The sequence below is a fragment of the Tursiops truncatus genome, chromosome 5 (assembly GCF_011762595.2).
Source record: "Tursiops truncatus isolate mTurTru1 chromosome 5, mTurTru1.mat.Y, whole genome shotgun sequence".
Classification (NCBI taxonomy): domain Eukaryota; kingdom Metazoa; phylum Chordata; class Mammalia; order Artiodactyla; family Delphinidae; genus Tursiops; species Tursiops truncatus.
Genome location: NC_047038.1, coordinates 102,242,140 through 102,314,228, shown reverse-complemented (window position 1 = coordinate 102,314,228; position 72,089 = coordinate 102,242,140). Strand labels below are relative to the sequence as shown.

Below are 72,089 nucleotides of genomic sequence, written 5' to 3'. Positions count from 1 at the left end.
GAAGTGAATCAGCTACATGTATCCATATATCCCCTCCTTCTTGGACCTCCCTCCCACCCCAACCCCCATCCCACCCATCTAGGTCATCACAGAGCACTGAGGTGAGCTTCCTGTGCTTTATAGCATGTTCCCACTAGCTACCTATTTTATGCATGGTAGTGTATATATATCAATCCCAATCTCTTAATTGGTCTCACCCTCCCCATCCCCCACTGTGTCCACATGTCCATTCTTTACGTCTGCATCTCTGTTCCTGCCCTGAAAATAGGTTCATCTGTACCCTTTTTCTAGATTCCACATATATGCATTAATATATGATATTTGTTTTTTTTTTTTCTTTCTGGCTTACTTCATTCTGTATGACAGACTCTAGGTCTATCCACATCTCTACAAATGACCCAATTTCTTTCCTTTTTATGGCTGAGTAATATTCCATTGTATACATGTGCCACATCTTCTTTATCCATTCATCTATTGTTGGACATTTAGGTTGTTTCCATGTCCTGGCTATTGGAAATAGTGCTGCAATGCATATTGGGGTACATGTGTCCCTTTGAGTTATGGTAGTCAGGGTATATGCCTGGTAGTTGGGTTGCTGGGTCATATAGTAGTTCTAATTTTAGTTTTTTGAGGAACATCCATACTGTTCTCCATAGTGGCTGTACCAGTTTACCTTCCCACCAACAGTAGAGGAGGGTTCTGTTTTCTCCACATCCTCTCCAGCATTTATTGTTTGTAGATATTTTGATGATGACCATTCTGACTGGTGTGATACCTCATTGTAGTTTTGACTTCTATTTCTTTAATAATTAGTGGTGTTGAGCATCCTTTCATGTGCCCCTTGGCCCTCTGTGTGTCCTCCTTGGTAAGATGTCTATTTAGGTCTTCCACCCATTTTTTAATTGGGTTGTTTGTTTTTTTGATATTGAGCTCCATGAGCTGTTTGTATATTTTGGAGATTAATCTGTTTTCTGTTGCTTCATTTGCAAATATTTTCTCCCATTCTGTTGGTTGTCTTTTCATCTTGTTTATGGTTTCCTTTGCTGTGCAAAAGCTTTTAAGTTTAGTTATGTCCCATTTGTTTATTTTTGTTTATTTTCATTACTCTAGGAGGTGAGTCAAAAAAGATCTTGCTGTGGTTTATGTCAAAGAGTGTTTTTCTTATGTTTTCCTCTAAGAGTTTTATAATGTCCACCCTTAAATTTAAATCTTTAATCCATTTTGAGTTTATTTTTGTGTATCATGTTAGGTAGTGTTCTAATTTCATCCTTTAACATGTAGCTGTCCAGTTTTCGTAGCACCACTTATTGAAGAGTCTGTCTTTTCTCCATTGTATGTTCTTGCCTCCTTTGTCATAAATTAGGTGACCATATGTGCTAGGGTGTGACAGATGTGGTACCCTGTACCATTGATCTATATGTCTCTTTTTGTGCCAGTACCATACCGTCTTGATTACTGTAGCTTTGTAGTATAGTTTGAAGTTGGGGAGTCTGATTCCTCCAGCTCAGTTTTTCTTTCTCAAGGTTGCTTTGGCTATTCAGGGTCTTTTGTGTTTCCATACAAATTGTAAGATTTTTTGTTCTAATTCTGTGAAGAATGCCATTGGTAATTTGATAGGGATTGCATTGAATCTGTAGATTGCTTTGGGTTATATATTCATTTTCACAACATTTATTATTCCAATCCAAGAACATGGTATATTTCTCCATCTGTTTATGTCATCTATGATTTCTTTCATCAGTGTTTTATAGTTTTCTGAGTACAGGTCTTTTGCCTCCGTAGTTCGGTTTATTCCTAGGTATTTTATTCTTTTTGTTGCAATGGTAAATGGGAGATTTTTGTGCATTAATTTTGTATCCTGCAACCTTACCAAATTCATTGATTAGTTCTAATATTTTTCTGGTGGCATCTTTAGGATTTTCTATGTATAGTATCATGTCATCTGCAAACAGTGACAGTTTTACCTCTTCTTTGCCAATTTGGATTCCTTTTATTTCTTTTTCTTCTCTGCTTGTTGTGGCTAGGACTTCCAAAACTGAATGACAGTGGTGAGAGTGGACATCTTGTTCCTGATCTTAGTGGAAATGCTTTCTATTTTTCACCATTGAGAATAATGTTTGCTGTGGGTTAGACATATGTAGTCTTTATTATGTTGAGGTAGGCTCCATCTTTGCCCATTTTCTGGAGAGTTTTTATCATAAATGGTTGTTGAATTTTGTCAAAAGCTTACTCTGCACCTATTGAGATGATCATGTGGATTTATTCTTTAATTTGTTGACATGGTATATCACATTGATTGATTTGCATATTTTGAAGAATCCTTGTATTCCTGGGACAAATACCACTTGATCATGGTGTATGATCCTTTTGATGTGTTGTTGGAGTCTGTTTGCTAATATTTTGTTGAGAATTTTGCATCTATGTTCATCAATGATATTGGTCTGTAATTTTCTTTTTTTGTGATATCTTTGTCTCATTTTCATATCAGGGTCATGATGGCCTCATAGAACGAATTTGTGAGTGTTCCTTCCTCTGCAATTTTTTGCAAGAGTTTTAGAAGGATAGGTTTTAGCTCTTCTCTAAAAGTTTGATAGAATTTGCCTGTGAAGGCATCTGGTCCTGGAATTTTGTTTTTTGGAAGAATTTTAATTACAGTTTCAATTTCATTACTTGTGATATGTCTGTTTACATTTTCTAATTCTTCCTGGTTCACTCTCGAAAAATTGTACCTTTCCAAGAATTTGTCCATTTCTTACAGGTTGTCCATTTTATCAGCATATAGTTGCTTACAGTAGACTCTTATAATTCTTTGCATTTCTTCAGTGTCAGTTGTCATTTCTCTTTTTTCATTTCTAATTTTATTGATTTGCTTCCTCTCTGTTTTTTTCTTGATGAGTCTAGCTAAGGGTTTATCAATTTTGTTTATCTTCTCAAAGAACCAACTTTTAGGTTTATTGATCTTTATTGTTTTTCATTTCTATTTCATTTATTTCTGCTCTGATCTTTATGATTTCTTTCCTTCTACTGACTTTGGGTTTTCTTTATTCTCTTTCTCTAGTTGCTTTAGGTGTAGGATTAGATTGTTTATTTGAGATTTTTCTTGTCTCTTGAGGTGAGATTGAATTGCTGTAAACTTCACTCTTAGAACTGCTTTTGCTGCATCCCATAGGATTTGGGTTGCCATGTTTTCATTGTCATTTGTTTCTATGTATTTTTTTTATTTCCTCTTAGATTTCTTCAGTAATATCTTGGTTATTTAGTAGCACACTGTTTAGCCTCCATGTATTTGTGTTTTTTATAGTTTTTTTTCCTGTAATTGATTTCTAATTTCATAGCATTGTGGTCAGAAAAGATCCTTGATATGATTTCAATTTTCTTACATTTTCTGAGGCTTGATTTATGACCCAAGGTGTGATCTATCCTGGAGAATGTTCTGTGTGCACTTGAGAAGAAAATGTATTCTGCTACTTTTGGGTAGAATGTCCTATAAATATCAATTAAATCTATCTGGTCTATTTTGTCATTTAAAGCTTGTATTTTCTTATTTATTTTCTGTTTGGATGATCTGTCCATTGGTGTAAGTGGGGTGTTAGTGCCCCCTACAATTACTGTGTTACTGTTGATTTCCCCTTACATGGTTGTTAGCATTTGTGTTATGTGTTGAGGTGCTCCTATGTTAGGGGCATAAATATTTATAATTGTTATATCTTTTTCTTGCACTGATCCCTTGATCATTATGTAGTGTCCTTCCTTGTCTCTTGTAACATTCTTTATTTTAAAGTCTACTTTATCTGATATGAGAATTGCTACTCCAGCTTTCTTTTGATTTCCATTTGCATGGAATATCTTTGTCCATTCCCCCACTTTCATTCTGTATGTGTCCCTAGGTCTGAAGTGGGTCTCTTGTAGACAGCATATATATGGGTCTTGTTTTTGAATCTATTCAGCCAGTCTGTGTCTTTCGTTTGGGACATTTTGTCCATTTACACTTAAGGTAATTATGGATATGTATGTTCCTATTACCATTTTCTAAATTATTTTAGGTTTGTTTTTGTAGGTCCTTTTCTTCTCTTGTGTTTCCTGCCTAGAGAAATTCCTTTAGCATTCATTGTAAAGCTGGTTTGGTGGTGCTGAATTCTCTTAGCTTTTACTTATCTGTAAAGCTTTTGATTTCTCTGACGAATCTGAATGAGATCTTCGTTGGGTAAAGTAATCTTGGTTGTAGGTTTTTCTCTTTCATCACTTTAAGTATATCCTGCCACTCCCTTCTGGCCTGCAGAGTTTCTGCTGAAAAATCAGCTGATAACCTTATGGGGATTCCCGTGTATGTTATTTTTTGCTTTTCCCTTGCTGTTTTTAATATTTTTTCTTTGAATTTAATTTTTGTTAGTTTGAGTAATATGTGTCTTGGTGTTTTTCTCCTAGGGTTTATCCTGTACGGACTCTCTGGGCTTCCTGGACTTGGGGGGCTATTTCATTTCCCATGTTAGGGAAGTTTTCGACTATAATCTCTTCTAATATTTTCTCAGACCCTTTTTTTTTCTCTTCTTCTTCGGGATCCCTATAATTTGAATGTTGGTGCCTTTAGTGCTGTCCCCAAGGTCTCTGAGATTGCCTTCAATTCTTTTTATTCTTTTTTCCTTGTTTTGCTCCTCAGCATTTTTTCCCACCATTCTGTCTTCTAGCTCACCTATTCATTCTTCTGCCTCAGTTATTCTCTTATATTGATTCCTTCTAGTGTATTTTTCATTTCAGTTATTGTGTTGTTTATCTCTGTTTGTTTGTTCTTTAGTTCTTCTTTTTTAAACATTTTTGTATTTTCTTGATCTGTGCTTCCATGCTATTTCCGAGATTTTGGATTGTCTTTACTATCATTACTCTGAATTCTTTTTCAGGTAGCTTGCGTATTTCCTCTTCATTTATTTGGTCTTGTAGGTTTTTACCTTGCTCCTTCATCTGTGACATATTTTTTTGTTGTCTCTTTTTTTTTTTTTTTTGATGGGTGGACTGTGTTCTTGTCTTACTGGTTGTTTGGCCTGAGGCTTCCAGTATGGAGTTTGTAGGCTGTTGGGTACAGCCAGGTCTTGGTGCCAAGATGAGGATCTCCAGGAGACCTCACTGTAATTAATATTCCTTGGGATCTGAGGTTATCTGTTTGTCCATTGGTTCAGACTCGGAGCTCACCACAGGAGCTCAGGCTTTATGCCCTTCCTGTGAACCAAGATCCTACAACCCATGTGGGGCAGCAAAAAAAAAAAAAAGAAAAAAGAAAAAAAAAAGGAGCAGAACAATAACAAACAGTAAAAATTAAAATAAAATTAGAAAACTAACAAATATGTTAGAAAAAATAAAAATATAGATGAAATATGACCAGAAGGTAAAACAGAACCACAAGAGCAAAAATGAGGAAAAAAAAAAAAAGCTGCAAAAGGACTTGGCCATGGGGGATGGGGCTTATGTGGGGGGCAGGGCTTTGGCACAGGTGGGGTGTAGGTGGTGGCCTATGCTTAGGACCTAGCCAGAAAAGACCCTGGGGGTGGAGGGGCAGGGCTTAGGGTCATCTGGAGGGGCCCTTAAGTGCCTCAGGCCTTGGAATGTGGATGATCAGGCCCAGGAACCCAGCAGGCTCCAGTGGGTGGGGAAAACGCCATCCATGCCTTCCCTCCCCACCATCCTCAGATCCCAGAGGGTCCCTCCCCATCTGCCCCTCCTCCGTTTTTCCCCCCTCTCTCCCTTTTATGCCCCTAGGATCTCTGCAGCCAGAGGGGGCCCCAGAGGGTTGAGGACACCCCCGGTACCCCAGCAGGCTTCCCCAAACCTGATTGGGCAGGAGAAATGCCAGCTGCATTCCCCCCGATCGTCTAAACCCCCGAGGGTCCCTCCAGGTGTGGGAAGACCTCCCTCTCCCAGCCACCCCTCAACGGCACCAGTTCCATCTGGCCTCCACCCCTCCTTCTTGCTTGCTACCCCCCATGTCCTACCCGGTCACTCGGGAGTTCCTCCTATATCCCCTTGGGTGTCGAGGTCCCCCCCAGCATCTGGTTGGTGCCCTAGTTGTGGGGAGACACAAACTCTGCATCCTTCTGCTCTGCCATCTTCTTTAGTCATACTTGTAATGTACTACCTGTGTAGCCTTGGGCAATATTCTTAAAACCTTATATATTTAATCAGCCAAAATGCATTTGTAAAATATGGAATTTTAAACAAGGATTAGGAATCCATGACATGACAGTGTTATTTATGAACATTAGATTGGAAGGTCAGAAGACACATTTTCATTACTTTATACATTTCTCTTTATACCGTAGAGGAGGAAAAATATTTTTCCCTCTACTCTGCTGGGTTCTTGGCTGAGACACCCATCTCCCCTTCCATAATTAAAGATTAACAGGAGAAAAAACAAAACAACTTTAAATACATATGGTCATGTAGGAGCTCCATAAAGGAATGAGACTCAAAAGGCAGCCTGGCAACTGAGGCTTATATACCAGACTGAAAAGAGCAAAGGGATAGGGGCCTGGGTTTCAAATGGGAGGAAGGCAATTCACTGGAAGGTGAGTAGAGAAAATTGTTGGTAAAGTTTGCTCTGCCATGCAAATAAGTCAGGTAGATGAGTGATCTCTGGAAATAGAGCACTGCCAGGTACAGTCTCCCTTTCTAATATAAATTTCCCTAAATTCTACTCTGTTTTCTGAGCTTCTGTGTCTACAGTTTCTCAAAATAGTCTGCTCAAAATCATCCTTATGCCAAATGGGCGTATTTTGGGGTGGCATATTCTGTTATCCTTTAATTACAATATAACAAAAAAGAATTTTAATGCACTAATACCTTACAGCTCCTTCAAAACTAGACGCATGCAAACTTTCTTTGCCAAACTACTGCCGTAGCAGTTAACACCTTTTCTTCTCACTAAAGATTTAGCAGTACCAAAATTTATAGTAGCTTTTAGACTGAAATAGTGCTATCATATATACTTTAATACAATGTTACACGATATAATAAAAATCTAGGCAGTTGAGATAGATTTCTAAGAGCTTTTTTCACTTTGAAAATGTATAAGATCTTGTGTCTAGGAGTCCCCGAGACCTAGGTACAGCTATTACTAGGGGGACTCAGAAATCTCAGGGTAAAGGATATTCAGACCTGTGATTGATTATAGTGAATGGATACAGCAAAATCAACAAAGGGAAAAGATGCATGAGATGAAGTCTCAGGAAACCAAGGCAAACTTCCAAGAATCCTCTCCCAGGAGAGTCACACAGACCCACTTAACACCTCCAGCAACAAGTTGTGACAACATGTGTGAAATGTTGTTACCAGGGAAGCTCTTTAGAGGCTTGTTGCCCCCAAATCTGGGGGGAACAGGTCATGTAGCCAGCCTCTGCCTAGAATGTATCAGATCTCCGGATTCCCAGAAGGAATACTGGTGGTTAGCATAAACCACATCATTTGTACCTACACTTTAGCACAGTGAGCCATTATCAGCGAATGGTGGTAACCCTTACAAAATCCAAGTTCCCAGACAGGACCCAAGGGCCAGCCTTTTAAGCAGGCCTTTCTAAGGACAGTAGTCTTAAGCCTGCTCTTTTAACTCTTTTTTGTACAGTGCCACTTATTGAGCATCTGTTCTGGGTTAGGTACTGCATGTCATCCCCAAAGCACCATGGTGTATTCATCAGAACCCAGAAGTTCTCTGAACCCTAACATTCAGGGGGGTTTTCTTGGCTTTATTTTTTTAATGGAGGTTTCACTATGTTGACATGGTTTATTAAGTCATTGGTCATTGGTGATTACCTCAATCTCCAGTGCCTCTCCCCAGGAAGTCACAGGTTAGGACTGAAAGTTCCAACCCTCTAATCGTACCTTGATCTTTCTGGTGACTTGCCTCCATTCTGGTGCTGTCTATGGGTCCTTGGCCATCACTCATCTCATTAGCATACAAAAGACCCTCTTAACACTAGGGAGATTTCAAGGTTGTTAAGAGTCCTGTGTCAGGAACCTGGGATAAAAACTAAATATATATTTATTAGGTACAGAAGTAACAAGAAGTACAGTGTGCTTAATGGTTTAGAGTTTTATGCTACTGGGAAGTTAATAAATTAGCCTGTTAATGTTTCATAGTTGTTGCCAGATGATATAAACTCCTAGGGTCAGAGACAGAGGACTCTTACTATTGGCACAGCCAGAAGCATGAGCATCATGATGTGTCAGTTCCCCATACCTCCCAAGTCCCACAGAGGTGATGTGGAGGGGCCACGTGGATGCTGTGCACACTGTGGGTTTGCAACACATTCAGAGATCCCTGAGTTTGGGGGATCCCCTTTCATAGCAAGCCTGTTTCTGGTCCCACAGGGAGACTTTACCTCCCCTTTCAAGGATGCTTTCTGCAAACACAACCCTGAGAAATGGCCCCAATGGTATAGGTATATTAGCGTAAACTGGGTACAATAAAGTTTTGTAATAAAAAAGGAGACTGTCCATATTCTCAAGAAATATTAGTTTAAGTATTTAAGGGAAAACTGACATGATGTCTGTAATTTAAACTGTTTGAAATAATATATTCTACACACGTATATATTCATACACACTCTTGCCCTCACATGTAGTGAGAAATACTGGTCAGCCCAAATCTTAAAAACTGGACACTCTAAGCAAGGGAATAAGGGGGTTGACTACATTATTGTTTCAATATTGCTGTAGTTTTGAAGACTTTCAGAAGGAAAAGTTAGAGAAACCTCTGGCTGGTTTATTCTGTCCTGTCATGCCTAATTTCCAGGCAGAGTTATTCTCTCAAATAGTGGCTACTCAACCATCAGTACACTATTCCTTTTCCTTCTCCCCCACATTATCAGGCACCATTTTTTAACTTTTTCTGCTGTTCACATTTCACATAAAATGATGCTTGAACATAGTAAAATTGTCATGATTTCACATTTAATGCTGGATTTGTGCTTATAACCAAGGGGAAATTACCCCATTCTGACTCATCACTTCTACGCTATCTTATTTCAGAATTATTAAAATGTGAAAAAAATATGCATCTTAGAATTAATAAAATATGGTTGTATATACTTGTCATGCATTTTATCGTCCCTCCTTGCCCATTATAATCCAGCTCACTTCAGGAGAACATTGGGCGTAGGGTCCTGAAGGAGCTTAAGCCAATTGGACTGTGTATGGCCTGCCTTCCTGAATATACATGCAGGTAATCCTCTTCCACAGGTAAATCACACTCCTCACCCCACCCCAGCTAACACTTACCTTGAGTAGGAATTACTTGCCAGATATTCTGGCCGCTGTTATCCGCATGTGTGTGTTTGGACAGCAGCGTTTGTATGGTGTGTGTGAATGGTAGGAATGGGCTGGTAGAAGATGGGTTTTCAAACACAGACTGACTCACAGCTCCTGTCTCCTTTTCCTCTGATCTAGCAGGGCTCAGTATTTCTGAAACGCTTCTATGTTAGTGTCTCGTCTGTATAAATATTATTCCCTTTGACTAGGTGACCCTTTCCTTACATTTCCCTGGGTTGAGTTGAGACTTTGTGGAAGGAGCTTGAGTCCCCTTCTCTGGTAAGGTTTGCTGTGCGTCAGGCACTGTGGTAAGTGCCTTCCACACAGTCACTGATTCTCAGTTAAACCCTCATACCAACTATGAAATTAGTGCTGGGAGAGGAATTTCAACATAGGCCTTTGAAGTCTATTATGTATGCCAAGAATGCAGGGCCCTGACTGCCCTTCAACCAGGCCATCTAATACCAGTTCATGTATAAATATTCTCAGTTGCACCTACAATGTCCTTTATAACTTTTTCTCTCTATTCCCAGAGAAATTCAGATTAGATTTGGTTGTCTCTTCTCTTTAATTTTTTGTAATTGAACAGTCTCCCCACTTCTGTCTTTTATATAACATTGACATTTTTAATATTAATGTTTTTTAGGGTTTATTCATTTTGTATTCATTATTATTATTTATTTTTTAATAAAAAACCCTTCTTGAGTATCTACTACAGGCCAATGAGCAAGGTAGACTAAGAACCTACTTATCTTACTATTGATGGACAAAAGAGAAAATAACCAACAAAAACACACATGAGGTAGACAATTTTAGATTATGATTGCATTCTATGAAAGAAAACAGAGGGGATAGCAAAGAGAGTGCAGGGAGAGGAAGACAGTCAAACTATGTGAGTAGAAACTGTTTCCTCGAGGAGATAACATTTGAGAGAGGAGACCTGAAAGAAAACACAGAGGTGTACAAAGATTCCTGCGGAGAATGCTTAACTCCATAGCAATGACCTCAGCATCAATGAAATAAAATTTATATTTTAAGGCAGGACAAGAATATGTAAACATAAAATCCTCTTTCTGTGTTTGTTTGGGCCACCTCTCTCCCTCCCCAATGTGCAGGGTGCTTGTGCATTACACATAAACCAGAGCTCCTCAAAGATGGGACTGCCTGCTCAACCTTAAAGATCAATTGTTTTCCCGTTCATCTGACCCTAGCAACTTAACTTCTTAAAAGAATAGCATTCTTTCCCAACTCTGTAGGAGTCATAGTGACTTGCTGCTCACTTTGGACATGCTTACCTGGACTATGTATCCTTCATGAACTTTATGTAAAATATCAGTATGTCATTTTGATATAAGATCCTTTGTCTTGAAAATGTATACAACTTTGCTTTCCAACTTCTAACAGGTGGAACAATTCTTTCTGTGAGTCTGTCTCCCAGGTTATAATCCTCAGTTTGGCTCAAATAAAATTTCCCCTTTTTTCTTCTTAACTTGATTGTTAATTAAATTTTGTAATCACCATATTCAACCAAAAACAGTTAATTTTTGCTGCAGTGTACCAAGGAAGAAAGAAAGATAGGACTCAACCTCAAAGTGACTAGTCAGGATCAGTACTTAAGGTTTTGTATATCATGTTGAGGAGTTGAGGTTTTAAAGTGCATTCAGACACTGGAAAAATTTAATCACTGGGAAGAGAGGATATAAGTTGTCTATTCAATGGAAAATTTTGATTACTGAGTGGGAATGGATGCAAGGGAGCAAGAGTGGAAGCAGGCTGACCAGGTAGAAGGGTGGTACCATAACCAAGTGGAGAGCTGTTGGTGGCTTGGTCTAGGTTAGGCTTCTGTACTGCACTCATATATCTCACAAGGTAGGGGACTGCCCCCAAAATGTACAGAACAATAAATAAGTAGAAAAAGCAAGGGATATAGTGATTTATATCCCAGTGTACTACAAAATGAGTGAGACCACTTCCATTTAAGTTAACCATTTGTTTGAGCCTGCAGGTGATTTTTCTAAAACTTTAATATTTTGAAATAATGATAGATTCAAGGAACTTTTAAAGATAGTACAGAGGGGTCCCATGGACCCACTGTCTACGTTCCCATGTTTCTTAACAATATTATGTGAAAACCAAGAATTTAATATTTGTCAAATGAGTACGTATAGTTCTGTGACACTTATGACATGCAGATTCATGTAGCCACCACCAAATAGAGAACTATTCCATCCCTATGAAGTCTTATAGTCACAGCCATCACACTCCCACATCATACCAAAACCATGACACCCGCTTTTTGTAAAGTAGTATTTCAGAATAACATTCAAAGTTCATGACCCCTCATCTATAAGTTTTTCATCATGCCTTTCCTAAGAATAGAATACTTTCTTATGTAGCTAAAGTGTAATTTTAGAATTCAAGAAGGTTAACTATGATACCCTTATCTAATAAATAGTGTATATTCCGATTTTCCCCGTTGTCCCATACTATCCACTTTATAGCAGTTTTTCTCCCTATCTAGAATCAAAGCTTAAGATCATGAATTTCTCTTAGTTGTTTCTTTAGTCTCTTTTAATGTAGAACACTCCCCCATATTTTTTTCAGTGTCATTCTTGTTTATGCAGTGTTTAAGACCATTGAATGTTCCATGGTTTCAATTTTGGTGATTATTTCCCTGTGATTAGATTTGGGTAATGGTGGGGGGGGGCAGAACTGTTCCATATGTGCTGTTTTTCTTCCCATCGCAGGCCATCAATTTATCCATTCATTGGTCAGGAGGTGTTTTCTATTCTCTACATCATGAAGGCACTTATTTTGTCTCTCTACACATGAACTATAATTCTTAGAATAATATTTTGAGATTGTGTGAATATATTATTTCCCATGAAATTTTACCTTACCGTAGTTGCAGTCATTGATGATTCTTGCCTGAATTAATTATTATATTGTGATTGCCAGTCTAGGAAATTTTGAAATTAAAAGCTTTTCTCCCCCATAGGAATGATTGCTTTCTTGAACCTGTGGCTACTTACTTGTAGAAGAAACTCATTAATGTTAAATTTCGGTGGGCTAATTTGCAATAGAGGTACAAGCAGTGAATCTCTCTTGCCCTTCAAGTTGAGGTAGGTGCAGGGGACTCAGCAAGACTTCGGTGGCTGTCATCAACATGCCGGTCCAGTGCAACGTAAAGCTGGTCAATCTATGATCTCTGGAGGAAGATATCCACTTCTCACTGGGTCTTGAGCTTGAGGCAGGCCTTGCCACAGGGAGCATTCTTATCCACCACTTTTGTTCTCAACTCAGTGGAGTTCGTGAGAGCCCTGGTACAGGCACAAGAGGTGTCTAGCTACCCCATCTGTGTGGATAACTTGAATGATCCAGTAACCGTCAACTGTGGGCACAGCTTCTGTTGCTCATGCATCAACATGACTTGGAAGGACCTAGGTGATACCTTCCCCTGTCCTGTCTGCCATTTTTGGTTTGGAGACAAGAACATCAGGAGCAAACCCAGCTCAGTCACTTGACTGAAGTTGCTAATTTACTCCAGATCAGAAGGAGCAGGAAGAGAATTCTGTGTGTGAGAAGCACAATCAGTTTCTGACCCTTTTTTGTGGGAAGGACCTAGAGGTTTTATGTACACAGTGCTGTTTCTCCATTCAACACCAGAAACACTACAATTGCCCCATCATGAAAGCTGCCTCTCATCACAGGAAAGTTCTAGAATGTACCATTGAGCCCTTGAAGAGTGATATGGAACAAGTTGAAAAAGTGATAACTCTGCAAGCCAGCCAATCAGTTGAACGTGAGAAACCAGGTTAAATGTAGGAGAGAAGAAATAAATTCTGAATGTGAGCAATTTAGACTGTTTCTACGGAATCAGCAAGAGGATATTCTTAGGCAGATGGAATATGAAGAGATGGACATTTTAACAAAACTCTGTGAAAACTTTGTAACATTTACAGATCATGCTTCCACACTGAAACATCTGCTGAGGGAGGTAGGGGAATCTTGCCATGACATAAGAACAACCACTCTGCAGATGTGGTTAGACTATCCTTGCAAACTTGTTTGTTCTTTTTGTTCACCTATAAACTCTGGCTAATGTATTTTGTCAACTCAGCCAATTTATAAGCATGAAAGTTACCAGTATGGGAAGACATGGCAAAACTGAGTCCTGATCATTAACTTGTAATGAAATGTTATCTAAAAGAATAATTTGGAATGAAAAATATTAATTCAGATTATTGACAGTAAGAAGAAATTTGGTGTAATGTCACAAAGTGCAGAAAAAAATACACTCACTGTTAGCTTTCATATATATGTCTAAAAACAAATTCACTCTGAAGTTCAAAAATATAAAATTCCTTTAACACACTCAAGATCATTAACTATGAGTTTTAATATATCCCTGCACTTCTGGTTCACTTAAGAAAAATCAGAAAATACAGTTTAGTAAAAGAAAAAAAAGAATATTTACTGATAGTCTCGCCACACAGAAATAACCATGATAAGCATTTGTTATCATTTTTTAGGACATTTTAAATGTAGATATATAGTCATGCATTGAAAAAAAATTGCATACGTAAATTTGCTTTTTTTTTAATTTAAAATGAACATATTGCTTGTTAATAAATATATATGTGCAACATCATTTTCAATTCTTGCATGGTATATATGTGCCACTGTTTATTCAGTTTATCCATTATTGTTGGATAATTTATTTTTCAGGACTCTTTCAGTTGCAAGGAACACAAAACTTAAACTGCCCCAGACCAAAAGAGGAAAAGTCTTAGGTAGGCTGTCCTCTGTTGGCAAAATAGCTACCAGCAGGTAGCTTTCAACTCCAAGTTGAACTTTCAACTCCAAGTTCAACTCCAAGTTGAACTTTCAACTCCAAGTTCAGCAGGTGGGGGAAAAGCCATGCCTTCAAATGTTCTAGTTCTAGAGTTCACTCTAACTAGACCAATTTGGATTCGATCACTGTATGGAGAGGAGGAGCTGGGTGTAATCCGACAAAATCAGAGCGATCTTACCAGAATGAGGGAATATGAATGCTGATGGGCAAAAACAGCATCTGTCCACTCCAGACATTTTCAGTGTTTGCAACTATTTGCCTTCATGGACTATATACCCCAGGGACTATCCTTGAACATAAATCTTTAGAAACATGATTGATTATTTCCTTGGGATATATACTTAAAAGAGAAATTACCAGATCTAAGAGCATGATATATTTTTAATGAATTTTATACCTTTTGCCAGATTGCCTTCCAGAAAATGCTGCCAATTAACCTGTGCTTTAGAAAATAGGAAGTTCTGTAGAAATTTCTCTCTCACTTTTTTTTCTTAAAGCTTAGACATATATTTATGGCTTTAAAAGATTGCCAGTTCAATCATGTAGAATGAAAGTATTCTGTACATTGAAAAACAACTCAAACAAAAAGTTTCCTCATATCCTTACCATTACTGCTAGGCAAAAATTTTGTCTTTTTTTACTTTGTATTTATATTAATTACTCCTAAAAAAATTTATATACATATATCTATTGGTATTTTTATTCTGTAAACTTTCTGCTAATGTCCTTAGGCATTTATCCATTAGAGTATTGTCTTATTCATTTATAAAAGTTGTCATGTATTCACCCTTAATCTTTGTCCTATATGTTGCATTTACCTCTTAACTTGGTTAGGAGCTAATGAAGTTTAGAGTATATAATATAGAGGCCTGGTTTGTTGCCCACGTTTAAAGCCTGTTTCCACCACTTTGTTTTGTGTCTTTGGGCAAGTTCTATAATCCCGCCTCTGCCTAAGTTTCCTTTTTGGGAAATGGAGATCATAAATAGTATTTATTTCACAGAATTGCTGTGAGGATTAAATGAAATAATGCGTCTGAATAACTGAGGACAGTGTCTGGTATATAGTGATCAATTTTAGATATTATTTTTGTTTGTGTTGTTTTTCAGTGTATAGAAGATTTACATTTTATGTAATTGAATCTAGCAATCTTTCTTTTAAGCCTTCAATAAGTGTCTAAGCTTTAAAAAAAAAAAGATAAAAGAGAACTTTCCACAACTTTCTATTATCCAAAGCACAGATTAATTGGCAAGAATTTACTTTGTATAATTGCTAATCTGGGGACTTCCCTGGTGGCGCAGTGGTTAAGAATCCACCTGCCAATGCAGGGGACACGGGTTAGATCCCTGGTCTGGGAAGGCCCCACATGCCACGGAGCAACTAAGCCCATGCGCCGCAACTACTGAGCCTGCGCTCTAGAGCCCGTGAGCTGCAACTACTGAGCCTGTGTGCCACAACTACTGAGGCCCGTGCGCCTAGAGCCCACGCTCCGCAACAAGAGAAGCCACCGCAACGAGAAGCCCACGCACCACAGCGAAGAGTAGCCCCTGCTCACTGCAACTAGAGAAAGACCACGCACAGCAACAAAGACCCAATGCAGCCAAAAATAAATAATTTTTTAAAAATTCATTTAAAAAAATTGGTAATCTGTACAGGCTTAGAGAAAAACAATCTATCTGGTAATTAATGCCACTGAATTATACACTTAAAAATAGTTAAAATAGTAAATTTTATATTATAAATATTTTGTATAATTTTTAAAAATTAATAATGTAATATTCCAAAACCCATTGAATTGTACACCTAAGTGAGTGAATTATATGGTATGTGAATTTATATCTCAATAACGCTGCTTTCTTTAAAAGCCTAGCTGGAAAAGTAATGTCCACTTAGAATATGACAAATTTCCCTTCTCTTTCCAAATGAAGGCACTATGACAATAAGAATTGCTTTGCATTTTGATTCATTCATTTGACAAATATTTACTGAGTACCTATTATAGGCCAAGCACTGTGCCAGCCCCTGGGGATTCATTGGAGACCAAAACAGTCATGGAGATTATTATAGTAAAGGTATGGGGGCCAGACATTAAAAAAATTCACCCAAATGAATATTTAATTACAAGTCCAAGACGTGCTTCTTGGAAAACTGAAGATTACCATATAATGGGAAAATAATTTAGACTAGGGGTCAGGAAAGGCCTCTTTGAGGAAATCAAGCTAAGGCTTAAGGGAGGACTAGGACTTATGCTGGAGAATTTCCCAATGAATTCCATGAACATACTATAGTAAATAACGAACAGCCTATAGCAACATTAAATTTTAGGGGAACAGCTACAACAAAAACAAACACCCTACCAATTTTCCTAACAAGACATTTAAACCTACTCAGTTCTTACACTGATAAATGATGCTGGGATGCAGTAAATGTTCTATGCCAGCACTTCTTAGACTTTGCTGTGCCTATAAATTTTCCTGAGGATCATCTAGAATGCAGATTCTGATTCAGTAGGTCTGGGCCAGGCCCTGAGATCCAGATGTGGCCGTGCTGCCTGGCAGAGCACCACATTTAACTAAGGAAAACAGACATTGCCATTAAATAGATGCAGCAGCTTTCCCGAATTATCTTGTGAACTCTCTCTTGAACTGTTTATTTTCAGTTCAAGCAAGTTTGCTGCTGTTGGATTTCGTAAAGCTTTGACTGAAGAACTGACTGCCTTAGAAAAAACTGGAGTCAAAACAACATGTCTCTGCCCTAATTTCATAAACACTGGCTTCATCAAAAACCCAAGAACCAGGTAAGTTGAGACAGAAATGGACAAAAAAAGATTGGGGATTGCTATGAATATCAACAATTCTGTGGGTTTTCCTAAGTATTTTAATCATTGAAACACCTGATATTCGAGGCCTTTACCTCATCTCGGTTTCAGCTTCTGTAGACTGTGGGAAAATAGGTGGCGAGACAGAGAGAGGGAGAGAATGCATATAATTATAGATATGAATGACACAGTGAAGTTGCTAATCCTTCCTTTAGGTCTGGTGGTTCTCAGACTTAAGTGTACATACATTTCTCCAGGAGCGCTTGGGAACCATGTAGGGGTCCCACCCCACAGAGATGTTGATTTATTCACTTTGGTTGGGATTCAGTAGTGGTGGGGAAGGGAGCCTGGAACGCTGTATGTTTAACAAGCCTCATAAGTAATTCTGATAGAGGTGACCCAGGACCACAATGTAAAAAAAGGCCTTTCCTTTGGTAATCTAGAGATTATCCTCCAAAATAAGTAGCAGACCATAGTCTGTCCTTGGTTAAAAAATAAAATTACAAAGGATTGGTGCTGAGGTTTATTTTTAATGTTTCCTCTGGGAATAGCTTTAACGTTTTTGTAAACATGATGCATACTTTTAAAAAAAATTCCAACATACACAAAACTACAAATAAAGTTTCTTCTTAAATTTCCTTAAAACCCTCTATCCAGTGGAAACTACTTTCAACATTTTGAAGAACATCAATGTGGTCATCTCTTTATGTACAGATTAAAGGTATAATTTCATATAATTAGCATATGTTACATATGGGATTCTGGAAGCAGTAAGTAAACTGCTTGCTTCACTAAGCATTATGATTATAGATAACAATACTGTATTAAAAAGTTCAAAGTTGCTAAGAAGATAGTTCTTTTTTAACATCTTTCTTGCAGTATAATTGCTTTACAAGGTTGTGTTAGTTTCTGCTGTATAACAAAGTGAATCAGCTATACGTATACGTATATCCCCATATCCCCACCCTCTTGCATCTCCCTCCCACCCTCCCTCTCCCACCCCTCTAGGTGGTCACAAAGCACCGAGCTGATCTCCCTGTACTATGCGGCTGCTTCCCACTAGCTATCTATTTTACATTTGGTAGTGTATATATGTCAATGCCACTCTCTCACTTTGTCCCAGCTTACCCTTCCCCCTCCCCGTGTCCTCAGGTCCATTCTCTACATCTGCGTCTTTATTCCTGTCCTGCTCCTAGGTTCATCAGAACCATTTTTTTTTTAGAGTCCACATATATGTGTTAGCATATGTTATTTGTTTTTCTCTTTCTGACTTCACTCTGTATGACAGACTCTAGGTCCATCCACCTTACTACAAATAACTCAATTTCGTTTCTTTTTATGGCTGAGAAATATTCCATTGTATGTGTGTGCCATATCTTCTTTATCCATTCATCTGTCGATGGACACTTAGGTTGCTTCCATGTCCTGGCTATTGTAAATAGTGCTGCAATGAACATTGTGGTACCTGACTCTTTTTGAATATGGTTTTCTCAGGTATATGCCCAGTAGTGGGATTGCTGGGTCGTATGGTAGTTCTATGTTTAGTTTGTTTGTTTGTTTGTTTGTTTGTTTTTCAGTATGTGGGCCTCTCACTGTTGTGGCCTCTCCCGTTGCGGAGCACAGGCTCCCGACACACAGGCTTAGCAGCCATGGCTCACGGGCCTAGCTGCTCCGCGTCATGTGGGATCTTCCCGGACCGGGGCACGAACCCGTGTCCCCTGCATCGGCAGGTGGACCCTCAACCACTGCGCCACCAGGGAAGCCCCTATGTTTAGTTTTTTAAGGCGCCTCCATACTGTTCTCCATAGTGGCTTTATCAATTTACATTCCCACCAACAGTACAAGAGGGTTCCCTCTTCTCCACACCCTCTCCAGCATTTATTGTTTGTTTATTTTTTGATGATGGCCATTCTGACTGCTGTGAGATTATACCTCATTGTAGTTTTGATTTGCATTTCTCTAATGATTAGTGATGTTGAGAATCCTTTCATGCGTTTGTTGGCCATCTGTATATCCTCTTTGGAGAAATGTCTATTTAGGTCTTCTGCTCATTTTTTGATTCGGTTGTTTGTTTTTTTGAGATTGAGCTGCATGAGCTGCTTGTATATTTTGCAGATTAATCCTTTCTGAGTTGCTTCATTTGCAAATATTTTCTCCCATTCTGAGGGTTGTCCTTTCGTCTTATTTATGGTTTCCTTTGCTGCACAAAAGCTTTTAAGTTTCATTAGGTCCCATTTGTTTATTTTTGTTTTTATTTCCATTTCTCTAGGAGGTGGGTCAAAAAGGATCTTGCTGTGATTTATGTCATAGAGTATTCTGCCTATGTTTTCCTCTAAGAGTTTTATAGTGTCTGGCCCTACATTTAGGTCTTTAATCCATTTTGAGTTTGTTTTTGTGTATGGTGTTAAGAAGTGTTCTAATTTCATTCCTTTACATGTAGCTGTCCAGTTTTTCCAGCACCACTTATTGCAGAAGCTGTCTTTTCTCCATTCTATACTCTTGCCTCCTTTATCAAAGGTCAGGTGACCATATGTGCGTGGGTTTATCTCTGGGCTTTATATCCTGTTCCATTGATCTATATTTCTTTTTTTGTGCCAGTACCCTGCTGTTTTGATTACTGTAGCTTTGTAGTATAGTCTGAAGTCAGGGAGCCTGATTCCTCCAGCTCCGTTTTTCTTTCTCAAGATTGCTTTGGCTATTTGGGGTCTTTTGTATTTCCATACAAATTGTGAAATTTTTTGTTCTAGTTCTGTGAAAAATGCCATTGGTACTTTGATAGGGATTGCATTGAATCTGTAGATTGCTTTGGGTAGTATAGTCATTTTCACAACTTTGCTTCTCCCAATCCAAGAGTATGGTATATCTCTCCATCTATTTGTATTGTCTTTAATTTCTTTCATCAGTGTCTCATAGTTTTCTGCATACAGGTCTTTTGTCTCCTTAGGTAAGTTTATTCCTAGGTATTTTATTCTTTTTGTTGCAGTGGTAAATGGGAGTGTTTCCTTAATTTCTTTTTCAGATTTTTCATCATTAGTGAATACGAATGCAAGAGATTTCTGTGCGTTAATTTTATATCCTGCTACTTTACCAAATTCGTTGATTAGCTCTAGTAGTTTTCTGGTAGCATCTTTAGGATTCTCTATGTATAGTATCATGTCATCTGCAAACAGTGACAGTTTTACTTCTTCTTTTCTGATTTGGATTCCTTTTATTTCCTTTTCTTCTCTGATTGCTGTGGCTAAAACTTCCAAAACTATGTTGAATAATAGTGGTGAGAGTGGGCAACCTTGTCTTTTTCCTGATCTTAGAGGAAATGGCTTGCAGGCTGTAGAGCGCAGGCTCAGTAGTTGTGGTGCACAGGCTTAGTTACTCCATGGCATGTGGTATATTCTGAGACCAGGGCTCGAACCCATGTCCCCAGCCTTGGTAGGTGGATTATTAACCACTAGGCCACCAGGGAAGTCCTGTGTCCTTCATTTCTTTTTCAGTTATTTCTGATCTGATTTTTTTTATTTCATTCCTCTGCTAACTTTGGCGTTTTTTGTTCTTCTTTCTCTAATTGCTTTAGGTGTAAGGTTAGATTGTTTATTTGAGATGTTTCTTGAAGTAGGATTGTATTGCTATAAACTTCCTCTTAGAACTGCTTTTGCTGCATCCCATAGGTTTTGGGTCCTCATGTTTTCATTGTCATTTGTTTCTAGGTATTTTTTGATTTCTTCTTTGATTTCTTCAGTGATCTCTTGGTTATTTAGTAGTGTATTGTTTACCTTCCATGTGTTTGTCTTTTTTGCAGATTTGTTCCTATAATTGATATCTAGTCTCATAGCATTGTGATTGGAAAAGATACTTGATATGATTTCAGGTTTCTTAAATTTACCAAGTTTTGATTTGTGACCCAAGATATGATCTCTCCTGGAGAATGTTCTGTGAGCACTTGAGAAGAAAATGTATTCTGTTATTTTTGGATGGAATGTCCTATAAATATCAGTTAAGTCCATCTTGTTTAATGTATCATTTAAAGCTTGTGTTTCCTTATTTATTTTCATTTTGGATGATTTGTCCATTGGTGAAAGTGTGGTGTGAAAGTCCCCTACTATGATTGTGTTACTGTCGAGGTCCCCTTTTATGGCTGTTAGCATTTGTCTTATGTATTGAGGTGCTCCTATGTTGGGTGCAGTTTACAATTGTTATATCTTCTTCTTGGATTGATTCCTTGATCATTATGTGGTGTCCTTCCTTGTCTCTTGTAACATTCTTTTAAAGTCTATTTTGTCAATATGAGAATTGCTACTCCAGCTTTCTTTTGATTTCCATTTGCATGGAATATCTTTTTTCATCCTCTCACTTTCAGTCTGTATGTGTCCCTAGGTCTGAAGTGGGTCTCTTGTAGGCAGCATATATAAAGGTCTTGTTTTTTTATCCATTCAGCCAGTCTATGTCTTTTGGTTGGAGCATTTAATCCATTTACATTTAAGGTAATTTTCGATATGTATGTTTCTATTACCATTTTCTTAATTGTGTTGGGTTTGTTATTGTAGGTCTTTTCCTTCTCTTGTGTTTCCTGCCTAGAAAAGTTCCTTTAGCATTTGTTGTAAAGCTTGTTTGTGGTGCTGAATTCTCTTAGCTTTTGTTTGTCTGGAAAGGTTTTAATTTCTCCATCATATCTTAATGACATCCTTGCTGGGTAGAGTAATCTTGGTTGTAGGTTTTTCCCTTTCATCACTTTATGCCACTCCCTTCTGGCTTGCAGAGTTTCTGCTGAAAGATCAGCTATTAACCTTATGGGGTTTCCCTTGTATGTTCTTTGTTGTTTTTCCCTTGCTGCTTTTAGTAGTGTTTCTTTGTATTTAATTTTTGACAGTTTGATTAATATGTGTCTTGGCGTGTTTCTCCTTGGATTTATCCTGTATGGAACTCTGCGCTTCCTGGACTTGATTGACTACTTCCTTTCCCATATTAGGGAAGTTTCAACTATAATCTCTTCAAATATTTTCTAAGTCCCTTTCTTTTTCTCTTCTTCCTCTGGGACCCCTATAATTCAAATGTTGGTGCATTTAATGTTGTCCCAGAGGTCCCTAAGACTGTCCTCAATTCTTTTCAGTCTTTTTTCTTTAAGATGATCTGTGGTTGTTATTTCCACTATTTTATCTTCCAGGTCACTTATCTGTTCTTCTACCTCAGTTATTCTGCTATTGATTCCTTCTAGAGAATTTTTCATCACATTTGTTTTGTTGTTCATCATTTTTTGTTTGCTCTTTAGTTCTTCTAGGTCCTTGTTAAATGTTTCTTGTATTTTTTCCATTCTATTTCCAAGATTTTGGATCATCTTTACTATCATTACTCTGAATTCTTTTTCAGGTAGCCTGCCTATTTCCTCTTCATTTGTTTGGTCTGGTGGGTTTTATCCTTGCTCCTTCATCTGCTATGTGTTTCTCTGTCTTCCCATTTTGCTTAACTTACTGTGTTTGGGGTCTCCTTTTTGCAGGCTGCAGGTTCATAATTCCCATTTTTTTTGGTGTCTGCCCCCAGTGGCTAAGGTTGGTTGGTTCAGTGGGTTGTGTAGGCTTCCTTGTGGAGGGGACTGGTGCCTGAGGCTAGATTTGTCTTTCTGGTGGGTAGGACTGTGTCTGTTGGTGTGTTTTGGGGTGTCTGTGAACTTCTTATGATTTTAGGCAGCCTCTCTGCTAATGGGTGGGGTTGTGTTTGTGTCTTGCTAGTTGTTTGACATGGGGTGTCCAGCACTGGAGCTTGCTGGTCATTGAGTGGAGCTTGGTCTTAGCGTTGAGATGGAGATCTCTGGGAGAGCTCTCACCAATTGATATTACATGGGGCCGGGAGGTCTCTGGTGATCCAGTGTCCTGAACTCAGCTCTCCCACTTCAGAGGCTCAGGCCTGTCAGCCACATGGCTCAGAAGGGAGGAAAAAAAGAAAGAAGAAAAATAAATAAATAAATAAATACAATAAAGTTATTAAAATAAAATTTTTTTTAATATTATTAAAATAAAATTTTAAAAGTAAAAAATTAAAAATAAAAGAGAGCAACCAAACCAATAAACAAATCCAACAATGATGACAGGTGCTAAAAACTATACTAAGATACACATAAAAATCAGAAACTAGTCAGTAGCATACAGCAAACCCCAAGTCTACAGTTGCTCCCAAAGTCTGCCACCTCAATTTTGGGATGATTCATTGTTCAGGTATTCCACCGATGCAGGGCACATCAAGTTGATTGTGGGTACTTAATCCGCTGCTCTGGAGGCTGCACAGAGAAATTTTCCTTTCTATTCTTTGTTCACACAGCTCCTGGGGTTCAGCTTTGGATTTGGCCCCACCTCTGTGTGTAGGTCACCCTCTGGCGTCTGTTCTTCACCCAGACAGGAAGGTGGTTAAAGGAGCGGCTGATTAGGGGGCTCTGGATCACTCAGGCTGGGGCGGCGGAAGGAGGGGTACAGAATGTGGGGCAAGCCTGCGGTGGCAGAGGCCAGCGTGACACTGCAACAGCCTGAGGCGCGCCATGTGTTCTCCCAGGGAAGTTGTCCCTGGATCACGGGACCCTGGCAGTGACGGGCTGCACAGGCTCCCAGGGGGGTGTGGATAGTGACCTGTGCTTACACACAGGATTCTTGGTGACTGCAGCAGCAGCCTTAGCGTTTCATGCCCATCTCTTGTGTTTGCGCTGATAGCCACGGCTCACGCCCTTCCCTGGAGCTTGTTTAGGTGGTGCTCTGAATCCCCTCTCCTCACGCAACCTGAAACAATATTCTCTTGCCTCTTAGGCAGTTCCACACTTTCCCCCCCCCCCCGGAATCCCTCCCTGCTAGCTGTGATGCACTAGCCTCTTCAGGCTGTGTTCACACAGCCAACCCCAGCCCTCTCCCTGGGATCGGACCTCTGAAGCCCAAGCCTCAGCTCCCAGCCCCGCATGCCCTGGCGGGTGAGCAGACAAGCCTCTCAGGCTGGTGAGTGCTGGTCGGCACCGATCCTCTGTGCGGGAATCTCTCTGCTTTGCCTTCTGCACCCCTGTTGCTGTGCTCTCCTCCGAGGCTCCGAAGCTTCCCACCCGCCCACCCCCCATCTCCACCAGTGAAGGGGCTGCCTAGTGTGTGGAAACTTTTCCTCCTTCACAGCTCCGTCCCAGAGGTGCAGGTCCCATCTTTATTCTTTTGTCTCTGTTTTTTTCTTTTTTCTTTTGCCCTACCCTAGGTACATGGGGAGTATCTTGACTTTTGGGAAGTCTGAGGTCTTCTGCAAGCATTCAGTAGGGGTTCTGTAGGAACTGTTCCACACGTAGATGTATTTTTGATGTATTGGTTGGGGAGGAAGGTGATCTCCACATCTTACTCCTCTGCCATCTTGAAGGTCCTCCAAGAAGATAGATCTTAATTGTTCCCATCACAAAACAGAAATAACCATGTAATGTGATAGAGGTGTTAGCTAATACTAAGGTGGCAATCATATTGCAATATATAAATGTATCAAATCAACTGGTTGTACACCTTAAACTTATATGATATGTCAGTTGTATCTCAATAAGTATTATTTAATTAGTTAATTAATTTTAAAAAGAGTTCACTAAAACTGAAAGATGTTATCTAAGGAGGAAGAGAGTACCGTCCCCAAGGATAAATTTTGCCAATATTTAGACACTAAAATAATATATTTGAGTCAAGTTTTTCACTCAGACTGTCTTGCAGCAGTTAAAAACAGACATGATATTGAATATGTTTTTTAATTATAATTGAATTTTTTACCCTTGCCCCCAGAAGAATCCGGCACAAAGCTAACCTTCATGTGGGCAAGGGTGCCCTCTCCTGGCAAAGCTTTACTAGTGCAATTAAAAAATCACTGGGACGCTTGCTGTGGGGGGTGGGGAGGGGAAGTATAAATAGAAGTTGGCCTGATTCTAGCCTAATCACAGGAATATAACCTGGCTAAGAAAGGGTCTGGGGCTTGTCCTGCCACACGAAGCCCTTTGAAGATAAGCTGATATTAGAGTGGATGCCAAAGGTGAAGTTAGTTTTAATATAGAAACTTAGTTTTAATTAGAGATCAGAAAAATTCTTACTTTATTTTATATTTTGGACCCTATATAAAATCTGTAATTTTCTTAAACCTCACAACAATACTTTGCTTAGAGAGATAAAGTAACTTGACTTAAATTGGCAGAACTGAGATTCAGACTAAACTTTCCTTTTTACACAGAGGGATAGCCTTTGAGGAAAAAGGAAACAACCTCTAGATGACCAATTCAAAATAATTTGTATTATATTAATGTTGGAACTTAAATTCTCTTTTAAAGCGCCTCAAAGATGTAGTTCATTGGTTATATTTACACATCTAACCAACTGCAAAGAAATTGGTTTACTGTGTTATAATGCAGCATAATAATATAATGAGTTTATTGGAATTAAGTATAATCAGGTACTCCAAGTAATTTTTTTGACAGCTAAGAGTTATTTTTGTTAGATAAACTTGGATATCAAGAAATCATCTTATTAAAAGCATTTATTAGAAGCCTACTAGATACCACATACCCTACTAAGGTACCTAACATAAATTACCTCTAATCTTTAAAACAAGAGGTCTAGATTTGGACCCACACCATAGTTTGCCTACCCCAGCTCTAATCCTTATAACAATCTGCAAGATAAGTTTTACTGTGCTCATTTTATGGAGAAAGAAACTGAAACTTGGAGAAATTAAGAAAATTGCCCAAGGTCACACAGTCCCAGAGCTACAGACTAGAATTCTTACCTAGGTCCCTGACCCCAAAAGCCTCATTATTCCTAGCTTTATTTTATTTTAGTTAGTTAGTTAGTTAGTTAGTTAGTTAGTTATGGCTGCTTTGGGTCTTCGTTGCTGCACGCAGGCTTTCTCTAGTTGCGGCAAGCGGGGGCTACTCTTCATTGCGGTGCGTGGGCTTCTCATTGCGGTGGTTTCTCTTGTTGTGGATCATGGAGTCTGGGCACACGGGCTTCAGTAGTTGTGGCACGCAGGTTCAGTAGTTGTGGTGCATGGGCTTAGTTGCACTGCAGCACGTGGGATCTTCCTGGCCCAGGGTTCGAACCCACGTCCCCTGCATTGGCAGGTGTATTTGTAACCACTGCACCACCAAGGAAGTCCCTTCTAGTTTTATTTTTTTAACATAATTTTTTTAAATAAATTTACTTTTTTATTTTTGGCAGGGTTGGGTCTTTGTTGCTGCACACGGGCTTTCTCTAGTTGTGGCGAGCGGGGGCTACTCTTCCTTGCAGTGTGCGGGCTTCTCATTGCAGTGGCTTCTCTTTTGTGGAGCACGGGCTCTAGGCATGTGGGCTTCGGTACTTGTGGCACACGGGCTCAGTAGTTGTGGCTCGCAGGCTCTAGAGTGCAGGCTTAATAGTTGTGGCACACGGGCTTAGTTGCTCCGCAGCATGTGGGATCTTCCCAGACCAGGGCTCAAACCCATGTCCCCTGCATTGGCAGGTGGATTCTTAACCACTGCACCACCAGGGAAGTCCTTAATTTCTTTTTTTAACTGAAATGTAGCTGATGAACAATATTATGTTAGTTTGTGGTTATAGTGGTTACTATATTGTGTTATGTTAGTTTGTGGTTATAGTGGTTACTATATTGTGATTTGACATTTACATACATTATGAAATGATCATCATGATAAGTCTAGTAACCATTTGTCCCTATACAAAGGGTATAGGGATCATATTCCTTATGCTGTATATTACATCGGTATGTCTTATTTATTTTATAACTGGAGGTTTGTCCAGTTCACCTATTTTGTCCCCACTCCTTCCCCCTCCCCTCTGGCAACCACTTATTTGTTCTCTGTATCTATGAGTCTGTTTTCATTTTATTTCGTTTATTTGTTTGTTTTGTTTTTTAGATTCCACATATAAGTGAAATAATATGGGATTTGTCTTTCTTTGTCTGACTTATTTCACTTAGCATAATACTCTCTAGATCCATTCACGCTGTTGCAAATAGCAAGATTTTTTTTAAGGGCTGAGTAATATTCTGTTGTATATATATATATACCACATTTTCTTTATCCCCTCATCTATTGATGGACACTTAGATTACTTCCATATCTTGGCTATTGTAAATAATGCTGCAATGAACATTGGTGTGTACTGTTATTGATTTCTAATTTCATCCCACTGTGGTCGAAGAACATACTTTTTATGATTTCAATATTTTTAAATTTAATGAGATTTGTTTTGTGGCCTAATATATGATCTGTCCTGGAGAATGTTTCTTGTGCCCTTTAGAAGAACACATATTCTACTGTTGTTGGATTAAGTGTTCTATAGATGCTCTTAGGTCCAGTTGATTTATACTGTTGTTCAAGTTTTATATTTCCTTGCTGATCTTCTGTCTAGCTGTTCAGTCCATTGTTGAAAGTGGGATTAATGTCTCCAACTCTTACTTTTAAACTGTCCATATCTCCCTTCAATTTGGTTATTTTTTGCTTCATCTATTTTGGGGCTCCATTATTAGATATACGAACAATTTTTAATTAAGTGCTTTTCCCTTAAATAAGTTATTTTTTTCTTTTCTGTTAGTGTATAAATAATGCAGCATAATCTGGATTTATTAGATAAGAAAAATTGTATGTTCTGATTCATCCTCTTAAAACGTCTACTCTCCTATATGTAATATACATAATAAAATTTATTTTCTCTAAAAATTTAGCTTTTGTGTGTGTGCTACAGAAAGATATTAGTTTTCATTGGCTAGTACCGTAAAAAAAGATGTTATATAAGAAGGTGACAAGTAACATTTGTATAGTATAACTGTATAAGTACTTATATGTACATTTCCCATTTAACCATCGTGTTACCCACAGAGTGCTAAAGCTGGCTTATATTCATTCAGTGACACCATGTTGGTAGCTTGAAATTGGCTATTTTGGTGGGAATATTTATACCATAGAAACTGGAAAATGCTACAAAACTGGTAATTCTGTCCCCAGGAGAGCCAGTTGTTCCACATTTACCAGCATACCACTGCATTATCTCCATTTTTCATATTAAACATAAAAACAAAAACCTGAGCTTTAAAGAGTAGAGATGTCATCCCCAAAATTATTTACTTAAGTGGTAAAATTAGATAATCAAACACAGTTCTTCTACCTGAAAGTACTCTTTCTCCCTAAGTATTCTTATGATCCTACATGGATTCTTCTTCTCAGCCCCAGCAGATTGGCCTGGAGTGATTTTGGATAGTTTCTACAAAATCCGTTACCTACATTTATTTAATAGGATTTGCAACTCTTGTTAAAATTAGACTATCAGGGAATAAAATATTTCCACATACTGATATTTTAATGATTAAGATTTTAGTCTGCCAAGAAATTGAATTTTTTCTGGAAGACTTTTCTTTTGGTCTTTTTAATATCATGATATTGGACAGCCTTTAAGTTTAATGAAAATTCTTCTGACAGAAGCTAAGACCTTAGGTAAAGAGATCAAGTAACTAAGGAAAGTTCAGTAAATGCAACACCATTGGATTGGTAGGTTAGCAAGGCCACAGTGTGAATTCAAGAGAGTATGCTATACTGTTTACACAGGCGTTTGTGAGCTTTGATGGAGCTTGGGAATATTGAAGTCTGGTAGCGATATGCTTGAAAGTGAATTTCCCTCTGAACACTTTTCAAGGCACAAGCATCCTTCAGCTTCTAGAGTCACCGTCCTCAACACCCATTACCTTCTTATCCCACAGGCTAAAGGACTGCTTAGTCTTCTTCAAGTTTCCATTGCCTTTCATTTTTGCCTCTATTGAGCCAAAAGCCATCGCTTTCATTATTATATTTCCTCTGCAGTGACATCTCCAAGCTTTTCATATGTAATACTGTTGCGTCGGGGTGCTGGGGTGAACACAGTGTTCTAATAAATGACTGACCTATGCTGAGAATGAAAGATTATATCATGTATGTTTTAAGCTCTGCTCTCCTTCATGTATCCAATTATCATGCTCACTTTTAAGTACAATACTACACTTTCCAATTGTCCCAGTTTTACTCTACTACATGTTCTTCTTTCTGAATGAACTATTCTGTATTTGTTCCTAAAGAATCTCATCCAATTTTTTTTGCCTTACTTCTCTCAACTAGTGGCACACATTTAAAATCTGCCTCCCCAAAATGTTAGTCACCCAGTTTGGTGACATTAGCAAATTTCATGAATAAATTTGATTATGTATCTTTTTTCTAAGTCATTAAAAAATGTTAGGGACTTCCCTGGTGGCGCAGTGGTTAAGAGTCCACCTGCCAATGCAGGGGACACGGTGAGCCCTGGTCCGCAAAGATCCCACATGACGCGGAGCAGCTGAGCCCATGCGCCACGGCTGCTGAGCCTGCGCTCTAGAGTCTGCGAGCCACAACTGCTGAGGCCTGCGTGCCTGGGGCCCGTGCTCTGCAACAAAGAGTGGCCCCCACTCACCGCAACTGGAGAAAGGCCCGCGTGCAGCACCAAGGACCCAACGCAGCCAAAAGTAAATAAATAAAATAAATAATTTTTTTTAAATGTTAAAAACTCAGGACCAACTCTTGTGCAACTCCATCCTAAGTGCCCTTATTCTAACACCGAGATAACAGAGGCCACTTTTTAGGGACTACTTGCTACTCAGTAGTACATATACCAGGATGATTACACAGTAAAGATGTAACATGGAACAAAGTAAGAAAGCTGAAAATTAAATCAAGACCTAAGAAATACAAGGGTTACATACGGAGATCAAGGACTTAGAGCTGAGCATATTCCTATATTTTAATTCCTCTGATACTCTAGAAATTGTTCATTAAATAGTCTTAATAGGATAATAAAACTTGTATAATGGCATCTGACTTCTTTCCCAAGACTTCTAGAGATTTAAAAGTGAAATTTGTCAGTCCTAATCTAGCTAAATTATTTTCGAGTCCTAGTTACTTCTATAGTTCTCATTTGCAAAATAGGGACTATAGTGTCTCCTTCATAGAGTTGTTGGAAAACTTTAGTGAGATAACTTATGTAGATTGTTTAACACAGTGTGCAGTACATGATAAGCACTAAATGGGGTTTTTTTTTGTTATTTTTTTATATATACTGCAATTTTATTTCAATCGCACAAATGAAGTTAGCATGTAGGAAATTTAAATGAAACAGTACGGTAAAAATAGCAGAGAACCAAAAGTTCTAATAAGGAAGTACAACTAAAGCATGAGAATTCAACATTCATTAGTTTTTCAGTTTTGATTGACACTTGATGCTTGCAAATTTTGAGACAAACTTGGAGATCATGATGAGTATTCTGAAGAGATTTCATCACCAGCACTAAGATTTGTACATTCAGTTGGTTTGCAGTTGACTTGTTAGCCATTTACATAGTGTATAGTACAGATTTGTCACAGGTCAGATCACAGTGTTGAAGGAAAGAAGTACCTTCCTGTAATTAGAAAGGATCCCCTAAACTGCACTCAGCTTAAGACAAAAGCACAAAAAACATCATAATATTGTGGCTCCAAGGAATATAGTTTTGATAAGGAAAATAACCTAAGCTTCTGTTTCCCATTTTAATTACTGAAATCTCTAACAATGACAAAACTGTCACATAGGAGAGCAAATGTATACAGTAATTCAATCAGACTTCTTGGAAAGAACACATTTAGCAATCTGGGATAACGCAGAACGACAGGAAATAAATGTGATTCAACACTGGTTCTTTTTGTCATTTTACACAGACATCATGTTAATATTAGACCCAGGCACAAAACGTTTAGGGCATAAACCAGTTTCTTTTTTAAGATCTAGCATTTTTACCGTAGTCTTTTACCTTACTTTGGGACACTTGTACCCAGTACTCTATCCTACTATAGACTGTTTAACTTAATCAACAGAATTAAAAGTGATTTCTGACCAGATTTATGGGGGACATAAACATTTGTATCATCAAAGTGTTTGCGTAACAAAAGTACAATAGTAAAGATGAAAATGCCTCCTATTTCTTTTAGAAAGTAGTACTTCATAAGCTTGCCTGCATCTTTAATGTCTTCACTATTGGATGACAATGAATAGTTGATAGAAAAAAAAAAGAACTGTATACTTGAATTATGATAGCTCATCCATCACAGATCTAAAAATGAAGTTTCTACAGAAACAGGAACTATTTTAACAAGGGGGAAAAATTCCCTCATTCAAACCTCTTTGAGTGGTAATGGCTGCAAACTTGCAGCACTTAGAATTCTAACTACGCTATCAACAAGTTCTGTCTTACGAACTTAGATTAAGAAATCTACAAAGCAAATGAAAGTGGATTATTTCTTCAAAATTTTAGTAAAACTACTGGTAAAGGTTTCAAAGCAAATATGGCACATAACAACTCAAGCATAAATCAAGATGGAGAGCCTGGAGAATTTTGAGTTCCTAAAATTTCAAAAAATTCTATCATCGCAACATACAGGATTTCTCCCCTATTTTAATCTTAGAAGTTTCAAAGAAAAGAGAGTGGATAATATACACACACGTGAGTGCCCACACAAACACGCACGCACACACACACACGGTGGTAAGTAGAGTATCTAGTTCCTTCTTCCCACCACCTAAGCCTCACTTTATTAAAAGAAAATTATGCGGGACACCCCTTTGTTGTTTTCCCTTTATCTAATGATTTCTGTGACCTTAATTGCTGCCATCATTGTTACTTTTCTAGTATTTCAACATAACAAGATTCAAAAGCAGCTTTGTAGTCAGGAACGTGTACCTGAACACCTGTATAACTGCAGAGCGCCAAGGTAATAACAACTGCCAAATTCAGGGATAGAACTTTTGAGTTCCACAGTAAGATGTAATTCATGTGAAGCTCAGAATCATGTTTCAGACCATTGAACTTACTCAAGTTAAAATACAATTAGGTGAAGACATGATGTAAAAGATTAAGTACTTGGTGCTGTTAACATATTTACCAATAAAAGTCACAAAATATTCCTCATTATTATTCATGCAGGTAACTGAGAACGAAGATAGTGCAGAAATTAACTTTAAATAAAAAATTATTCCTTCCCTTCCTCCCATTCCCCTATACTCTACAAAATGTTTTCCCTGGGACTAGGCCTTGAAAAGGCCACTACATATTAGTTTGACATGCATTACCGTCTGCAATTTAAAAAGCTAATTTTGTGGTGATTGTAATTACATTATAAAAATGTCCACATGCGGGCTTCCCTGGTGGTGCAGTGGTTGAGAGTCCATCTGCCAATGCAGGGGGACACGGGTTCGTGCCCCGGTCCGGGAAGATCCCACATGCCTCGGAGCGGCTGGGCCCATGAGCCATGGCCACTGAGCCTGCGCATCCAGAGCCTGTGCTCCGCAATGGGAGAGACCACAACAGTGAGAGTCCCGCGTACCGCCAAAAAAAAAAAAAGTCCACATGCATAAATCTAAAAAAGGTTGAAAACCTACCGTAAATCTACAATATTCTGTTTTACATTTGACCACCGGTTTGTGTTATGTAGGAGTCACAGATTTGGTAAAGCCTTGTAACAATTTAGGAAGACATCTAAATCTTTAAATTCTGGACAAATTTTATGCTTGAATCTACAAAATTGCATGAAGGCTAAACTCGAAAGACTTCTTATCGTTCTAAAATTCCTCACTCCGAACAAATCATTTTTAGGACACTTTCTTATAAATATCACCTTTTGAAAGCACATACAATTCCATTTGTTCCACATTTTATGAACTTAACCTACATAGGGCTGAACTTAATTATTCATGGAATATCAAATATGATAGGAAGACAAACCTGAGAGAAACATTTATAATACAATAGCATAACTTGCTAAATACCTCATCACCATTCTCTGAAAAAAACTTCTCAAGCCTTTCTCCTCTTTATTTTAGCAATGGATTGTGGAAAATGTGCGATTTTTCTCTTGACATGAAAATATTTCAATGCACGGTGATCTTGCCTGATGGATTCAGTATTTTCTGCATGACTGATACAGGAACTCCTATACAACTCTCTTCCATCGTGTTGTAAAGGTCAGAAAAAAGCAGCAAAATGGGAGGGAAATAGCTTACCGCCAGAGTAGTGATGCCTGAAGTCTTTCAAACTATGCTGGTTTTTCCCTCCTTCCGACTGTTTGTCTCCGTTTTCTTCTTACAGCTCACAAAATGTAAGGGTTTTGTTGTTGGTAACACAGTTGTTCTTTGTAGGTTTTTTTTTTTTTTCCTTTCTCCAGATTAAAGTCCCATCTCTCCTTAGTTTGATTCTCTATGCAGTATTTGACTTGCTCAGTTCCTGCCTGATTGCATCAATGAGCTCTTCTTTTAGCTTAGTTAATTCTTTTCTCATTTCATCTAACATGTCCTGCTTCAGCCTGTCATAGTCCAGTCCCTCCATCTGGACTCCATTGGCACTGGGCTGTGACAAGGGCACAGATTTTGGTCTGTGTAATGAATCATAGGACCTGTTGTCAAAAACAACCTGATTTTAACCTTGGAGAATCCCATCTGGAAATAACAGGTGACTTGCTGCCACTCATTGTATTTGTTCTTTCCCAGGGTTTTGTTGTCGGTTCAGGTGTACTTGTTGAAGAGGTCTTAGAAGTTATAGGCTCTGAATCTTCATTTTTGTTCTCTTTTTGTTCTGTTTCTATTGTTGATCCCATTTTTAGCAATTCTCCTCCTGGCCAGCAGGGCACTCATTTCTTCCATTAAACCACTACCCTCTAATGGAAGGGGTCCATTTCCACCACCCGTATCTGTTTTAGAGGAGGCCGAATTCACACCAATGGTATTCCCACCACCTGGGAAGGAGGCATCCTCCATCCGTGACACTTTCCTAAGTTTTGCTCCAGCAATTGCAGCTGCAAGTCCAGTTAAAGGGCCATGGTCTTCAGACATGGATCCCAAAAAAACTCCAGCTGCAGGGAGGGGAGGAGCAGGAGGTGGGGGGAGTGGGGTACCTGATTAGGAAGAGGTGGTGGAGGAGGCAGAGGGGGGGCCCTGAAGACGGCAGTGGAGGGGGTGGAGGGGGCCCTGGGGGCAGAGGGAGCGTGGCTGATGCCTGGGCAGGACCTGGTGGGAGTGGAGGAGGGGGTGGAGGTGCAGGCAGTCCCAAGACAATGCCCTGTTGGGCTGGAGATTCCGCGGCTGAGAGGCTGCCTGCGAGCCTGGGTCAGAAGCAGAGGAGTCATCTCCACAGAGGCAGGGGCAGCGGCATTTGCCATTCTTGGCTCTCGCTCCCATTCCAGCTGCTCCCTTTCTAGCCGCTCTTGCCGCTCTCGTTCTGGCCTTTCCCGGTCCAGCCTCTCCAGCCTCTCCCCTCCAGACGATCCTGACGTTCCCTTTCTTGTCTCTCTCTCTCTCCAGCTGCTCCTGTTCTAGTCGCTCCCTCTCCAGCCTTTCCCTTTCTAACCTCTCCCTCTCCAGTCTCTCCCTTTCCATTCTTTCTCTCTTCAGCCTTTCCTGCTCCAGCTCCTTTTGTCATTGCTGTTCTTGTAGTTGCCTTCTTTGAATTTCCAGCTCTTCTTGTGATGGGCCATTCTGAACTTGGGCAGGTAGTTGTGAATTTTGTCAAGGCAATATTGGCCCCGTTTCCTGTGAATTCAACACTTCTAAGGCATGTGTCATGGCACTTGTGAAGACATTGGCATCTTCTTTGCTGCCAAAGTTGAGACCAGACACCTGTCTAGCAACCCTTTAGGAATGGCACAATTTATCACGACTTGATGGTACTGAATCTTCCCGCCCACAACTCTGAATGTGTTGTTGCCTGTATGATGATATATATGAACTCTGCTGAACCTGACTGAACCACCAGCTGGCACCCACTTTTTATTGGCATCATCATAAACCATCACAGCAGCTCTTGCATGACAGATACTCTGTTCACGTCTCATTGTGCTTTCTTCTTTATGCCTTTAGATGTAGAAGATCTTTGTAGGTTCCAGTCTTTTTTATCGATGGCTGTTCAGATGTTAGTTGTGGTTTTGGTATGTTCATGAGAGGAAGTAAGCGCAAGATCCTTCCACTCCACCATCTTGAAAGACTCCTCCTGTTTTTGTTATTATTAATGCTAAAACAGCTATCATTTTTGAGCATCTGTGTTGGGCTAGATGCTACAAGTCAGTTATGTTATGGTTTGTATGGTAACTTAACTTACTCACTTAGCACCAAATCAAAGCTAAAACGTCATTGAAATGTTTTGTTTCTGAAGACTACTTCTGATTTCAGTTTGGGACCCACCCTGGAACCTGAGGCAGTGATAAACAAGCTGGTAGATGGGATCCTGACTGAGCAGAAAATCATCTTTATTCCATCGTCTATAAGCTTTTTAACAGTGGTGGAAAGGTAAGCCACAGTGATGTTTGTCAGCATTATAAACAAAGGTTATCTATTACATGTTTTTACTCAGATTTAAAACCAGGCATTTGATAAAAGTACAATTAAATGTAATTAAATTAATAAAAATAATAGGCTTAAAGAATCCATCCATTTTTAAAACCACATTTGTTAATCATTCAAGCAAGATTGGTATAGCTTGGGTAAAGGAACTGAATAATTTCCATGTTTTTTAAGTATTTTGTGGTTTTGTTTTTTGAAGAAAGAAATTTGTATAATTCTGGAAGTCCTGTCTTATAAATGAATGTATATGAAGGAGGATAGTTTTTAAGCATTATTACATGATGGAATTATGGGACAATGATTTTGGAGGAGACCATAGTCAGGTTTTAGATATTCATTTAAATATACAACAGATAATCACTGAGCTCTTACTTTGTGCAAAATTATACTGAAGCATAGGTATTGCTAAATAATCTTTTCTAATTTTAGAGACCCTTGAGCCTTGCTACTTCAAATGTGGTCCATGGACCAGCAGCATCAGCATCACCTGGGAGTTTATTGGAAATGCAGAGTCTCCTGATCTCCTGAATCAGAATTTGTATTTTAATATGACCCACAGGTGATTGTATGCATATTCAAATTTGAGAAACATTTCTTGGGAGCAGGAGCTCTCAACTTTGGTGCCCATTAGAATTCACCTGGGATTTTAAAAAATGCTAACGCCTGATACCTGCTCCCAAGATTCTGATCTAAATGGTCTGATCTAAATGGTCTGTGGCCTGGTCTCTGAGGGATACATCCTTCTAAGTGATTCTAATGTACAGCCAAGATTGGAAACTGCTGGTTTAAAGACTGTCTCATCATAGCACATTACCCCATTACTCTTCTGGGAGGAAGGCTGTGTGGCAGTGAGTCTGGTCAGGGGAAAGTGAAGAGGTGCCTTTGGTCAGGAAAAGAAAAAAAGCCTCCTCCTGCCTGTCCCTAAAGTCAGGCTTCCCCGACATGGATCACTTGGGAAGTCAATTTAAAAACTAGGGCTTCCCTGGTGGTGCAGTGGTTGAGAGTCCGTCTGCAGATGCAGGGGACGCGGGTTAGTGCCCCGGTCGGGCAGGATCCCACATGCCGCGGAGCGGCTGGGCCCATGAGCCATGGTCGCTGAACCTGTGCATCCGGAGCCTGTGCTCCGCAACGGGAGAGGCCACAGCAGTGAGAGGCCTGCGTACTGCAAAAAAAAATAATAATAATTAAAAAATAAAAAATAGAAAAATCTCACCTCTAGCGATTTTAATATAGGATGTTTGAATTGGGATCCAGGAATCTCTATTTTAACAAGCAACTGTCACAGGCATTTGGTTCAAAGATCATACTTTGAGAACTACTGACCTAGAGCCTTAAAAAAAAATTCAGGAGATCAAAAGCATTAAGTGACTTGTGTCAGGCTTTTTAGCCCCTTCTTCTAGGAACTATGGTTGAAACTACCTTAAAGGTTTAGATAGTAAAGCTCAAGGATCTTCGTGGTGAATAAATGAATTAAAACCTGTGAAGTGTTTCACATTTGACTTATCACATTATGTAAGCCCTCAGTGATCACAGTCCTTTAGAAGGTAACTCTCTGAGGGAAGTAATTTTGCCTGGTTTTCATCACTATATCCTCTCACTTTGTTTGTTTTGTTTTGTTTTGTTTTTTTGCGGTACGCGGGCCTCTCACTGTTGTGGCCTCTCCCATTGAGAAGCACAGGCTCCGGACGCGCAGGCTCAGCAGCCATGGCTCACGGGCATAGCCGCTCCGCGGCATGTGGGATCTTCCCGGACCGGGGCACGAACCCGTGTCCCCTGCATCGGCAGGCGGACTCTCAACCACTGCGCCACCAGGGAAGCCCTATATCCTCGCACTTCGAAGAGTTGATGGACACATAGGAGGCACATAGGAGGACACATAGGAGGCACTCTAGTTCTACTAGAGTATCTGTGAATCGCCAGCATTAATGGATTTACCTGGACCCTATTATGTTAGCAGAGAATGACACGAGAAGGTGGAGAGTCCGTTATAGTCATCTTCTAACTCATTTTGAAACAGATTGTTTATTCTTTTGATTAAGTTATACCTGTTCCAGCTTGTCAAGTGGCAAATTTCAACAGGCTAGGAGAAAGCCTTTAGTGAAACTTTAGTAAAATAACTGAGGCCCAAAATGTACTGACAACTTTCCTCTTTTCACAATAAACTTGGTTTGGCTCTTAACACACTTGTCTAAAATTAGCACTTGGATGAATTTTGTCATTGACCATTGTGAGAAATAAGTACTACTTCTCTTTTTTGCGAGGTACTTCCTGGATATTATGCTAACTCTGAACCCACTTCTCAATAGTTTAATGGGAAAATCCATCTTAGCCATCAACCGTGCTGCTTGTAAGGGTCACACCAGAATCAGAGAGGCTTACATTGTTTTCAGGTAAATACAGAAAGACTCCCAATTGTCAACTGTCATGGTACCCTAAACTAGGTCCTAAACTAGGACCTTGAAGACCGATGGCTTTCTCCTTTGCAGGGTACAGAAATCCTGACTGTGGCAGTGAGCCACCCTCCCTGGACACACCCTAAAGCCTTCTTCTGAGCCCTTGCTATCACGCTGGGGCTCTGCCATGGGACTGCTGAGGCTCACCAGCCTCTCTCCTATTCCCTTTGAGAATATTCCCATGCTTGCTTCAGAAACACTCTTCCCCACCCCTGCCCCCATGCCACCATTCTCACTTGCCAGAAATCTACACTTCTTAATGGAAATGAAGGTTAGAAAGAGTGGGGAATCAGACCAAAGAAAAGGGTTAAAACTGGCCCTCAATACCTTCTCAACACCAACCTGGCTAGTGAGTAAATGGCCAGTAAGTATTTTACAGTGGGGAAGGGGAGCAATTAAGAGCCTCCTCTCCCAGGCTGGGTGATAGATTTACCTCCTTGGACAATTCTATGTGTGTGACATCATTATCCCCATTTCAAAGATGAGATAACTATAGACCAGGGAAGTTCACCAAACACGTAAAATCACATGGCTACTTAGAAGTCAAGCTCAGGATTTGAACCCATGTTTGCTGACCTCACTATCATACAGCCTCAGTGGAATTCTTGGAGAGTTGAACCATCACCCTATACAAGCTCTACTTTTACCCAAGCTTTCCTTTATGTTTAAACAATATTCCAAAATCAGCCAATGAAAATCTCTGATGGCAATTGAAGCTATTCAATCTGGGATTATTTTAAGGTAGAATAAAATGCTACAATGCGGATGCCCAATTATTCTGCCTAAAACAATCCAACCAGGCTTGGCCCCAAATCACCATAGTCTAAAGTTTCCTGAAATTGGGAATTCCCTGGTGGTCCAGTGTTTACAACTCTTTGCTTTCACTGCCAAGGGTGCAGGTTCAATCCCTAGTTGGGGAACTAAGGTCCCACAAGCCACATAGATAGATAGACAGAGAGATAGATGATAGATAAATAGATAGATAAAGTTTCTTGAAATTAAAATACTGAGCCTGAAAATATTGGAATAGTCGTAATCTACACTGGACATCAAATCCTTCCCCCAAATAGATAGGAGTTTCCACTTGACCTGAGAGCCAATCTGACCACTTGAGTTCTTTGGTTTTGGGGGGGTTTTTTGGTCTAGGGATGACTAGGTCAATCTCAGAATTGGGGAGATGTGCCTCTTACTTTTATAGTCGTCCCTATAATTACAGGCACCCTAGAACTGCAAAAAGAGCACTGGTCAATGTAATTCAAATTAGCTCTTCTGAAATCTCAGTTTTTTCATCTATAAAAGGATCAAATTAGATTACATAGGCTCCTAGATTATCTCCAGTTCCAGTTAAATAGATGTTTTTAAATCAACACATGGAAAACCTAGCATCTTCTCTACCCCATCTGTGTTCCCTAACAGAATGACACTTTTAACGAGTGTCCAAGCCAGAATCCTGGAGCTATACCTGCCTCCTCTTCCCTCACCTTCATCTCTCACCTCACCAACATCCTAATCCCCAGCACACACATTCAATATCAATCATCATTCCCACATTTATACTTCCAGCCCAAATCTTCCCTCTGAACACCAGACAGATATCCAGTGCCCTCTTGATACCTCTGCCCATATGGCCAATAGGCATTTCAAGGTAGCATTGCCGAAAGTGAGCTTTTAATGTTCTCCCAAACCTGTTCCAAACCCCATTAATTAGTTGCTCAGGCCAAAAAGATTTATGTCATCCTCAATTCCTCTCTCTCACTCCCATATCCATCATGAAAACAATTCTGTTTGCTCCACTTTGAAAATATATCCAGAATTCTGTCACCTCTTTTCATCCCCACTGCTACCCCCAATCCATCTCCCTCACCTCTTGTTCCCCTTTCTGCTACTCCAAACACAGCAGCCAGATTGACTCTTTGAAATATGAGATCATGTCATGCTTCAGCTCAAAATCCTTCATTAACTTCTTATCTAAAAGCTAAAGTCCTTACCATGACCTACAAGGCCATATGTTGTCCAGTCTTCTTACCTGCTACTTTACTACCTTATTAGTCAGCGTTCTCCAGAGAAACATAACCAGTAGGAGGTTTTATATACATACATACTGGCAGACAGACAGAGAGAAAGAGACAGATGTATTTCAAGGAATTGAGGAATCGGCTTATATGATTGTGGAGGCTATAAAATTTGAAATTTGTAGAGGAAGCTGGCAGGCTGGAAACTCTTGGGCAGAAGTTGATATTGCAGTCTTGAGGCAGAATTTCTTCTTACTCAGGGTGTCTTAGTTCAGGCTGCTGTAACAGAATGCCAAAGACCAGGTGGCTTATGAACAACAGAAAATTATTCTTCACATTTCTGGAGGCTGGAAGTCCAAGATTAAGACACCAGCAGATTCAGTGTCTGGTGAGAGCCTGCTTCCTGGTTCACAATCAGCCAGCCTATCTTCTCAGTGTGTTGTCACAGGACAGAAGGGACAGGGGAGCTCTCTGAGGTCTCTCTTTTTTTTTTTTAATTTATTTATTTTTGGCTACGTTGGGTCTTCGTTGCTGTGCGCAGGCTTTCTCTAGTTGCAGCAAGCGGGGGCTGCTCTTTGTTGCGGTGCACAGGCTTCTTATTGCAGTGGCTTCTCTTGTTGCAGAGCATGGGCTCCAGGCGCACGGGCTTCAGTATTTGCAGCACGTGTGCTCAGTAGTTGTGGTTTGTGGGCTTAGTTGCTCCGAGGCATGTGGGATCTTCACAGACCAGGGCTCGAACCCGTGTCCCCTGCACTGGCAGGTGGATTCTTAACCACTGTGCCACCAGGGAAGTCCCGTGAGGTCTCTTTTATAAGATACTAATTTCCTTCATGAGGGCTTCCAAAGGCCCTTCCAAAGGCCCCAAGTTATGATGGCCAATGTCAACTTCAATATTAGTTGTTTTGAAATGGCTGGTATAGAACTGCAAGTGTGTTAGAGTGATAAATTAAGTGTGTTCCTTTAAATAAGGAATCTTGGAGGCAGCATCCGCAGGAAGAGTTCATTGGAACAGGAGTAACTGATAGAGACATGACCCCCTGGGGCATAATCGTTACACCCCACTTGCACGCTCCTTGAAATGAACCCACTGAAGGCTCTTCACTAGAGGACCCGATACCCCCTGCTGAGAGCTGTTCTAGACGGACAGCTGCTGGAGGCTCTGTCAGAGTAGAGGGCGACTTCCGCTCACAACCTGCGGCAGGACAAGAGACCACTGCTTGTGCTAAGATGCCTCCTTCCCAGACTTCTCCTTGGAGTGGTTCTTAACCCCTTTCCTATTTTCCCTACTTTGACTAACCTGTGTTTTGTGCAAAAACCAAGTGATTTGTGAATTGAATATTGGCTACATTTTGTATAGCTCTAATGTCATGATTCTTTGCTGGACCCTGAGACAAACACCACACTTCCAAATACCATTACATTGGAGATTAGATTGCAACTTGTGAACCTCGGAGGGACACAAACATTCAGTCTATAGAACAGAGAAAGCTTGGTTTTGCCTTCAAAGGCTTGCAATGGATTCAAGGAAGCCCATCCACATTATCAAGAATAATTTCCTTTTACTTAAAGACTGCTGGTTGTAGATGTTAACCACATCTACAAAATACCTTCACACTCAACCACTGTGCCACCAGGGAAACCCAGTCCCTTTTTTTTTTTTAATTTATTTAATTAATTTATTTTTGGCTGCATTTGGGCTTCGTTGCTGTGCGCGGGCTTTCTCTAGTTGCAGTGAGTGGGGGCTACTCTTTGTTGTGGTGCTCAGGCTTCTTACTGCGGTGGCTTCTCTTATTGCGGAGCACATGCAGGCTTCAGTAGTTGTGGTACATAGGCTCAGTAGTTGTGGCGCACGGGCTCTAGAGCACAGGCTCAGTAGTTGTGGTGCACGGGCTTAGTTGTTCCCCGGCATGTGGGATCTTCCCGGACCAGGGTTCGAACCCGTGTCCCCTGCATTGGCAGGCGGATTCTTAACCACTGTGCCACCAGGGAAGCCCCATACTAGTCCCTTGATGTTTCTCAACCCACCAGACATGCTCCCATTTCAAGACCTTTGTACATTACTCTTTTCTCTCCAGACCTTTTCCTCCAGATATCCACATAACTAGCTCCCTCTTTCCTTTAAGTCTTTTTCCTTAGGTCTTTTCAGAATTTCTCACTCCATACCTAAAACTGCAACCCTGCTTACACAGCCTACACACATTTGTATTTCTCCCTCTGTTCTCTAATCTTCTCCTTGGCACTTATCATTATGGAGCATGCTACATATGTTGCTTACTTATGCTCTTTATTGTCAACATTGCCCTTAGAGTGTAAGCTTCCCAAGGGAAGAGATTTGTTTTGTTTTTAATATTCATTTATTTATTCTTTCATTCATTTGGCTGCTCTGGGTCTTAGTTATGGCATGCAGGATCTTTGTTGCCACGTATGGGAGCTTCGTTGCTGCACGCAGGATCTTTAGTTGCGGCATGGGGGATCTAGTTCCCTGACCAGGGATCGAACCCAGGCCCCCTGCATTGGGAGCTCAGAGTCTTAGCCACTAGACCACCAAGTAAGTCCAGGAGGTGATTTGTTTTTATGTATTTTGTTCACTGCTATACCCCCAATGCCTGGAACAGCCCATAAAACGTACCAAGTATTTGATATATTTTTTTAATGAATGCATATTTCTTCCATGATTCTAGCTCCTAAATATCTCCTTTGTACCACCTTCTTTCAGACCACCATCATTTCTGACCTGGATTACTGAAAAACCTCCTAACTGGTCTCCCTTCATCTCTTCTTATCCTTCTTCCAATGCAATCTCCAGCTTGCAGCGTTTCTAAATCTGATGATAGCAGTCTCCCACTCAAAACCTTTTACTAGCCCTCACTGTTGTTAAGACTCTGAGAGATTAAGCCTTTGCTGTGTCTCTATCTTCTCTCTACCTGACACTCTGTGCTCCAAGACAGAGCTTCCTATTCCTTGCATGTGCCATGATCTCTCACCTCCTGGTACCCATACACCTGGTTTCCTATGTCTGGAACATTCGTATCCCCTTCATCATCCAGCTAACCCCTTCTCACCTTATCAATTTGGCAGTACACAGAAGCCTTGATGGTGAACTAATGAACCTCTCCAGAAAGGGGGGAAAAAAGTATTTATTTGAAAAGATTACATTCTTAAACTTCTACTTGGCAGATTACTATAGTTAGACTAAACAAACTGTGGATTAAAACAATGTGCACAGATTCCATAACTTCCTCATCTTATGGCCTCCAAAGGAATAATGGCTTAGTGTTGATCTTGCTTTACACCATGATATACCACCTACCCATCATCAATTACAATATCATATCAACTCTTCTGAGCTCTACAGTGTGCAAGTGACATTCACAGAATGGCTCTGCTCAGAAGGTAAAGTCCAACTCGGATGATACCTCTGCCAATGTTCTCTCCACATTCTCCTTTTCCTTCCCTTTCTTTTGCTATGTAAATGCTATGATTAATATTACCATCATTATTATCTGTGTTCCAAATTATAAATCGCTAGTTATGCTATTCCATCTTTTTCCCTTTCTGGTTATCATTACTTGTGTAAAAATCATTACATTTCTAAAATTGACAGTCAGAGGGGTGGCTCTCAAGAGGGATATTAATTTAAAAGAGAAAAAAAAGCAGACTAAATTCAAAAAATATTTCAGTTTAATAAGAATCTAAATGTTATAGATGGTATTAGTTTAGTCAACAAAATTTTTCCAAAAGCAACTCATCCTAAAATGTAATGCAAAGAGAAATTAATGATAAACGTGATGTGCCTTCATTCATATCAGTAGGAAAAAACTGATGTAACATGTGATCAGAGTAAACTAAATGTTTTTACTTGTTACGAAAATTTGTTGAAATGAAGCCAATGATGTCATGAAGACATGCAAACAAAACTCTTCAACTCTTAAAAAAAAAAAAAAGCAAGGGGGGTAGATTCTATGTTTCTAGCATTTGTTGAGAAAGTTAAACCTGTATTTGAGGAATATGAACATTCTCACCCCAAGATAACAAAAAAAATAATAAAAGGTAGTTTTCCAGGTGATCTCAGTCTGAATGAAATTTCTCAGCATCCAAACTATTTGAGCATAATGTGAACTAAGTAACATTAACAAAGTGATTTTCACTTTCTCAAAGTTTCTTAATTCTTGGATAATACAGATATCCCAGAAGGTAAAAGAATCTAGATCCTGCTATAAAATTTTTCATTGCCTTTTAGAAGTATATCAGTAGTACATGAATTTGCATGGTGTGAGTACTCTGGTCTGGCCCACTCTGAGCAAGTGAAATATTGAACTTAGAGGCATTCAACCTGAAAACGGATTCCTGATGTTGCAGCCAGCATGAAGTCTGATCTAAATTACCTATGTTAACATTTAAATATTTAAATGGATCCATATAAACATCACTGCAAACCTGCATGCAGACTGATATGGTCAAGTACTCTTTTTTTATAAATACACTCAGGGTTAAAACTTAAAGAGCCAATTATACTCTCTCCAATGCAATATAGTATAGCCTAGGTCAGGATGCCTCAACCTTGGTACAACTGACACTTGGGGCTGGATAATTCTTTCCCTCAATGCACAGGGCTGTCTGTGGATTGTAAGATGTTTAGCAGCATCCCTGGCCTTTACCCACTAGATGCCACTAGCATGCCTGAGGTGTGACAACCAACAATGTCTCCAGTCATGGCAAACTGTCTCCTTTGGGGCAAAAGTATCCTTGGTTGAGAACTATTTGGCTGGTTGGTTTTAACTTAGTCGGTCTAAGTTAAAAGTTGGGGCTCTGCAATCTGACTTCCTGAATCCTAACTCAATGTCTTACTGGCTATGGGACTTTAGCAAGTTACTTCACTTTTCTTTCCATCAGTTTCTTCATCTGTACAATGCTCATTCTAATAGGACCTACCTCAAATATTTCCTGTGAGGATTAAATAAGTTGTTACATAAAGCCCTTATATCAGTCTATGGCAAATAGTAAGCACTTAATAAATTTAAGCTATTACTATTATTATTATTTGGTTTATATAACCATTTACTACTTGAAAATCTACTTCATATACATGCTCTCTCATCTGAGTCTCATATCCCCCTTGTGTGTGGGTATGTGAGGAAGCTTGAACTTATGATGTGTTGGTAAAGGTCTGTGTTGGGTAAAAGCATTTTACCCAGAAGCATTTATTTTTATCATTATTTTCCAGATAAGAAAAGTGAGACATAGAAAAAATAAAAAGAATTGCTTGAAGTCATGCCACTTTTTGTGTGTGTGTGGTAAAATATACATAATATAATGTTTACTACTTTAACCATTTTTATTTGTATTTTATTTTATTTTATTTTTTATTTTTAAATCTTTTGGCCATGTAGCATGTCGGATCTTAGTTCCCAGACCAGGGATCCAACCTGCCCCATGCTTTGGAAGCATGGAGTCTTAACCATTGGACCGCCAGGGAAGCCCCTTAACCACTTTTAAAAGTAGAGTTTAATGGCATTAAATATATTCATGTTGTTGTGGAACCATCACCACCATTCATCTCCATAGCTGTTTTTAAACTAAAGTATAGTTGATTTAAGATATTGTGTTAGTTTCAAGTATACAACAAAGAGATCCAGTTATACATATTTTTTCAGATTACTTTCTGTTATAACTTATTATAAGATATTGAATGTAGTTCCCTGTTCTATACAGTAAATCCTTATGTTTATCTATTTTATATATAGTAGTGTGTACTATTAAACTCATACTCCTAATTTATCCTTCCCTGTCCTTTCCCCTTTGGTAACCATAAGTTTATTTTCTATATCTGTGAGTCTGTTTCTGTTTTGCAACTAAATTCATTTGTATTATTTTTTTAGATTCCATATATACATGATATCACATAATATTTGACTTAATCCACTTAGTATGATATCCTCCAGGTCCTCCATGTTGCAGCAAATGGCAACATTTCATTAGTTTTTATGGCTGAGTAATATTCCATTGTATATATTTATCATGTCTTCTGGGAATAGGCCCTTTATCTAAATTCTTTAAGCAGCTTATGGAGAAGTAAAAAGAAAGACTTCCCAAGTCTTCTGTTTCTTAAAAATAATCAGCCTAAATTAATCTTCATGCCAAGGAGACACATTTCGGGGTGGAAAATTTTGTTCCCTTATTATGCATATATCACATTTTGTTTATCCATTGATGAACACTTAAGTTGTTTCCACTTTTGAGGTATTGGAAGTCACACCCCCTTGTAAGTGAATACTTCTGGCTCTTGGTCTAATGCTCTTTTCCAAATTATCACAAAGGGAACTGGTATAACCTATAATCTCCCCCAAACACAAGAGGTTTTCAGGGAAATGGGCATCTCATGTAAAATGATTAGCAAATTGAGACATATTGAGCTTTTATGAATAAATCAATCAAACTAAGCTTGGTGAGTCCATGCTTTAAGATTCCTTAAGATAATATCTCTACTTCCTTCTTTTCCTTCATTAAAAAACAAAACAAAATCAAAAACATTTCACAGAGAGATACCAAGCAACCATTAGCTGATGCAGTATCTCTAGGATTATTTCTAGAGGTAAAACTTCATGGTTGTGGACAAAGAATTGTTGCCTGCCATTTTGTAAACAATAAATGTTGCTTTCCATCAAGCCATCAGCCACTGCAGCTGCCCAACCTTGCACCTTGAGGGGAATTCAGGATAGAGAAAAACAGGATACTGGCCCAAAATAGTTAAGATGCATATCAAAGGAATAATGTCAAGGAGCCCAGATTCTTGCATCTTCCCATACATAGAAAAGCACTAAAATTATTAACTTGAGATGTCTGTTTTGTGTGATTAGCAATAAACTTTGATGTTTGACTACATTTTTTTTCCCAGCAAAAACTACTATATATCCTGGTTCTGAAACCACAGAAATGCATCTCGGCGGCAGGGGGCTCGGAGGAGCTCTGGCTCTTTTTGTCTCAGCATAAAAAGAATTCAGTAAAAGGCAAAGTGATAGTTAAGAAGTGATTTATTAGAATAGGACACTTGTGAGCTTACAAACAAGCAGGCAGGCAAGCAAGCGTTAGTGGGTTACATTTTTATAATCAAAGGAAGAGCGGGATTGGGGGGGGAGACCATCTTCTTCCTCCTTCTTCGAGTCTTCCATCAACTCCTCCTAACTGTTGGGTGGGGGAGTTTTTGGCACTATGTGGCCCATCCGGGACTGTCATGGTGCTATGGAAAAATTATTTCAGGTCTCAGTATAATGACGGTCTTTCACTTTGAAGTGTCACCTTTCCCAAATTACTGCTTGTTATGTGTGAAGAGAGCATGTCCTGGGGGTCATTAACTTGTTGACATTCACTGGGCGGGATGTAGGCCTTATTTTTCCACTATTGTTTTATTGTCTTCAGGCATGACTCATGCCTCCATTGCATGGTTTTGTTGCTAAGCAAGCCTGTCTGGCTTTGCTGCTAAGCGATTTGTTCTGTTTCACAAGTCAAGCAAGCCCACAAAGTTGCAAGATTTTCCCATTGCTTTCTTGAGTGATCGTTGACTTACTGTGGTTTCCCAAAGCCCCCGAAAGTTCCCTCTCTATCTACAGTCCCCTAGTGGGACTTCTAATTTTTTTTTTTGGCTGCATCATGCAGCATGCAGGATCTTAGTTCCCCGACCAGGGATTGAACCTGCGCCCTCGGCAGTGAAAGCACAGAGTCGTAACCACTGGACTGCCAGGGAATTCCCTAAACTAACTATTTGATTACCCTACTCTATCCCTATCAGCTCCTCCTTTACCTCTTTGGAGCAGTACACTGTCTGAGAGGGTATAACATCAGGCTATAGTCCTCAGGCCACCAAATAAAACATAATTCTCATTTTTTAGGTTGTGCATCTTTTTTTCAGTTGCCATGGTGAAACATAGAACAGAACTGCTTCTCAGAAAGTAAGTCCATATTATGCCAGAGAGCTGCTTAAGAATGATAAAAGAAAGGTGCTAATGTTTCTCCTGAATTTAAAAAAGTGAGTTTTTTTATTAGCAGAATAAAAAGAATTGGTCCTAATTAACTTTGGGCAAATAAATCAGAGTATTGATTTCACTACAGTAATAAATATTGATTTTTTTTAATAAATTTATTTTACTTTATTTTTGGCTGTGTTGGGTCTTTGTTGCTGCGTGTGGGTTTTTCTCTTGTTGCGGAGAGCAGGGGCTACTCTTCGTTGCGGTGTGCAGGCCTCTCATTGCGGTGGTTTCTATTGTCGCGGAGCACTGGCTCTAGGTGCGCGGGCTTCAGTAGTTGTGGCGCATGGGCTTCGTTGCTCCGCAGCGTGTGGGATCTTCCCAAACCAGGGCTCGAACCCTTGTCCCCTGCATTGGCAGGCGGATTCTTAACCACTGTGCCACCAGGGAAGCCCCAATATTGATCATTTTTCTTCAGAAACTGAACTGCAAGAAAAGTGTGCCTCCTGAAAGTAGAGGAAGTTTAAAACTGCCTTTACTGTGGAATGTAATAGCAATTAGCACATGGGAATAGGCATGGACGATGGAGGTACAAATGTAGAGAAATGGAATGATAGATACAATAAGAGGGCACCATTTCATTGAACTGTTAGCTACCATAAATCCCATGACCTGATTTCACTCCAATGATAAATGGTTTACTTTTAAATAACTTATGCCCTATACTATGCTTGCATTCATTTTAAACTTAATTGAGTATGAGCTGAATACAAAATAAAATATCAACTTTTAAATCAAGGTATATAGATGTCAAATCAGTGCTTGAAAACTAGTAAAATATAGTATTAAACAACAACAACCAAAAAGAAAATCCAGAGAGGACTTTCTCTTGAGTTCCCTTGTCCCCGTGCCAAGTTTTTACTAGCAATTGATACCACTTCAAAAGCTCAAAGTGCATCTAACGCATTAGAACACATGGACAAAGCCTGCCTGCAAATCTAGCTTACCTCTGCCAGTCCCATCAACACCTGGAACACAGCTCTTCCCTGGAGCTCTCTGAAGAGGGTGGCTCTTTGCTGGGACTAGACAGGGACTGAACCAGAGGAGAAGAGTACAGAGCAGAGCCATGAATATTATCTTGGATCTCCTCCTGCTTCTGATCATCATCATCTACTCCTACTTAGAATCCTTGGTGAAGGTTTTCATTCCCCAGAGGAGAAAATCTGTGGCTGGAGAGATTGTTCTCATTACAGGAGCTGGGCATGGAATAGGAAGGCATACTGCCTATGAATTTGCAAAACGGAAGAGCAGACTGGTTCTGTGGGATATTAATAAGGTACTGGATTCATTTACCCACCTTTTAAAGTTACAAGTGAGACAGGTGTTTAAAAACTTATTTGACTTGGGGCTCCCCTGGTGGCGCAGTGGTTGAGAGTCTGCCTGCCGATGCAGGGGACACGGGTTCGTGCCCCGGTCCGGGAAGATCCCACATGCCGCGAAGTGGCTGGGCCGGTGAGCCATGGCTGCTGAGCCTGCGCGTCTGGAGCCTGTGCTCGGCAACGGGAGAAGCCACAACAATGAGAGGCCCGAACTTATTTGACTTAACATTTGCTTATATTTGTATTTGTCTTTCTCGAAGTTTGGTAACTAAATTCCCTGGAGCCTTACTCTACATATGCATCAGGATAGGATTTTTGTAGTAGTTGTTGTTTAAAGTACAAGTGCCATATTACCCATTACATCTAGTTGCGGAGAGCGAGTTGGAAGAGGACTATGGTCATGGCACCCAATAGCTTTTTTTTTTTTTTAAGATTTATTTTTTATTTATTTATTTATTTATTTTTGGCTGTCCAGGGTCTTAGTTGTGGCATGGGATCTTCATTGAAGCATGTGGGACCTTTCATTCCTGCTTGAGGGCTTCTCTCTAGTTGTGGCATGCAGGTTTTCTCTCTCTAGTTGTGGTGCGCAGGCTCCAGCGCTCATGGGCTCTATAGTTGTGGCACATGGGTTCCAGGGCACTTGGACTCTGTAGTTTGCACGCAGGTTCTCTAGTAAAGGAGCACGAGCTCACTAGTTGTAGCACAAGAGCTCAGTTGCCCCTCAGCATGTGAGATCCTAGTTCCCTGACCAGGGATTGAACCCGCGTCCCCTGCATTGGAAGGCAGATTCTTTACCACTGGACCACCAGGGAAGTCCCCATCAGGATGGTTTGATGAAGGGAACATAACTGAGACCTTAGCAGTGATTTTTATGCCATGATATGCAAGTTTGATAACATAGACTCAGGAGCCAGGGTACTTCCAAATTGTTTAAATTGAGCAGACAATTTCTCTCAGCCTCAGTTTCCTTATCTGAAACGGGGATAATATTGGGTTGGCCAAAAAGTTCGTTCGGGTTTTTCTGTACGATGTTCTGTAACAGAAAGAACATCGTACAGAAAAACCCGAACGAACTTTTTGGCCAACCCAATACCTCACAGGATAGGCAAGAACAGGGGTTAGCAAACTACAGCCAATGAACCAAACCTGGCCCCAGAGCAGACTGTTGAGCTAGGAATGTATTTTTTAAAGGTCTGGCAAGACAAAAAGCAAATAAAAAAGAAGAATATGTGACAGAATTTCTTCGTGCCTTCTCTCACATGCACGCAATCCTAAAATTTTTACAATCTGCTAGGTGCTTTACTGTCTATTACATAGTTGGTGCTCAACAAACATATGTTAAGTATATGTTGAGTGTTCTTCTCCATACTCAAACATCTCCTTTCATGATACCACAAAGAGCAACATCTTTCAAGCATGTTCTTTAAGCTATGAGAATGTAGCAAAACAAGTGAAAACTCGTGAGACTTACATGAGCCTTCCCTGGCAGAAAAGCCAGGTATAATCTCTGCGAGTTAGGCAAGCGGTGCCTCTCAGGAAATTTGCTTACAAACAAGTGGGACATTTTGGACGTGAATTTTAATCTTAAAAAAAATTTCTTCTCCAATGCTTTCTCCCTCACTCTTGTCCCCTCACTGACCTACATCTTTTGGAATTTGCTTTTTTCCAATTACAGCATGGCGTTGAGGAAACTGCAGCTGAATGCAGAAAACTAGGGGCCATTACACATGTGTTTGTGGTAGACTGCAGTAACAGAGAAGAGATTTATGACTCTGTAAACCAGGTGAGACTTCAGAATACAAATTTCTTCCCATAATTTTGTGTCCCCTTACATGGAATATGAAAAGGTTCTTTGTGACTGCCTAATTTAAATTAGATTTGTTTTTTTTTTTTAGCCTCTGCTAACTGAGGTAGTTGTGTGAACAAGGAAGGACATAAACCTTTTCCTTCCATATAATCCACTCAACTCTGCCTATTAATTAATTAATTAATCGATTAATTAATCGATTTCATTCTGGTTAGAAGTTTGAGCAGCTGCACAGAGTGACAGAGAAAAGATTTATCATCAGGGAAAAGGATAACTTTCTACTTTCATTTTAGTCCTATTACTTTTGCAGTAATTCCTTTATTTTTTCCTTTAAATATTTCCTCTTTGAGATTTTATTTATGTTGGTGCCAATCTAATCTTCTATAGAAAATATAATATTAATAATTATTATAACAATTTTTAAGGGTAAATATCAAATACAATGGACAAAGCACTCTGAAAATGGTTGTACCCTTTGATTTAATCCCTACAATAACCCTCTTAACCTCACTTGACAGGTGAGCAAACAGATTCAGAGGGTATAAGCCAGACCAGGTCATGTAGCTAGTAGGTGGCAGAGCCAGGATTACTCAATTAGTACTTTAAAAATATTTGGTAAGAACTGATATGTCAGACTAAGGTCATGTAGCTAGTAGGTAGTGAAAACAGGATTACTCAATTAGCACTTTTAAAATATTTGGTTAGAACAGATATATCAATCAACACAAATATTAATTTCATCTTATTGGTAAGTTTCAAAAAATATCTATGATGTACTGGGTACTGAAATTTAGCTGTTAAAAAAAACAGTTTACCCCAGCTTTATGACAGTGTCTTCTTGGCAAGCACTCTTTGGACTAAAGCTCTTTCCTGCCTGAACTCTGAGAGATATCATCAAACAGAATAAAGAATCTAATCCCTGGATGATATCAGCCCCAAAACTTTAAGTTTCGATACTACACCCAATGAACATGTTCTTTCTATTTCAACAGGTAAAGAAAGAGGTGGGTGATGTAACTATCGTGGTGAATAATGCTGGGGCAATATATCCAGCTGACCTTCTTAGTACAAAGGATGAAGAGATTACCAAAACTTTTGAGGTCAACATCCTAGGACATTTTTGGGTGAGCGTGAATCAGAAATATTCCTAGTTTGTGTATGTCTGACAATTCCTCTTAAGGTACATGAAGTTCATAATTGAGTTCACATCCTTCTGGATGGGAAACTCCATATCTTTGCCTTAAAACAACAATCATCCAATATTCATGTCTCTGACAGAAGGGCACAGATTTCAAGGGGACGTGACTCACCAGAATGTAGGCTAGTTAGTCTGCCTTATCCACCAGTACCTAACACAAATCCTGGCATGTACTGGGCACTCAAAAAATATTTATGGAGCTTTCCTAAGGATTGTCAGTGTACACCTTTTCAGTGCTTTAGAGAAAACACATACAGTGTACATTCACTTGTGACCTCATGTCATGGAATTTTAGAACAGAAAGGACAAAGAACTCACTACTTGGGTTATATAGGGGTTGGGTGTTCTTCTGGCTGGAACTCTGAGCAAAGCTCTAGGTCAGGCTGGAGCTTAGAGTTAAGGCTCTACAGACCTCTTATAATTGTTTGGTTTTGTGAGAGACTGAAATATGTCTTTGTAGAGAGCATTTATATGAATTAATCTTCCAGTGCCTCAATATTAGTGTAGAACATAGGACAGATCTGGATTCTGGAAGAGAGAAGAAAAAAAGAGATGTATTCCCCCATTTTCCCAAGCCCCTCACACATGCTAATGAGAATTAATTATTATGCCCACCAAACTACTTAGAGACCCCATGTATTCGTTGTCTACAGCTGCATAACAATTATATCAAAACTTAGTGGATTAAAGCCAGAATAAATGTTCATATTCCTCTCACAGTTTCTGTGGGTCAGGAATTTGGGGGTGGCTTGGTTTGGCAATTCTGGCTCTATGAATTTGCACAGGGTCCATAGGGTGCATTTATAAAATAGTATTGATATTTCTCACCAAACAGTAAAGCTTTTTGGAGGTAAAGAAAGACTTTTTGTTTCCTGTAACATCAACATATAATGCACAGTATTACAAATAGGGAGATACTAATCTCCCTAATCATGGTACATAATGACCATGGGTCAGTACAGGACTCAGCTTTTTCTGCTCAACTTGATATAGGTACACAAGATTTTAACTCTTCTCATTAGCAAGATGAAGCCCCAAACAAACAAACAAAAAAGTACATGATACCAGATTACCATACGGAATTTTCTCAGCTCTGAAAACTCTGAATTTTTCCCTTAATAATATTGTTTAGATGATGGATCCATAAAAGAGATTTTTGATTCCCTCTGAAGGGAAGAAGAGGGATTTTAAGATGAGTTCTTGGCATGTGGTATGCAGTGCACAGCACTCGATGCCAGCTCAAACCAATTGTTTTAATCTTTTTTTCATTTCTGTCATCGGTGGAGAAGTAATCATGGAATCTTGGCACGTATTTCATTTCATCGAAAAAGTTGTCTTAAATGACATTTTGTCTTAAAAGTAAAACTACCGGACTTCCCTGGTGGCGCAGTGGTTGAGAGTCCGCCTGCCGATGCAGGGGACACGGGTTCGTGCCCTGGTCCGGGAAGATCCCACATTCCGCGGAGCGGCTGGGCTCGTGAGCCATGGCTGCTGAGCCTGCGCATCCGCAGCCTGTCCTCCGCAACGGGAGAGGCCACAACAGTGAGAGGCCCGCGTACCGCAAAAATAAAATAAAATAAATAGAATAAAACTACCTAATTTGGAGACTTAACACCTGTGTCATTGTTTCTTTCGGTTCCGCAATGATCCTGAAGATCACAAAGGCACTTCTTCCAGCGATGATGCAGAGAAACCATGGCCACATTGTCACAGTGGCTTCACTATGCGGCCACGGAGTGATTCCTTATATTATTCCATATTGGTAAGTATTACTTTCTAGTAGTGCTATATATTTTTACACTTTTAAGGTTTTATTAGACCTCAGATTCCAGTCCTCATAACAGGTAATTTGTTTTATTTTTCTTTATTTTATTTATTTATTTCTGGAGAGCTAGAATTGTGTTTTCTTCATTTTTGAATCTTCTTAGAACAAAAAGTCAAATGCCTTGCAAAAAATAAAAGCTATAAAAAGTCTCATAGCAGATAATTTGGATATACAGAATGTATACAGTAGTTTAGAATAAACTCTTAAAAATGACTTCTCCTAAAACAAGGAAACTGGTTTTAAATGAAAAATCATTTAAAATATTTTTAGATTTCTGAAAACTCCTCCACAGAGCAATGAAAGAAAACAGTAATGCCAAGCATGTTTCCATTGTATCCTGGAATGAGTAGATGCTCATAAAGGAAATAAGGAACTAAAAAACAAAAAAAAAAAGAAGAAACTCACAGACTAAGAAGCAAAATATAAGGAAGTCCAAATGAACACAAATCTACGCCATGGCCTGCATGCCCAAGATAAGCTAAACAGAGTGGCTCCTGGATCAAAACATTTTTCAGTGTGCTTGTGCCATGAAAGATTGTGTGTGTGTGTGTGTGTGTGTGTGTGAGACAGAGAGAGAGAGAGAGAGAGAGAGAGAGAGAGAGAGAGAGAGGGATTGAGAGAAAGCCTTTACCGTATTAAAAGATGCAGATAGCATATTCCATGCTCTACCAAGGACATAAAGAAACGAAAGTGGGAACTCCCTAAAGACACACTATTTGCAAAATATCTTTTCTTCATACACTCCTTCAATGGCATCTCATTTCCTTATTCTGGTCTTATATCAACCTCATAGAAAAATTTAATTTCTTAACGTTTTGGCCAATTCTTTTTGTAACAGCCAATTCATGTGTATCAGTGGGTGGGGATGGGGGTGGATAGTTAGTTGGTTTATTACTTACCTACACATCCATGTTCAAGGTTGAATTTGGTCACGGACCAAATTATTTCTGACACCAAATGTAGTCACAGATGTAGTTAATTTTCGCTGTAGGTTAAGGTGTCCTTGCACATACATATGGTTGTTTCAAGCTGCCTCTAGCATCTTAAAACACAAATCAGAATTTCACAGATTAAACATTTAATATTGTTTTAATGTTTAGAAATGGGGAAACCCAATGTAACAATTGTTTTCCTTTTCTCTTTTCCTTTAAGAGAGCAGCCAGCCTTTAACTTTATGGTTCTTGTCATCTGAGTCAAAAATACAATTAACATTACATAGCTTCTTATAGGTAATAAAGTTATTATGCATATGCTATTTGATTTAATCCCCAAGATGGCTCTATATTTTATTACCAGCATCTTTTTATAAATGAATTTTATTTTGTTTTTTGGCTGCACTGTGCGGCGTGTGGGATCTTAGTTCCCCAACTCAGGATCAAACCTGCACCCCCTGCATTGGAAGCGCAGAGTCTTAACCACTGGACCACCAGGGAAGTCCCTATCACCAGCATTTTAAAGATCAGAAAATCAAAGGAAGAAGACAAAGTAATATGTTGAAGGTTGCACACACTAACACACCCACATCACCTGAAGTCTTTTTACTCCAGATCTTCACAATGAAATTAAGAAGCCAAAGTGAACTCCGCATTTCAAAAGAGAAACTATCAAGAGAGAGAGAAATGTGTAGAGTCCCACAGAAGTTTGTTAATACAGATAGTAGTTACATAGTTTTTCTAAACATGATTTTCCTGATTCATATTTTTCAAAATAAAAACAGCAGTAAAAACTGATTAGAAAACAGTTTAAAGATTGAATGGAAAAACCTTGTAGGTAGAATGAGCAGTAAGCAAGTCAATCAAAGTTATTAAAATTTGTTCTATTGTTTATCACTGCTAATAAAAAAAATCGGTAAATTCAGAATTCAGTGAAATCAGATAAGAAAATGTAAATGAAAATAGATGACCAAGTGGAAGACTTGGGGGTTTGGCTTTTATGTGTTCTCAAACAAAATCAACATTTTCCTCTCACAGAAAGCTGAGGAATGTTTCACTTTCCCTTAGCTAACAGGGGTGGATAATTCTCTTACAGTTCCAGCAAATTTGCTGCTGTTGGCTTCCACCGAGCTCTGACATCAGAATTTGAAGCCTTGGGAAAAACTGGTATCAAAACCTCGTGTCTCTGCCCAGTTTTTGTGAATACTGGGTTCACCAAAAACCCAAGCACAAGGTAAGGTCAAAATCAAGTTAAGATGGAAATATGGCATGAGAAATTGGTATGAAACCTACATGAGAAATTTTTAGGTGGGTCAACTGAGAAAATAGAAAACAAAAAAACAAAAAAGGAAAAACATTTTTTCTTATTAATGTTATTGTATTGCCTTTATGTTTTCACTTTGAAATTAGATGAACAAAGGGGAAAAATGCATTAGGGGCTAGTAGAAGTGATCAACTGCCAATGAATCAGGCATTGGGTATTTATTCGTGTCCAGGTGAAAGACTCAACACACACGCAGGTGTTAAGAGGGAGTGAGAATGCGGGTGGGTCGGATGGAGAGGTGTGCTTCGGCGGTGATGGCAAGAGTGTCCTCTCCTGGAAACCACACCCCCAAAACGAATGTTACCTCACCTCCCCCCTCCCGCTCGCGGTTCATCCTCCTCAATAGAGTATGGAAAGGCACAGGTATATGCCCCGTTTCCATATTCGACAGCACTGGCCACAGAGCTAGCACAAAGTACTCCAACATCTTCCAAACTTGCCTGATCCTAAGCGTCATCACTGTGCTTATATAAAAAATACATGTGCTTAGGCTCTTCCTTAGAGATTCTGATTCAGTAGAGTGAAACGAGCTCCAAGAATGTTTTGCTTTGTTTACAAGGAAACCAGGTAACTCTGGAGGCAGGTTTGCAAAACATTGACATAGTAAATATAACCACATGCATTTGATCATGGCTACCACTCTGTCCTCCTTTAAAATACAAACGTTCCGAGATTCCCTGGTGGCGCCGCGGTTGAGAGTCTGCCTGCCGAGACAGGGAACCCGGGTTCGTGCCCCGGTCCAGGAAGATCCCACATGCCACGGAGTGGCTGGGCCTGTGAGCCATGGCCGCTGAGCCTGCGCGTCCGGAGTCTGTGCTCCGCGGCAATAAGCTGAGTCTTTAACCCCTCAGTCAAGGTGAATTTCTTTTTCTTTTTTTTTCTAAACTGAGAACTATTTTTTTAAATTTTTTTTATTTTTGGCTGCATTGGGTCTTCCGTTGCTGCGCGCGGGCTTTCTCTAGTTGCGGTGAGCGGGGGCTACTCTTGCTTGTGGTGCGCGGGCTTCTCATTGCAGTGGCTTCTCTTGTTGCGGAGCACGGGTTCTAGGCACACGGGCTTCAGTAGTTGTGGCACACGGGCTTAGCTGCTCCACAGCATGTGGGATCTTCGCGGACCAGGGCTCGAACCTGTGTCCCCTGCATTGGCAGGCAGATTCTTAACCACTGCACCACCAGGGAAGTCCAAGGTGAATTTCTTGACCAAGTACTTTGTTTCTGGTAAAGGAGGATTTGAGACGATAAGAGAGGAGAAATTGGCCCTGAAAAGAGGAATAAAGCGGAAAGGTGAGGATAAGGACCCTAAAATTAATACACCTGCTTCACAATTTGCCTCGATTCTAATAAACATTCTGCTACAGGTTAACAAAATATACTGAGCTTGCTAATCTGAAGCCAATTTATTATTGGAAAGGAATTAGTCTTAAATATAGTCATTCAAAGGAGCTAACAAATTCCCTTTTAAGCTCAGCCTCGTTTGAAGCTACTGACTCTGAAACTCTGAATTAGCTGCGTCATCTCCAGAGCTGTAGCCACTCCCTGGCAGTTGAGTCCTTAACTGTGTTAGAACACAAGTACTTAACAAGTACACGGTACTGTACGTAAGTAAATACAGTGATATAATTGGGACTCTGGGCTCAGTTTTCTGAAATAGGAAACTGGGCCCAGTACAAATCCTCTTGGTAAGCATTCAGGCTTAGTGTGAGCCCAGAGTACCAGTTCTTCCAGAGGGGAAGGCAAAATAGATGACAAGAGTAAGGCTAATATGATCTCGGGTATGTGGGTTCCTGGGGGTGACCCTGGGGACTGACCCAGGCAATGCTGAAAATTTGGAATTGGTATCACCCAGACTACCTGATTCTGAACTTCCTTGGCAAAGGCTAACATGTCCATATACTAATGTGAGGCTTGGCTCAGAGACAGGGTTGATAGACCCAGGTAGGGGAAATCAGGGAGGGAAGAGGTAGTACCCAATAATTTAGAAAACTATTGATTTGTATTACTCTCTGCTGGCTTGCCACTCAAAGTCATGGAAACCTCAATCACATAATAATCTGAAGTAAATCACATGTATCTCAGGGAAGGAAGTTATAACAGTCACTACTTACTTAACTCCTCCGCACAACCTTTGTATTCACTAAGCCATTCAGCCTATGCCTAGACAACTTAACTTTGGTGCAATACTTTCAATCCATTTACATTTTAATTTCCTGTCATCATCTTGCATTAATGGGCATTCTATACTGGTCTGTGGTTATGAATACTTCTCAAGAACCCATGTATACAGTCTTCAGTATAATCAAGGTCACACCTCTAGTTGTAATGTAATACTCCCTATGCATGTCTTGAACTCTCATTAAACTTCAGCATAGGCAAGTCAGCAGTGAATCTCAAGTACTAAATGCCCTCAAAACAATCCAGCTTTGTGGGATACCTCCACAAGAAAGCAAGTGTACTTAGCTATAGATTTCTCTTCTCATAAGAAGAAAGCAAGTGTACTTAGCTATAGATTTCTCTTCTCATATCTAACAAGCCCTGAAGAAAGATGCCACATGTTTCCTTTCTGTCCTTTGATCAGTCCTACCCACTACTCTTCCTTGCCTGGCTCCTCTTCTCTTCTATTATCTAATTCCTCACCACCATTTTGATGTTTTGACTGAGTGAGCCATGAAACACACCTACTGGATGTGAAAGTGGTAGATTGTGATAACAAAACATCAATGTGGCATGGGGGAGGGAAGGCAGGTGGCATTTGTGCAGTGAATCCTGGAAGCTTTTATTTTTTTATTATTATTTTTTAAATAAATTTATTTATTTAATTTATTCTTTATTTTTGGCTCCGTTGGGTCTTTGTTGCCGCGTGGGGGCTTTCTCTAGTTGCGGCGAGCGGGGGCTACTCTTCATTGTGGTGCATGGCCTTCTCATTGTGGTGGTTTCTCTTGTGGCAGAGTACAGGCTCTAGGCTTGTGGGCCTCAATAGTTGTGGTGCACGGGCTCAGTAGTTGTGGCTTGTGGGTTCTAGAGTGCAGACTCAGTAGTTGTGGTGCACGGGCTTAGTTGCCCCATGGCATGTGAGATCTTCCTGGACCAGAGCTCGAACCCGTGTCCCCTGCATTGGCAGGCGGATTCTTAACCACTGCGCCACCAGGGAAGCCCCTGGAAGCTTTTAAATCCTAATTAGTGAAAAGATAATTTTCCTGCTTTTGCTAATTATAAAAAACAACAAAAAGGACCAAACTTTTCTTTTTTAATCACAGACTATTCCCTGTATTGGAGACAAATGAAGTTGCAAGAAGCTTGATAGATGGAATACTTACCAATAAGAAAATGATTTTTGTTCCATCATATCTCAATATCTTCCTAACACTAGAGAGGTAAGTACAGCACAAAACACCTAAAATACTACAACACTGATAGAGCTATCATTATGGAGAGTTTTTCAGTTGTGAAATTTGCCATGGAAATTCTCCATGCCTGGGGAGAAGAGTTAAGTTTCCTCTACTATTACCTTACTCAATCTATAAAAAGAGAATGATTCATTTTCTCTACTCCATCTATTACCTCTGGCCAGTCTTTGCCAGAGACTATTCTAACTGAAGGAAAGACAGTTTAAAGAGAGAATGCAATATGGTGAACTAGCTAAAAATAAAGGGTCTATAAAGAAGCCTGCTGGGGGTTTGATTAAGACTGCATTGAATCTATAGATCAATTGGGGGAGAGCAGACATATTAACAATATTGAGTCTTCAAATCCAAGAGCACAAAGAACACAAGGTATCTTTTTATTTTTTCATCTTTCTCAATATGTCTACACAGTATTTTGTAGTTTTCAGTGTACAAATCTTACACACCTTTTGTCAGGTTTATCCCAAAGTATTTCATGGTTTTTATGCTATTGCAAATGGCATTTTTTTAAATTTTCTATTTCCCATTGTTTGTTGCTAGCATATATTTGATTTTTGCACTTTGATCTGTATTTAGCAACCTTGCTAAACTCACTTCTAGTAGCTTTTTTGTAGATTCTAACAGACATTTTTACACAGATGATCATATTTCCTGCAAATAAAGATACTTTTACTTCTTTTTTTCCAGTCTATATGTTTTTTATTTCTTGCCTTATCACACTGGCTAGAACCTCCTATGCAATGTCAGAGAGGATTGGTGAAAACACACATCCAAGTGTTGTTTCTGATCCTCAGAGGAAAGTAGTCAGTCTTTCACAATTAAGAATGATATCAGCTGTAGATTTTTTTCATTTTCTCTTTATCAGGTTGAAGAAGTTCCCTTCTATTACTACTTTGATGAGCATATTCATCAAGAGTAAATACAGATTTTGTCAAATGCTTTTACTGAATATGTTAAGGTATTATGGTCTTTCTATTTTAGTTTGTTCATATGGTGCATTACACTGACTCGTTTTAAAGATTAAACCAACCCTGCATTGTAATGTCATTGTCTGATTTTTGTGTCAGGATAACACTTACCTCATAAACTGAGTTGGAAAGTATTCCCTCCTCTTCTCTTTTCTGGAATAACTTGTGTTGAATGGGTATTATTTCCTTCTTAAACATTTTGTAGAATTCAACAGTGAAACCATCTGAGCCTGTTGTTTAGCCTCTTAGCTAAACAATAAGCTCCTCAAAGGGAGTAGCCGGTTTTTTTGTTTGTTTGTTTGTTTTTGCGGTACGCGGGGGCCTCTCACTGTTGTGGCCTCTTCCCTTGCGGAGCACAGGCTCCGGACGCGCAGGCTTAGTGGCCATGGCTCACAGGCCCAGCCGCTCCGCGGCATGTGGGATCTTCCCGGACTGGGGCACTAACCCGTGTCCCCTGCATCGGCAGGCGGACTCTCAACCACTGCGCCACCAGGGAAGCCCGGGAGTAGCTGTTTTTAAAGTACTTTAGTCTACCTTATTATAGAGGGCATAATATCAATAGATATTCAGTAAAAACTCAAGGAGAGGTGGAGAGGCAGATGGAATGGATTCTGGTGGTGTTGCTCTGTGAACTCTTAGCATCAGGATTCATTGACAGTTACAGCAATAAGCCTAGATCTTCAGTTTTAAGTCTTTACTCACATAAGATTTCATATAATAGTTGACTAATATGAGAAGGTGAGAAGAGTGGTATATATCAGTGCTTTCTTTATATTTGCATAATATTTGAACTGTGAGTATTAAAAGATACACACAAAAAAAGAGAGAGGTAGATGTGAAGAAAGAACAGAAGAAAACTAAATGCAAACCAGATAACTCTCAGGGTATTTTTAACTGACAACAAAAAAGAACTCTGGTGTCAAAGATTTTAAATTGAAATTTTTTCATCTTTTTTTCATACAGATTTCTTCCTGAACGTGCCTTGGCAGCCATAAATCATGTACTGGATATTCAATTTGAAGCAGTGGTTGGCCACAAAACCAAAATGAAATGAATAAATGTGCTCCAGGCTGAGACGTATGCACCTAATGATGTGGAACTAAGTTTAGAGTCAATGCTTCAAAGCTCTATTTCACATTTTTCAATGCCATTAATATTAAAAACATTGGTTTGGCACTAGCAGTGGTCAAATGAACAAGACTAATCACCTGTCTTTCTATTTCTCGAGATTATTTCTGTAGTTTTAATAGTCAGATCCATTTTTTATTCCATGCCTCTTAAAAACTTCTATGCTTACATAAACATACTTAAAAGGGTCATTTTTCTTTAAGAGATTTCATTTCTTTTCTTTCCGTTTAAAGGTGGACAAAGCTACCTCCCTGACCGTAAATACAAAAAGAACTTATTTACAGAGGGAAGTTTTAAGACTGTTCTTAAAGTAGTCTTCCAAACTGTAGCCAGGCCACAGAATGTCAGCAAGTACACAGTGTGAGTGAGCAGTTAGAGATCAAGTTAAGCAGGCAGCTGTGCTCCAAAAGGCAGAAAGATTACGCCTATGAAACTCAATGTTTGGGAGCTTTCTGTAGCTTCTCCATTTTTCATCAGCCCCAAACAGAGCTTTCTCACCTGATTCTGTCCCTTATATAGCTCTTATATCCACCAAGAGTGGACCCTCCACACTTTCTGCCCTTTTTATAATCTCTTAAAATACTATGACATTATAAAAGGTGACTCTCTCTTGAATCTCAGAGTATCTAAAATTTTAACCCCATGGTAACCTCTTCTTTGTAGTTTATGCTTTCACATATCATTGGTACCAGAGATGTTTAGACAGTTTTGAGCTTCAAAAATGAAAGCTAACACAGGGAAAGGAACTAGGCTGGCTACCTAATAGTGCACCACAGATCTGAGAGATGGAGGGGAAAAGAGAGTGGTCTTTTTTTTTTTTCTTAATAGAAAGAAAAATCTGATTCCAACTACATCAAGAATAATCTTGTTTTCTGTGTTTTTCACACATGTTATAGGCTGCTTTTACATCACTATCCTACTATTTTATCCTCATTAAAAACAAATCATTAATAAAAACAATTTCTTAAAAACAAATGATAAATGTGTTGTTGTGCTTTTAAAAAATGACCTCTTGTAGTTATAAAATTAAGAGTTTTGATTTCTAATCTCTGAGTCTCTGTGTGCCTCCTTCAGGAAGCAAGGATCTGGGTGGTAGCAGAGAGATCTTGCAGATGTTGAGGGGAACAAGGGGTTCTCCCAACTCCAGCTTCTTTGACAGTTAGGAGTGTTGGTGTATGTGCTGAAACTTACTGAGTCCTTTGTATGTGAGGCACTGAGCAGAGTACTATTGTTTTACGATTTTTTTCCTTGTTACTTTGGCAATAATTTTTGTTCATGATATTCTTTTAATTGTTTGCCTTAAAACTAAGAATTTATGAGAGAAACCTTAAAATGTATTATTTTAAAAGTATGATTACAAAACTTCAAAAGATGAATATGTATAGTAAAAAATATAAACCCACCCCGCACAATCCCAGTCCCTAAATGTACTATTAATGTACAATCTTCCTATCTTTTTCTAATGCATGCACAAGCACATATATGAGAAATACATTACATTCTTTTACTGCATGTGTTACACAAATTGTTTCAAGACACACATTATATTCTGTAACTTGCTTTTTTAACTGACCAACACATGCCCAAAGCCTTTTCTTTCAGTATATAGAGTTTAACCTCATCCTTTTTCATGGGCACACAGTACTAAATGGTACTATATTTGATCATTCCTTTGTAATATAACATTTAGGATGTTTCCAATTTTTCTCAATTTATTTACTCTTTATTTACTTAACAAATACTTATTGAGTGTCAGCCACAGTTCTAGACCCCGGGAAACATGAGTGAATAAAGCAAACTTCTTGCCTTAATGGAGCTCACATTCTAGTAGGACGAACAACAGACCGCAGATATCATGAGAGAGAGTTTCTAAAATAATAAGAGTTGGGACTTCCTGATGGTACAGTGGTTAAGACTCCAAGCACCCAATGCAGGGGACCTGGGTTCGATCCTGGGTCAGGGAATTAGATCCCACATGCCGCAGCTAAAGATCTCGCGTGCCTCAACTAAGACCCAGCCCAGACAAATAAATAAATAAATAATAAAATAGTAGAGTCAAGGAAGATCTCTCTGAGAACTAACATTTTTGGGTAGAAATATGTGTGAAGTGAAAGCATGGCCTGTGCAAATATCTAGGGAAAGGAAAGTGCAAATTCTGACGAAGGAACAAACTTCTCTGAAGAACTGTATGAGGGTCACTGAGGCCAGAGTGGACGAGCAAGTGGGCAGTGTTGTAGGTGACGTGCCAAAAGAGATACCAGACTGTTGGAGACCACACAGGCCACAGTAAGAAGTTTTGATTTTTCTGAGTGTGAGAGAAAGGATCTGAGGATTTGAGTTAGGAACTGACCCATATAAATGAAATCCCAACGTTAGATGCAAAGAAAAACTTTCCCTTTTTAATCCAATTTTTGGCTTTAAGCCTTTGTGAGTGAAACTCAGAGAAATACCTGGAAGCACAAGTATCGAGCTCTCTTTTTCCTGTATACTTTGACTATTGACTTCTTCCTTGTCAGTTCCAGGTATGTTTCTAAATGTTTTACTATGACAATCTCCATCTCAGAAATCTCCTCAAGGGTACTCACTAACACCAAAATCCCAGTTCCAGGGCTAACTCTAGGGTGTGCAGGGCCCTGGGCAAATGTTTCCTGTGGGTTCCTGTCTATATAAATAAGTCGATTAAAAATGTATTACAGGGACTTCCCTGCCAGTCCAGTGGTTAAGACTCCACACTTCCACTGCAGGCAGCACAGGTTCGATCCCCGGATGGGGAACTAAGATCCTGCAAGCCGCATGGTGTGGCCAAAAAAAAAAGAAAAAGTATTATATAATTCATAGGTCCATTGAGGTACAGGGATATATTGATGAAGATTTAGAATAATAACAAAATTATTTATTGTCCATTCAATGCAAGTAAAGATTCTTCTTGGTATCCAGGTGCTATTTCTTCTTGTTTGGTTCAAGAGTCATTTCTTTTTTTTCCTTATTATCAAATGAGCCATTTCTTGCCAATTTCATATCTTTCAGCACAAGAAACGATAGTCATGCTATTATTTCTCATAACACCATGGTGCTTGTAACATGTTTGTATTAAAATAATATGAATCTTCTAGCCTCTACAACACTCTACTACCATCTGTATCATGTTAGTCACATCATTACTATTGATTTTGCGCCATCCATTGTGCTACTTGTAAATACTAGCTTCCAGTCACTCGAAGACTGTTATGGCACTTCTTTGATAATAACCACAAATTCAAGCCTGACCCAGAGTGTGCAGGAAACGTGAATAATTTGTTTTCTGGTCATGTTAAATTTATCATTTAGAATGTTATAGCATAACATGGAACAACACATATTCTATGTCTTGCCTTGAACTCTTTAGGCCATAATTATTGCATTCCTAGAATGTGAACTTTTTCAACACTGACTGCACCTTGTCTCTCATACATCACCACCAGCAGGAAGGGGATTTTAGGCATAACAAAATAAATAGTCAAATTCATGCAAGGAATGTCTGTTTCTCATCTGGGAGAGCTTAACACACTAACCAGGGAGAAGAGAGCATCACCACATCCATCAGAAGGGTCCATTGTTGTGGTGAAGAACATCTAGAAAGCTCTCAGAAGTGATAGATGCAGCCACTCCCAAAGGACTCCTTGACCCATGGTGTAGAACCTACAAAGGGGATGGGGCAACTGCCCTAAATGCCAGTGGCAAGGAGTGTAAGGACACCTGATGCCACCCCTGGAGCCCTTGGGTGTTATACAGCAGAAGTGGCAGCATGGTTAGCACATAAACAGTGAAAGTGGATGCCTGGGCCCACACATATGGCCTGAGCAGTGGACCTTAGATAGCCTAGAGCCCTAAATTAGACCTATATCCAAAATAAGTGTGAATCACCCCAAATCAGCATGTCAGCATCACTTCAACAGCCCAATTTCACATGATCCTGCAAAGGAAATACCTTGCCAACCAGCAGCAGCAGTAATCTGCTCACCAGGCACCTCTCCTAGAACTGGGGTCTGAAAACAGCCCCAGGATGACACCATACATACAAGAGCTCCAGGACATCTGGTCAATTCCATGTGCACAGAGAGACAGACAGCTCTCCAAGGGGAGAAACAGGGCCAGCACCAAAAGAGGACTTAGAACATTTCAAAGAAGTCACTTCAAAGAGGAAGACTCTCTGAGGCGCAGGGCTGAGGCAAGGTGTCTGCGTGCCCAGGTCTAAGAGTTGCAATGCCCAGCTCCTTCAGATTTGTGCACAGCTTAAAGGGACGCCGAAGTAAATGTATGGCTGAAGAGAAATTTTTCAGTTAGTCTCGGATCTAAATCTTATATTATGCATATGATAATGTTTTTAAGGATGAGATAACATCTAACATTCAAGTTCCCCATTTATTGAGGGCATGATACTCAAAAGACTCATCACAGCATTGCTCTATTCCCTTGCACCATGGCCATCACATGAAAGCATGTTGGAAATGCAAACTCTTAGGTCCCACCCCAGACTTACATAATCAGAGTCTGTACTTTTTTAAAGGAGCCCTAGGTGATTGATATGTACGTTAAAGTTTGAGAAGCATTGCTTTTTATGACATTAACTTTGAATTTAGTGCAGCTCCGTGTCAGAACTTGGCTGTCCTAAATATAATTACAACAAATCCAACAGTTACCTCTGTGCTTATTTCTTCATAAATTATATGAGAAACCATAGGGAGGAAATTCCAACCCCTGTCCTAAGTGTCCTTTCACACTTTCTTTTTGCTTTCTCTTGTATCTAAGATTATTAGATAGCATAACTTTTTCAATTTACTTCTTTAAATATGCTAGGTGTTTTGTTGAAAACCCCTTCTTTATTTGATTGGTTACGCTACATCTGATCAAATTTGCCTGTCAGCTGCTTGCAACAAGAATGGGATTGTAGGAAAGTTAAGTGACATGTATTTCATGAGAACTGTCTTAATCTGTTCAGACTGCTATAACAAAATACCATAAACTGGGTGGCTTATAAAAAACAGAAATTTATATCTCACAGTTCTAGAGACTGGGAAATCCAAGATCAAGAAGCTGGCAAATTCAATGTCTGGTGAAGGTTTTTCCCTGTGTATTCACATGGGAGAAGGTGGGGGGGGGGCGGTGAGAGATTCCTCTGGGGAATATTATTCCTCTTTAATAAGGACACTAATCCCATTCATGAGGTTTCTGCCCTCATGACCTAATCATTTCCCAAAGGCTCCACCTCTAAATACCATCACACTGGGGATTAGCTTTCCACATACGAATTTTGGAGGAACACAAAATTTCAGTCTACAGAAGGAATCTTTTATAGTAACAGTAATCACATTCTGACTTGCCTAGGATGCAATCACTTCCCATTCAAACTAGCTTTACAAACTCAGTGTGCAGTTAAAGAACGGTTATAAATTCACATCAAAATACTTATGAAAAGCAAAATCATTTACCTATTGGACTCTAATAATGAACCATTATTCCAATAGAGATTTTGTTACTTTTAAGTATGAGGCTAACCTGTGTAAATTAAGATAACAATTTCAGGGCTTCCCTGGTGGCTCAGTGATTGAGAATCCGCCTGACGATGCAGGGGACACGGGTTCGTGCCCCGATCCAGGAAGATCCCACATGCCGCAGAGCGGCTAGGCCCGTGAGCCATGGCCGCTGAGCCTGCGCGTCCAGAGCCTGTGCTCCACAACGGGAGAGGCCACAACAGTGAGAGGCCCGCGTACCGCAAAAAAAAAAAAAAAAAAGATAACAATTTCAGAACAATAACTCAAAACCGAAATTGCCTATTCCAATATCTAATTCAAATAGCTAGAATTTTTTTTCTTTTGGTTTCTCAATACCTTTTTCATTCCAATGGCTCTTTATTCATTAGTTCATACTTTGTTGAATTATTTTGGTGCATTTAGTCCTCACTTTCTCCTCCATTATATTCATTCTCTTTTCAGCCTCCCCTTTCCGAGCTCTTACCCACACTCTGATCTGCTCTGAAAACATACCCTATTTTTCAATCACCAAAATTATACTATCTATGTAGGAGGAAAAGAAGACCACTCAATGTTGAATTCAATTTGGAATGATATAACTTAAATACTTCAAACAATATTGTAGTTCTAGCCTACCTGGTTATCTCATAATATTGCAAATTTGAGTGCTCCTTTTTATCTTAGGGAATTCAACAAACAGAATATCCAAAATAAACAGACTGCACCAACTCACAGACTATTTTCAAACCAAACAGGTCTTTTTCTAGAGTTCATGCAAGAAAAGATATTATTCAGCATGAATTTCATTTAAAAAGTGTTGATAGGGCTTCCCTGGTGGCACAGTGGTTGGGAGTCCACCTGCCGATGGAGGGGACACGGGTTCGTGCCCCGGTCCGGGAGGATCCCACGTGCCGCGGAGCGGCTGGGCCCGTGAGCCATGGCCGCTGGGCCTGCGCGTCCGGAGCCTGCGCTCCGCAACGGGAGAGGCCACAACAGTGAGAAGCCCGCGTACTGCAAAAAAAAAAAAAAAAAAGTGTTGATAGGAAACAGATGATACTAGGCTATAGAAAAATTAGAGATTACGATGTGATTCTTGCTTTAAAGATTACAACAGAGTAGGGCACCAAGTACATTATAAATAACTGTTCACCCAAAGAAAAGTGAAATTAATGCCAGTGAAAATTACTAACAAAGTGCTTTAATCCGGCCTTAGGTGGTTATTTTCCCTTGGTGAAGATGTGTGTTAATAATTTAAAAGTTGAATTCAATTTTTTTAAAATCCTTCAAAATTTTCCTTAATGAAGAAATGACTGGCTGCAAAGAGTTGTTTGAATTGAATATATAATCTAAAGCAGTGGTTCTCAACCCATTTAAGTCACAGCAGCCTTTGAAAGCTTGGTGAAAGCTTTGGCTTCCCTACGGGGGAAAAAAAGCCTATGTATAAACACATAGTTTTGCATATACAGTGTGTAATAGCTAATTTATGTGCTATTTTGAAAGACTTTCTTGATAAACAAGGAAGAAGTCATTTTCTACATGGTGTCAGTATAGGTTCTTTTTCTCTGAGCAAAGTCAGTAACAAACTGACACTAAAAAATATTATTTGTTTAAAATTCTGGAGTAAAGGGGAATTCCCTGGTGGTCCAGTGGTTAGGATTCCAGGCTTTCACTGCCAAGAGCCTGGGTTTGATCCCTTGTTAGGGAACTAAGATCCTGAAAGCCATTTGGAGCAGCCAAACAAAAAAAAACTTTGGAGTCTATACACTAAAGTATTTCTAGTGGGTGGTAGGATTTGAGATGATTTTAGATTTTTTTCTAGTGTCATCTCTGTTGTCAAGATCTTTCCAGCGTTGTTGTTTTTTTTTTAATTTTGAGTTTTATTTTGACAGTTAAAAATTCAACTAAAATATTTTCATAAGAGAAATGCTATTTTCATTTTGGATCAAGAATGCTGTGTGATTATAAATAATGTTACAAAAATATTATCCAGGAGTTAGAAACATTTCTTTCTTTCTAAATATTTATTTATTTATTTATTTGGCTGTGCCAGGTCTTAGTTGTGGCATGCAGGATCTTTTTAGTTGTGGCATTCGGGATATTTAGTTGCGGCATGCAAACTCTTAGTTGAAGCATGCAGGATGAAGTTCCCTGACCAGGGATCAAACCTGGGCCCACTGCATTGGGAGCATGTAGTCTTAACCACTAGACCACCAGGGAAGTCCTTTCTTTTTTCCTTTCTTTCTTTTCTTTCTTTCTTCCTTCCTTTCTTTCTTCCTTTCTTTCTTTCTTTCTTTCTTTCTTTCTTTCTTTCTTTCTTTCTTCCTTTTCTTTCTTTTTTCCTTCCTTCCTTTCTTTTCTTCTTTCCTTCTTCCTTTCTTTCTTTCAGCTTTTTATTATACAGACTTCTAAAATATATTTTAAAATAGTATAATAAAAAAATAAATAAATAAATAAAATAAAATAAAATAGTATAATGACTCATATACCCGTCACGCTGCCTCTACAATTGTCAGCTTTTTGCCAGCTTGTTCGATCCTTATTTCTAACTGCTTCCACCTCTTCTACTATTTTTTTAAATTGTGACTTTAAAAACTACATAGCATTAAATTCACCACCCTAACCACTTTGAAGTGTACAGTTCAATGGTGTTCATTGTATTGACATTCTTGTGGAACAGATTTCTAGAACTTTTTCATCCTGCAAAATTGAAACTCTCTGTCCATTAAGCACTAATTCCCTCTCCCCTCCTGCCCTCAGCTCTTAGCAACCACCTTTCTACTTTCTGTTTCTAGGATTTTGACTACTTTAGATACTTCATAGGAGTAGGACCATACAGTATTTGTCCTTTTGTCACTGGCTCACTTCATTCAGCATAATGTCCTCAAGGTTCATCTATGTGGTATTATGTGAAAGGATTTTCTTTTTTAAAGCTGCATAGTATTCCACTGTATGTATACACCACATTTTATCTAGTCATCTGTCAACGAACATTTGGATTGCCTCCATTTCTTTCTTCTATTATTTTTTAATATATTCTATATATGTTATTGGGAATATTCCTTATTTCATATCAATCCAATCCAAGTTAGGCCATTTCATATTAAGTAAGTCAAGCCCCTAATACAATACTATATACATCTGGGTTATCATTATGTTACATGATATATCATTGGGCAGAGGGCATAATCAAAGAAGAGAAAGAAATTTTCAGTGGGTAAAATATTCAATTTTTTAAATCTAGAAATTGTTGCATTGTTATTGACGTTCACAAATTCATCTTTCCAGAGTTTAGAGGAAACGAATTTCCCATTCAAGCAGTAAAACTGGATCATTTATAGAGAAAGTTTGCCTTAATATGACAATTTCAAATTTTCACCAGTATCAGTGTTTCCTCTAAGATTACAAACAACTCAGATGGTAAACACATTTTAGGGAAAAATTCTTAAATCAGAAAACTACATGTTATCAGCTACATCTTACTACAAAATCAGCTTGAACATTTTAAAATCAGTGAGATAACTGGCAAAATTTGAATAAGATCTGTAGATTATAGAATGATAACAATGTTAATTTCCCAGTTTTAATAATTGTACTATGATATGTGTAAGATATTAACATTTAGAGAAATTGGTTGAAGGTTACACTTGCATTATTTTTGCCACAGTTGTGCAAATCTGAAATTATTTCAGAATAAAAAAGTTTTTGAGTGCTAGTTTCTCTATAGATAATTGGTATCTTCTGAATAAAACTTAGATTTGCCCTTATAAAATCCCAAACTTGGTGGATTAGAGATTGAGAAATGCACATCCTGGAGGAAGGCAAAAATAAAAGGGTGATAATCTTGGTTATCCTACATCTGAGCAAGAGTAGGGCATGCTGGGAGATTCCTGCCCAGAAACCCAGCTACCTTTCTGTGGGTAAAGGACAGCTAGGTGTCAACAACCAAGCAGAGATACCCAGAAAGTTCCTAATCTTTGACTTTTTTGTAAGAACATAATTTTTATTAGCAAAAAGACAAACTAAATATGAAACTTGGAGCTATGTAGAATACAGGAGAAAGGGAGCCTAATATCATTTTAATTTATTATTTTTAGCATAAAAGAAAATATACCAGTTAAATGAACTAATTCAGCCTTCCTAATAATTGGACATCATTACATTTTTATGAATTTCTTCTCCATGCATTTTTCCTGTGTGCCTGCATGAACTTATCACAAGCTCTCCCTCTGTTCAATAAATGTGAGCTAACACTTGACCCTTTATTGTGCAATTAATATCATCTCTGAGCCTGATATTAAAAACTACGAGTAGCTATTAATTTCACAGTTGTCATTTTGCAGTAAGCAAGCACAAGTCTTATCTTAAGGATAAAGCTCTAGAGAGTGGAGCCAGGTATGAAAGAAAACTCTGAGCTAAATTCATATACCACAAGTTAAATAGCTGATTTGAGAAAAATTCAAACAAGCAACCATTTTACTTAAATGGTGCCAAAGTTCCAGTTTCAGTAAACCAGATGGTTTTATATCATATAGACACTGTTGGAGTTCCTTTTCTAACTTTCTAGTTAAGTTAATATGTTGTAGATAAGACCAGCTTCATGGACATGTGTACATTTGCACAGAGTCTTATGCCCAGAAGAACCCCATGAATGATTTAATGCTCTGCTGCTGCCATCTTGAAATTCTTAATAGTTTAGGAACAAGGGATCCTGCATTTTCATTTTGCTCAGGGCCCTGCAGATTATGGATCTGGTCCTGGCTGAAGGCACCTCCAGTACCAATCAGCCCTCATCCAGGGTAAGACTTCATTGACATCATGCCTAAACCCCAGCCTCAGCCTCTGTCCCT

The 72,089-nt window shown here is 39.2% G+C and overlaps 1 protein-coding gene, 1 long non-coding RNA gene and 1 pseudogene across 3 annotated transcripts; 2 read left to right on the top strand and 1 right to left on the bottom strand.

Annotated features, from left to right (window-relative positions):
* The first annotated feature begins 32,814 nt into the window (after window positions 1–32,814).
* Window positions 32,815–35,857, top strand: LOC141278705 (uncharacterized). The gene is made up of 3 exons (XR_012331769.1): window positions 32,815–32,978; window positions 35,175–35,291; window positions 35,775–35,857. It is a non-coding gene; the product is annotated as an uncharacterized lncRNA (long non-coding RNA).
* On the bottom strand, window positions 33,062–34,840 carry LOC101321418 (protein enabled homolog pseudogene; annotated as a pseudogene).
* A 13,040-nt stretch (window positions 35,858–48,897) lies between the features above and the next one.
* On the top strand, window positions 48,898–61,708 carry HSD17B13 (hydroxysteroid 17-beta dehydrogenase 13). Of its 2 annotated transcripts, XM_019926770.3 has the most exons (7): window positions 48,898–49,107; window positions 50,826–50,933; window positions 51,950–52,081; window positions 53,811–53,917; window positions 56,009–56,146; window positions 59,490–59,606; window positions 61,568–61,708. In XM_019926770.3, exons 1-7 carry the CDS (start codon window positions 48,898–48,900, stop codon window positions 61,656–61,658), a joined length of 903 nt encoding a protein of 300 aa, XP_019782329.2. In that variant the 3' UTR covers window positions 61,659–61,708. The 2 variants fall into 2 exon arrangements, with proteins under 2 accessions (XP_019782329.2, XP_019782330.2); XM_019926771.3 differs by lacking the exon at window positions 50,826–50,933.
* The last annotated feature ends 10,381 nt before the right edge of the window (window positions 61,709–72,089 follow it).

Bases quoted from the DNA above. Each gene is read 5' to 3' on its own strand.
- HSD17B13 (XM_019926770.3), top strand. From the start codon at position 48,898: ATGAATATTATCTTGGATCTCCTCCTGCTTCTGATCATCATCATCTAC. The intron at 49,108-50,825 runs GTACTGGATTCA...TTCCAATTACAG, and splicing joins TTCTGTGGGATATTAATAAG to CATGGCGTTGAGGAAACTGC. The intron at 59,607-61,567 runs GTAAGTACAGCA...TTTTTCATACAG, and splicing joins ATCTTCCTAACACTAGAGAG to ATTTCTTCCTGAACGTGCCT.